Source organism: Pseudophryne corroboree, chromosome 1 (assembly GCF_028390025.1).
Source record: "Pseudophryne corroboree isolate aPseCor3 chromosome 1, aPseCor3.hap2, whole genome shotgun sequence".
Lineage (NCBI taxonomy): Eukaryota > Metazoa > Chordata > Amphibia > Anura > Myobatrachidae > Pseudophryne > Pseudophryne corroboree.
Genome location: NC_086444.1, coordinates 365705165 through 365777253, shown reverse-complemented (window position 1 = coordinate 365777253; position 72089 = coordinate 365705165). Strand labels below are relative to the sequence as shown.

Here is a 72089-nt window from a genome sequence, read left to right as displayed (position 1 = left end):
ATGGACAGGACACTGAATTGATGGCGAATGTAGCCCCAGTAGCAGTAAAAGTAAAAGATGGCAGGCTAGCTCCAAAAATTCCCCAGTATCCTCTGAAGCCAGAGGTAGAATTAGGAGTGTACCCCGTCATAGAACGGCTGCTACAGCAGGGCATCCTAGTCAGGACGTCCAGCACAGCCAATAGTCCCATCTTCCCTGTAAAAAAGAGTGGGGGGAGGGGTTACAGGCTAGTGCAGGATCTAAGGGGGATAAACAAAATAGTTGAGAGTCAATTCCCCGTAGTGCCCAATCCAGCTGTTATCCTCATGCAGATTCCCTCCACCTCCAAGTTCTTCACTGTCATTGATCTCTGTTCTGCCTTATTTTCTGTCCCTCTTCACCCTGACAGCCAATACCTCTTTGCCTTTACTTACAGGGGAGTACAGTACACCTAGACTCGTCTCCCCCAAGGTTTCATTGACAGCCCAAGTATTTTCTCCCAGGCCTTACATGACTGTTTACAATCTTTTCAACATGAGAGTGGATCAGTGCTAATACAATACGTTGATGACTTGTTGTTGTGCTCTGACTCATTCGAGTCGTCCTTGGCAGATACTAAACAACTTCTGTTTCACCTCTCCCAGACAGGACACAAGGTTTCAAAAGATAAGTTGCAGTTGTGCCGGACCAGGGTTAAATACTTGGGACACTGCTTGACGCAAGGACTTAGGCACCTGACCGCTGAGAGAATACAGGCCATTCTCGACATGACTCTGCCGCAAACTCAGCAATAGATCCGCACTTTCCTCGGAATGTGTGGGTACTGTCGGAACTGAATTCCAGGGTTCTCTATACTGGCACTACCTTTGCAAGAAATGGTCTCTTCGAACAAACTGGAACAGGTCTCTCACACAGATGAGTCCGAACTGGCGTTTGAGAGACTAAAACAGTGTTTATCACAAGCACCTGCGTTGGGTATGCCAGATTATGAGAAGCCCTTTGAATTGTACGGTACTGAAAGCGCTGGGTGCGCGGCAGGAGTCTTAACACAGAAACATGGTGATGCCAGCAGACCGGTAGCCTACTACAGTGCACAGTTGGACACTGTAGCATGGTCTCTCCCCACTTGCTTGCGAAGTGTTGCAGCCATTGCTTTGCTGGTAAGTAAAAGCGAGGACGTAGTGTTAGGACACGACTTGACCATTCATACACCTCCTGCAGTATCAGCCTTGCTGAACTCCGCCCAAACCAGACATGTCTCATCTGCTCGGTTTGCAAAGTGGGAATTATCACTGATGGCCCCTGTAAACATCACCATTAAGAGATGCAGCTCACTAAATCCTGCAACTTACTTGCCAAGTGTGCCTGGTCATGCACAAAGGATGGAGGATGAGAACGAAGGTGAAGGAGGATTTAGTGCAGATACTGATACGCATGATTGTATGGAATACCTGAACCAAACTTTCACTGCGAGACCCGACATTAGTGACAACCCACTGGAAGGAGTAGACTTTACCGTCTACACTGACGGTAGTTGCTACAGACAGACGGAATCGGGAGACCTGTGCACCGGATACACAGTTGTACATGACGAAGGTATTATAGAAGCTGAACCCCTTGGCCCACCACACTCAGCACAAGTCGCTGAGCTGGTAGCACTGACCAGAGCATGTGAGTTGGAAAAGGGTAAGTCAGCTAATACATACACGGATTCTAGATGCGCCTTCGGAGTGGTGCATGATTTTGGGGCCCTGTGGCGCCTCAGAAATTTCATGACGGCAGCTGGCACACCTGTAGCGCATGCGTCCTACATAAAAAGGCTTCTGACAGCAATACAGGAACCAGAGTGGCTGTTATCAAGTGTAAAGCACACACTCACAACCAAAACCCAATCTCACTTGGTAACAGCCGGGCAGACGAAGCTGCAAAATCCGCAGCAAGCACCACCATACAAACGAACATCACACCACTGATGACATTTAACATGGTTAACACACAACAGTTAATTGAAATGCAAAATTTGTGTTCCCTACAGGAAAAGGCAGTCTGGAAGGCACAGGGATATGGTCAGGAGTCCTCAGGACTTTGGACAGATGGACACGGTAAGCCAGTGGCCCCCAGATCATATCTCCCAAGCCTAGCTGAGGCGGCACACTGTCTGACTCATCTGGGTAAAGAAGGTATGTGCAAACTGGTAAGAGCCTACTGGAGTGCACCAGGGTTCTCTTCTCATGCAGGTAAGAAAGCAACGACATGTTTTACTTGCTTGAGGAAGAATATTGTTAAGGCAATACCAACAGAGCCATCCCATATCCCTCCTACAGACGGACCTTTTCAGGTAATACAAATCTACTTCGTACAGTTATCACCCTGTAGGAATTTAAAATATGCGTTAGTATGTACTGATGCGTTTTCAAACTGGGTAGAAGCATTCCCCGCTGCCACAAATACTGCTGTGTTCACTACAAAGAACATCGTGCAGGAACTTGTGTGCAGATATGGTATCCCTAGAATTATTGAAAGTGATAGGGGTACCCATTTTACAGGTGAAGTCTTTCAAGTCATGTGCAAACTGATGGGTATTAATAGCAAGCTGCACACTCCATACCGGCCACAGGCAAGTGCGAAGGTGGAAAGAATGAACAGCACTATTAAGAATAAGCTGAGCAAAGTGATGGCTGAGACTGGATTGTTGTGGTCAGAAGCATTGCCACTAGTGTTGTACAGCATCAGAACCACTTAATTTATCACCCTTCGAAGTTCTTTTTGGTGAAAACCCCATGTAATAATAGACCCCCAGGATGATTTGAAGTGCAATAACAAAATAACTGTGCAATATTTGGTTAGGATGAGCCAGCAGCTCATCCTCAATCAACAAAGGAATCTAAAGCTGGTGATTCCTGACCTACCGAACAGTAATTGTCATGACATTGAGCCTGGGGATTATGTGATTCAAATTTTTTTACGCTCAAGTTGCCTCATAGACAGGTGGGAAGGACCGTATCAAGTTTTGTTGACCAGCATGACAGCACTAAAGGTCGCCGAGAGAGAGACTTGGGTCCACTCGTCCCACTGCAAGAAAGTCGCTGACCCGGAGAAAACTCGTGACAAAGAGCAAGGTGAAGAGAACCTCGTATCACTAGAGAATTTGTTCCGGGAAAGCTGAGAGGCAGGACTGTTGAACGGCACCTGAGCGCGGAGAACAACAAAATCAAAGACGGTTGTCGTACCATTTTTAATTTTTCACCTCACCCTCACTGCATTTTTTTTTCTTTTTGTTTCCCTCCTTATTTTTCTTTTTGCTCCTTAACGAAATGGATCTACCTCAAGAGACTGTGTTTCGGGTTTTTCTGGTAACTCTGTTTTTGATCTGGACAATCTGATTTTGTGAGGGTCCCAGAGACGTCGAGCAAGGATCTGGACTGGGTTTTGATGGCGAGTACGGATTTATAGGATCTCAGGATCAGCACATCACTCTAGTAAAGGCTGGTATCAGTAAGCGATCTGGTAGTCACGGAGCTCGGAGGCAATGTGAGGGGTTATTGTCTGATGAATATTGTATATGTAAGCATTATGAGAACATAGTCGAGGATGGGTGCATCCAGGGATGTCAGTCAAACAGTAATATCGACATTGGCCGACATCCGTTGAGTGATTACCACTCATTAGTGGGTAAGGTCTTAAACCAAATAGAATGTTGGGTGTGCTCACAGGTAGCTCAAGGACAGAGTAAGTCAGGATTAGTGCCATACCCTTTAACGATAGATGAGGTACTCGAATTACGGGGTGGGAGACCGGTGGACAAGAAATTCAATATATCTAGGCCCCCTAGCTTGAAGCTCCACCAGTACAACGTAGATAGGTCCCTGTTGTGTTTTAATATTTCCAATTTCCAAAAACTAGGAAATTGGGAAGTGATGTGGAATAACCAGACAATGACCTTTTCACACAGAGCTGATAGGATACCTATGGACTCCGAACTTGTATGCAAGATAGCCACAGTGGGAAGTATTTTCGGTATAGGTATAGACGTGGGATCAAAACCATGTGGGTTGGAAAAGTATCGCAGGGGTATTGTGCCCACATCACCCAGCCCGATACTTGTACTGAGTAAATGAGAGAACTAGGGATTGGTTTCTTTATAAGGAAGATTTGTGATATGGTGTTGTTACATTTTGTCCCTTATGTTCTCCCAGATGATGCCTATTTTATATGTGGGAGGAAAGCGTACAAGTGGCTTGCTCCGAGCTCTGAAAGGTTGTGCTATATTGGGAGAGTACTACCAGAGGTCATGACCATAAATCACAACAAAATGAAAGACATTCACCGCAACGCTCAGACTCCTTATACTCATACCCATTATGAACACATCATCAAGAGACACCTCATAGATAGGACAGAGCACGCAGCCTCTGATTTGATCCATGAATCCACTGGGATTCAGTTCCTTCTCGCATTAGATATCACCCGTATTGTCAGAGAAACTATAAATTATAGGTACATCCATGCGCTGGCGAACTTGATAGATAATATCACCGAGATGTATGATGACACCTTCAGGTATACAGGTAGGGAGTTACAAGCCTACAAGAAAGAGCTGATCAAGCACAGGATGGTCCTTAATTATGTTACGGCTGTGACAGGTGGGTACTGTGTTACCCTGGCAACTCAATATGGTGTGAAGTGTTGTACGTATATTACGAATAGCACTGACGACCCCACGGAGATCATCGATCAAAAGATGGACGAGATCTTGCAGTTGGAGTTCAGGAGGAAACACAACCTTACCTTGACGGCTGTGGGTAATGAACTGACCGGCTGGGTATCATGGTTGAACCCACGCAAGTGGTTCTCAGGGTTAGGAGAGTGGGCACAGAATGTTATTGTGAATGTGGGAGTTTCTCCTTTGTATCCTGGGAGTCGTAATTATTGGTCTGATTTTTAGGTGTGTTCGAATCTTGACGCGGCGCAAGCACGGCACAAATTTGATGAGTCTAAGGAGCGAGGGCGTTGTTACAGCAGCAGATTTGATTTATTTTCCATCCGTAGAGACAGTGTTATGATAAGGATTGCAAATGAATTTCATGGCCTGTTTCTTTCACCATTTTTCTGTTTCCCCCTTTTACCCAGAAACATCCAGCCGGAAAAGACGTTAACTATACCCAATTTTATGTGAATGTATTTTTTTTATATATGTGTCTTACCCTCATCTCTGCAACCCTCAGTTAATGGCACACATAGTCGACAGGTGTTATCCACATATAGTAGCACTCACATACGTTCCCCCTCCATTTATCATCAGATAAATGTGCTCCCCCATTTGTTGGAAATAAGAAGCCGAAAAGGGTGAGGGGTAAAAGCCCTTGCCCGAAAAAAGAGCTTGGTAGTGTTTGTTTGCCCATGTACACACCCTTAATACAGGATAAGAAGGATTTAATGTATACTTCGCAATACCTCAAAGCTTGCTTAGAAAATATACGGCACGATGATACATGCCCCTCAGACATTGATTCATACATGCATGCTTTTTACTATCCCATTAGGCTATACATTTCCCACCTACAACTCTCCCCCGATCATCCAAACTTGTATATATTGTATAGATAATATTTTCAGTTTAGTAGTTAAGTGTGGCAGTTATTGATGACTGCCAAAGGGTGGACTGTCGAAGTTTAAAATATTATTGTCACACGCATCAAGTACAAACACCACACAGATGGCCTCCGTGCATGTACTTGTTCTGCCGTACGTGCCCGCAAGTTGCGTAAAATCGCTCACTAATACGCTCGTGGTATGAGTAATTAAGGTAGCATATGTAGTTGCATGGAAAAGCCACAAAGACACATTTCATATTTAATCCATATAGTGCACGATTTACACATAGCCCACATGCACCACACCAGCGAGTTACACTTGCTTAAAAGGTACAACAACAAAGGGATTCACCTTTACAGGATATGAGGGGACAGAATAAGGTTAGGGGGTGGTGTTTGGTATCCAGCTGTACAGTATTTTAAGAGCAATATTCTGGTAGCAGTTTGCAGAAAATAGCACGCTCCTGCGCATAGATATGCGCAGGGACAGAATTTTAATATTTACTGTACTCTTGCTATTCGGCGGGAACCCAGTGGAGACCAACTGCAAGTACACCTGGACCAGGCATCGCCCACCTATTCAAACCGACCTATGACCCCTCCTGTACTGTAAATGACCATCCCTGTGACCTATAGGTGAAGAGATTAGTTTCCATTGTATCATGTTTTGGACAAATGTATAAAAGCCCAGCTGCCTGGCCGGCCAGACACATTCTCTGAAGGTCATCTATCTTGATTGACTGAGGACCGGGACCGGGTGGCACTGGCGAAACAAACGTATGTATCATGGATTGTAGCCTCTTTTCTCTTATTGTGTTTGTATTATCCTTGTAACCCCCTTGAGTAAATAACTGTTGGGGGGTCGGATCACAACATTTTTAAAAACAATTGGTGTTGTGTCCCTTTCCTGCTAAAGGTTTAAAGTGTATTTCATCCACACGTGTAGCTGCATTGAGCTTACAGCGTGTCGGTGTGTGTATACGCAAAGTGTGTACTTAGTACATCCATTGCGGCGTGAGTACGTAAAGTGCGTACACAGTACGGGCCTGTGTACGCTAAATGGGTAAAAAGTACGTAGGTTAAGGATTACATCCAGCGGCCGCAGCGGCTTGAGTTTTAGTGTAAAAGGTATTGCTTTTTCGTCCTTTAAGTTAATCAGCATTCACACCCCCTTTGCAAGAGATGCGGACCCCCGCAACACATCCCCATCACCATCTGTGGTGTCAGAGTCGGTATCCGTGTCGTCTTGTGTTACATGCACAAGCGCACGCTTATGGGGTTATATAGTGGAGCGTCCTGAGGTACCAGAAACTGGCTATACTGCCATAAAGCTCTGTAATACCTGGGTTGCAGATTCATTACTTGCAACCCTTTTAGAAATCTGAGAAAATAAGATTTTAAACCTACCGGTAAATCTTTTTCTCGTAGTCCGTAGAGGATGCTGGGACTCCGTAAGGACCATGGGGATAGACGGGCTCCGCAGTAGACATGGGCACTTTAAGAAAGACTTTGACTCTGGTTGTTCACTGGTTCCTCCCTCTATGCCCCTCCTCCAGACCTCAGTTAGAGAAACTGTGCCCAGAGGAGACGGACAGTACAAGGAAAGGATTTTTGTAATCCAAGGGCAAGATTCATACCAGCCACACCAATCACACCGTATAACTTGTGATATACTACCCAGTTAACAGTATGAAAAACAACATAGCATCAGTACAAGACCGATGAAACTATAACATAACCCTTATGTAAGCAATAACTATATACAAGTCTTGCAGAAGTAGTCCGCACTTGGGACGGGCGCCCAGCATCCTCTACGGACTACGAGAAAAAGATTTACCGGTAGGTTTAAAATCTTATTTTCTCTAACATCCTAGAGGATGCTGGGACTCCGTAAGGACCATGGGGATTATACCAAAGCTCCCAAACGGGCGGGAGAGTGCGGATGACTCTGCAGCACCGATTGAGCAAACAGGAGGTCCTCCTCAGCCAGGGTATCAAACTTATAGACCTTTGCAAAGGTGTTTGACCCCGACCAAGTAGCAGCACGGCACAGCTGTAGTGCCGAGACCCCTCGGGCAGCCGCCCGAGAAGAGCCCACCTTCCTAGTGGAATGGGCCTTAACCGATTTTGGTAACGGCAATCCTGCCGTAGAATGTGCCTGCTGAATCGTGTTACAGATCCAGCGAGCAATAGTCTGCTTTGAAGCAGGGCCGCCAACTTTATTGGCTGCATACAGGACAAACAGTGCTTCTGTTTTTCTGATCCTAGCCGTTCTGGCCACGTAAATTTTCAAAGCCCTGACCACATCAAGGGACTCGGAATCCTCCAAGTCACGTGTAGCCACAGGCACGACAATAGGTTGGTTCATATGAAAGGATGAGACCACCTTAGGCAGGAATTGAGGACGGGTCCGCAATTCCGCTCTATCCATATGGACAACCAGATAGGGGCTTTTATGTGATAAAGCCGGCAATTCCGAAACTCGCCTAGCCGAAGCCAAGGCTAACAACATGACCACCTTCCAGGTGAGATATTTCAACTCCACTGTCTTAAGTGGTTCAAACCAATGTGACTTAAGGAAACTTAACATCACGTTAAGGTCCCAAGGCGCCACCGGAGGTACAAAAGGAGGCTGAATATGCAGTACTCCCTTCACAAAAGTCTGTACTTCAGGCAATGAGGCCAATTCCTTTTGAAAGAAAATGGATAAGGCCGAAATCTGAACTTTTAGTGGAGCCTAATTTTAGGCCCAAATTCACTCCAGTTTGTAGGAAGTGAAGAAAACGGCCCAGGTGGAATTCTTCCATAGGAGCATTCCTGGCCTCACACCAAGAAACATATTTTCTCCATATTCGGTGATAATGTTTAGATGTCATGGCCTTCCTAGCCTTTATTAGCGTAGGAATGACCTCATCCAGAATACCTTTTTCCGCTAGGACCTGGCGTTCAACCGCCATGCCGTCAAACACAGCCGCGGTAAGTCTTGGAGCAGACAGGGACCTTGTTGTAACAAGTCCTGCCTTAGAGGAAGAGGCCACGGATCTTCTGTGAGCATTTCTTGCAGATCCGGATACCAGGTCCTTCGTGGCCAATCTGGAACAATGAGAATTGTTCTCACTCCTCTTTTTCTTATTATCCTCAACACCTTGGGTATGAGAGGAAGAGGAGGAAACACATATACCGTCTGGAACACCCACGGTGTCACTAGGGCGTCCACAGCTACCGCCTGAGGGTCTCTTGACCTGGCGCAATACCTTTGTAGCTTTTTGTTGAGACGGGATGCCATCATGTCTATTTGGGGTAGTCCCCACCGACTTGCAATCTGCGCGAAGACTTCCTGATGAAGTCCCCAGTCTCCCGGATGCAGATTGTGTCTGCTGAGGAAGTCTGCTTCCCAGTTGTCCACTCCCGGAATGAACACTGCTGACAGAGCACTTACATGATTCTCCGCCCAGCGAAGAACTCTGGTGGCTTCCGCCATTGCCACTTTGCTCCTTGTGCCGCCTTGGCGGTTTACATGAGCTACTGCGGTGATGTTTTCTGACTGGATCAGAACTTGTCGATTGCGAAGTAAGATCTCCGCTTGACGTAGGGCGTTGTATATGGCCCTTAGTTCCAGGATGTTGATGTGAAGACAAGTCTCTTGACTTAACCAAAGTCCTTGGAAATTTCTTCCCTGTGTGACCGCTCCCCAATCTCGGAGGCTCGCGTCCGTGGTCACCAGGATCCAGTCCTGAATGCCGAACCTGCGGCCCTCTAGAAGGTGAGCACTGTTTAGCCACCACAGGAGAGATACTCTGGCCCTGGGGGACAGGGTGATCCGCTGATGCAATTGCAGATACGACCCGGACCATTTGTCCAATAGGTCCCTTTGGAAGGTCCTTGCATGGAATCTGCCGTATGGAATGGCTTCATATGTTTCCACCATCTTTCCCAGAACTTGAGTGCAATGATGTACTGAACCTTGTTTTGGTTTCAACAAGTTCATGACTAGAGTCATGAGTTCCTGCGCTTTTTCCTTCGGAAGAAAAACCCTTTTCTGGTCTGTGTCCAGAATCATGCCCAAGAAGGGCAGACGAGTTGTAGGATTCAGCTGCGACTTTGGAATATTGAGAATCCAGCCGTGTCGCTGTAACACATTCAGTGAAAGTGATACGCTGCTCAGCAACTTCTCCCGTGATCTCGCTTTTATGAGGAGATCGTCCAAGTACGGGATAATTGTGACACCCTGCTTGCGCAGGAGCACCATCATTTCCGCTATTACCTTGGTGAAAATTCTCGGGGACGTGGAAAGCCCAAACGGCAACGTCTGAAATTGGTAATGACAATCCTGTACCGCAAAGCTCAGGTACGCCTGAGGAGGATATATGGGGACATGCAGGTATGCATCCTTTATGTCCAGAGATACCAAAAATCTCCCCCTTCTAGGCTGGCGATGACCGCCCTGAGTGATTCCATCTTGAACTTGAACCGTTTAAAGTAAAGGTTCAGGGATTTTAAATTTAAAATGGGTCTGACCGAACCGTACGGTTTCGGAACCACAAACAGAGTTGAGTAGTACCCCTGCCCTCTTTGAAGCAGGGGAACCTCTACCACCACTTGTTGCAGACACAATTTGTGAATCGCATGTAACACTATCTCCCTTTCCAGGGGTTGTTTCGGTAGGGCCGATTTGAAAAACCGGCGCGGAGGCACTTCTTCGAATTTCAGCTTGTAACCCTGGGAAACAATTTCTATTGCCCATGGATCCACCTGTGAGTGGACCCAGACGTGGCTGAACAGTCGAAGACGTGCCCCCACAGGAGCTGACTCCCTCAGGGGAGCCCCAGCATCATGCGGTGGATTTAGCAGAGGCCGGGGAGGACTTCTGTTACTGGGAACTAGCTGTGTTGTGCAGCTTTTTCCCTCTGCCCTTACCTCTGGCAAGAAAGGACGATCCACGTGCTCTCTTGCTTTTATTGGAACGAAAGGACTGCATTTGATAATGAGGCGCTTTCTTAGATTGTGAGGGAATATATGGCAAAAAATGTGATTTACCTGCCGTAGCCGTGGAGACGAGATCAGAGAGGCCCTCTCCGAACAATTCCTCACCCTTGTAAGGCAACAACTCCATATGCCTCTTTTAGTCGGCATCACCTGTCCATTGCATGTTCCACAGGACACATCTAGCAGAAATCGACATTGCGTTGACTCTAGAACCCAGTAGACTAACGTCTCTTTGGGCATGTCTTTATATATATATATATATATATATATATGACATCTTTTACATATAAATATATATATATATACATATATATATATATATATATATATATATATATATATATATATATATATATACTAGGGACAATAACATGGTACCCTTATCTAGGGTTTCAATCTCCGCTGATAAGGTATCTGTCTAACGCTGCTACAGCGCTATAAACCCATGCCGACACAATCGCCGGTCTGAGTAGTGTACCAGAATGTGTGTAAATGGACTTCAAAGTACTTTTACTGCATGTTATCTGCAGGATCCCTGAGGATAGCTGTAAAGTCAGCGCTACCTTTTTGGGTAAACGTGTCAATGCCTTGTACACCCTAGGGGAAGATTCCCATCGTATCCTGGCCCCATTAGGGAAAGGATACTCCCTGAGAATTCTTTTTGGGAAGCTGCAGCTTCTTGTCTGGAGATTCACGCTCTTTTTCTTCATGAGAGGAGGGAAATTTACCTCAGCTTTCTTCCCCTTAAACATGTGTACATATGCAAAACATCTTTTATTACAATAATCATATATTGAATACTTTTCTGCCAGTTTTGGCTGTACTTTGCATTATCGTAGTCGACACTGGAGTCAGACTCCGTGTCGATATCAGTGTCTATTATTTTGGATAGTGAGCGTTGTGAGACTCTGAAGGTCCCTGCGACATAGGGACAGACATGGGTAGATTCCCTGTCTGTTCTCTAATCTTTTGTGTAATAAATTCATCTTAGCACTTAATTTCACATATCCAATCAGGTGTCGGCGTAGACACCACACACCCACACATTTGCTCCATCTCCTCCTTAGGAGAGCCTTTTACCTCAGACATGTCGACACACCACACACTCAGGGAATGCTCTTCTGAAGACCGTTCCCCACAAGGCCCTTTGGAGAGACAGAGAGAGAGTATGCCAGCACACACCCCAGCACTATATGACCCAGGAAAAAACACAGCAATTTAATGTTTACCCCGTAGCGCTGTTATTATTATCTGCGCCGAATTATGTGCCCCCCCCTCTTCTTTAAAACCCTCTATTCTACCGTGGTATAAGCAGGGGAGAGTCCGGGGAGCTTCCTCTCAGCGGTGCTGTGGAGAAAAACATGGCGCTGGTGAGTACTGAGGGAGAAGCCCCACCCCCTCGGCGGCGGGCTTCAGTCCCGCTAAACGTGTAAAATTGGCGGGGGCTCATGCATATATAGTGTCCAGCTGTATATATGCTCTCTTTTGCCAAATAAGAGGTTTATATTGCTGCCCAGGGCGCACCTCCCCTGCACCCTGCACCCTTACAGTGACTGCCGTTTGTGAGGTGTATGGGAGCAATGGCGCACAGCTGCAGTGCTGTGCGTTACCTCAGTGAAGATCAATGAAGTCTTCTGCCGCCTCTGAAGATCTTTTCCTCTCATACTCACCCGGCTTCTATCTTCCGGCTCTGTGAGGACGGCGGCGCGGCTCTGGGACAAACTCCAGCGTGAGACCTGTGTTCTGACTCTCTCTGGAGCTAATGGTGTCCAGTAGCCTAAGAAACAGAGCCCTGAAACTCAGAGAAGTGGGTCTGCTTCTCTCCCTCAGCCCTCGATGCAGGGAGCCTGCTGGCAACAGACTCCCTGCAAAAAAAACCTAACAAAAATGCTTTCTTACAGGAAACTCAGGAGAGCTCCTGAAATGCACCCAGCTCCTCTGGGCACAGTATCAAACTGAGGTCTGGAGGAGGGGCATAGAGGGGGGAGCCAGTGCACACCCAGAGTCAAATTTTTTGTTAAAATGCCCATGTCTCCTGTGGAGCCCGTCTATCCCCATGGTCCTTACAGAGTCCCAGCATCCTCTAGGACGTTAGAGAAATCCACGATTTGATAGAGGAAAACCACTCAGGTTCCCTTGCTGGTATCTGTGCTAAACCAGTGCTATCCTGATTACATGGAATGGGATCATCCTGGGAGGATAAATCCTCTGCAGCATATGACACAGTGTCCCTGGACATAGCTAAAGGAGACCACCAAACATTCTACACACACACACACACACACACACACACAGGTGAGGGCAGAGTTCCCCCCCCCCCCCCCCAAGAATGGCAAGAGAGACCCCTTGTCAGCGCCGACTGTGCACCTTAATAGGTTACACAGTCGTTTTACAGCCTCCCCCCCCTTCTACAACCCCATGGTATCTGATAGCTGGAGTTGCTGTGGAGGGACCTGTTTTCCTTCTCAGCGATGTGCAGGCAGGAAATGGCGCTGAAATGCTGCTGGGTCCGCTCTGAGAAGCTCCGCCCCCTTAATGGCGCTGTCTTCCCGCTCTTCATGGATTATACTAGCCTGAGGAATTAGTGCTGGCTGAGATCCGAGGACCCCGACAGGCTTCTGGACCAATGTAGGGGGTAAGCTCTGGCACAGGGCGCCCCTCATAGCGCCGCACCATGTACCGCTGAGCCTTCCCAGGAGCGTAGTTAATACTGCGCTCCCTCCTCACTGCCGCCATCTTCACACCGGCCCCCCGCTTGCTAGGGGGGGTCGTGTCTCACTCGCCACTTCTTCAGATCTGTAAGGGGTTGGCGGCATGCTGCTGGGGCGAGCGATCCCCTGTGGCGGGGAGTGATCCGACCCCTCTGGTGCTCAGTGTCCAGTCAGCGCAGACAGTGGCTCAGACCCCGCAGGGCGGACACTGCTTTCCCCCTTAGTCCCTCGCTGCAGGAAGGCTGTTGCCAGCAGCCTCCCAGTAAAATAAAAAACTCTAAAATTAAACTTTTCGAGAAAAGCTCTGTAGAGCTCCCCTAGCTGTGACCGGCTCCTCTGGGCACATTTTCTAAACTGGTAGGAGGGGCATAGAGGGAGGAGCCAGCCCACACTCTCAAACTCCTAAAGTGCCCGATTCTCACTATGCGACAGGGGCTAGGTCGGCATCGCAAGCACATAATGAGTGTGCTTGCGATACTGACTATGTGCGATTTTGGCTAAGTGTCAATTTTGACTATCTTCTATAGAGATAGTCAAAATTGACTTGCCTGCATAGTCTATCTATTCTTGCGATGCCGACCGCGCATCGGCATCGAATCGGGATCGCAAGGTGACTTTCACCTTGCGATCTGCACTAACTTTTCTTACAATTTTTACTATATAGTCAAAATCGTAAGAAAAATCTCACCGTGTGTACACACCATTAGACTAGGTTTGCCTCATGGTATACTTTTTTTAAATTTTTTTTATAAAGTATCACCTGGGAATCTCTTCAAATAATAATCTTTACAGTGAAGTCAAACTGATTAGGGGTGGTGGAGTTCTGAGTTCAGTAGTCAGTTCTGCAGTATTTACAGATGTCCTTATCCCTTGGGCCACGATGCACTGCAGAAGGGAACACTTAAGCCCAGTACCCACTGGCCGATGCAGGAGAGATGTGTGCTGAGTGAACCGCTCAGCACACATCTCTCCTGCCGCTCAGCACAGCGCGATCTGTGCTGAGCGTGCGGGGGGGCCGCTCATTTCACCCAGCGGGTGAAGTGAGCGACCCGCTAGATTGGCCTGCATGCAGGCCAATCTAGCAGCAGCGATAGCGATGTGCGGGGCCGCGCATCGCTTTCGCTGAGGGGGCTACACACGGAGCGATCATGCTGATATTCTAAGCAATCTAGTCAGATTGCTTAGAATATCGCTCCGTGAGTACCCCCTCTTAGTGGGTAGATTGATGCTCTCAAGCAATCAGGATGCAGCCTTCCACAACAATGAACACTCCTCTCCCACTGAAACATTGTCTGAACCAGCAATAGGATTTAGCTATCTATGTTCTAAAAGTAAAAACCCCCAAAACATTTAAGGTGAACGTAATAAAACCTCACGTGTGGCACTTCTCTAATCTCAGTAGAAAAATTCAGGTGTGCATGGACATAGCATGAGAGCCACATAACTATGGAGTGAATAGATGACACTCCCCACACACACACAATTCCCATAAAAACTTACGTATTATAAAAACAAACAAAAGAAAAACATTATTTCATTAAGATGTTTATTTAACATGGAATGTATTACATTGTAGACATGGTTTTAAACTGCGGTTGTTGATTCATCTGTTCATCAATTTTGAGTGAAAACGTTACCCAAAGATAGATTTGTTCCAGCCCACATTAGCAGGATTTAAGTCCACAAAATTGAAGTAAACCCTGAAAAAGAAACAAGTTATTAGCTTCAAACACACAAAACAGAAAACCGTATTAGAATCCCCATATCTGCAACCTACAGGTGTATTACTAAACCACATCGGGGAACATTTCTAAAAATTGTATGGATGCATTTATCAGAGGGCATTTTGCGGTCAAACCTCTGAAAATGCCAAGCAAGTGTATGAGATACACTTTGGAGCTTAGACCCGGTGGGTAACGCTGTCCCAGGAGGGATCGCAGATTCATACGCAGAAGGACTCCCAGGACTTAAACACGGAAGTCCCCATTACTCAAAGAACAGCTCTTATGGGGAGAACTGTCCTTTGCTTTAATCCTTATGCATACGGCGTTAATAAATGCCGATGTGCACATGACCATTGGCGGTATGCACTGCATTCAAAATGTGATGGTTGAGGCATCCCCACCCTTGGTAATGTCACATTTTCTCTTGTTACCGGCGGAACACTATCCACAATTTGTTTTAGCATTTTTGACTCACAAATCAGTGACTACATCATAGGTCATTTGCAATTATAGGTCAACATTTTAAAGCCGTATAATTTTTTTTAAAAAGTATTAAACAAAGCTATTGGAATCACTGCAAAACGAAAATCTTCTCAAAATCTTTTGTATTCATTAAAATATTTAATTCTGAACTGCAAGCAATAGAATACAGTAATACTGTCTTGTTATGTTCTAACATAGAAGCTCTGGAGAGTGAGGAAAGCTGAGAGTCTCTGAATAATCTCAGTTACATAAAGTCAACAGAAAACAAGTTTGACAAGCCTGTTTTATCTATGGAATAAGATTCCTGTTCTCTTGCCTAAAGTGAAGCAATCTAGAAGAGGTTGAAGACCAGGTACACACTTAGGGGGTAATTCGGAGTTGATCGCAGCAGCAATTTTGTTAGCAGTTGGAAAAAACCATGGGGGGTAATTCCAAGTTGATCGCAGCAGGAAATTTTGTAGCAGTTGGGCAAAACCATGTGCACTGCAGGGGGGGGGGGGGGGGGGGGGGGGGCAGATATAACATGTGCAGAGAGAGTTAGATTTGGGTGTGGCGAGTTCAATCTGCAATCTAAATTGAAGTGTAAAAATAAAGCAGCCAGTATTTACCCTGCACAGAAACAAAATGACCCACCCAAATCTAACTCTCTCTGCACATGTTATATCTGCCTCCCCCTGTAGTGCACATGGTTTTGCCCAACTGCTAAAAAATTTCCTGCTGCGATCAACTTGGAATTACCCCCCATGTGCACTGCAGGGGAGGCAGATATAACATGTGCAGAGAGAGTTAGATTTGGGTGTGGTGTGTTCAATCTGCAATCTAAATTGCAGTGTAAAAATAAAGCAGCCAGTATTTACCCTGCACAGAAACAAAATAAACCACCCAAATCTAACTCTCTCTGCACATGTTATATCTGCCTCCCCTGCAGTGTACATGGTTTTGCCCAACTGCTAACAAAAATCCTGCTGCGATAAACTCAGAATTACCCCCTTAGTTGGTGGCGCCACCAACTGACAGACTCAGTAATTTTGGTAAGCTTCACACTCACCAACTGTCCGCACAATAGGCATGGCCAGACATCACAAGTGGACGGGCATTTAAAATTTGCCTGCCCAGCTGTGATGTTATTGACGGTGGTTCCTGCGGCCCGCATAACAGATCAGTTGCCTGTACACACATACAGATGTACTGGCATGTGCCATGCTGCAGGGCCAAAGCAATATGTCTGAACGACACCGTTCATAGACAAATCGGGTGTACACAAGATGATGCACTTAACAGTATCGTTCGACGGCTGTACATAAAATAGTGTACCCAGCATAAGAAAGGTGGGACCCACAGCAGCAGGGGTAGATGTGCACGAACAACTCCCTTTCCATGCATTTTAGACAAAAAAAGTGTATTGTAGATTTATTTACCAAATATGCTGTGATGGTCAGGATAAAACTACATTAATAGAATACATGTCAAGTCTTTGTATCATAAAGTGGTAAAATCAAATTAAATATTACATGTGGTTGCGTGCAGTGCAGAATAAGTGTGAATGTGGTAAGGGAATATTGCAGAGGACAGAGCATATGTACGGGTTGCAGCGAAGAAGTGATGACGTGTGCAACACTGAGGGGCTTATATAATAGGGTCAGAGTTTGCTGGCCAATCTCGGATGTTTTTTTTTTTTTAAAGCAGCAATCGTTTACAGGGCAAAACCATGCCTTTTAAATGATTGCTGCTTCAAAAAGAGTCTGAGTTTTGTTGGCATTCCACACCTCTGGCAAATTCGGACCCTTATTCATTTCCCTTTGTGTATGTATTACTACAGAGAGAACACTTTAGTGGATGCAGAATATCTGTAGTAACAGAGAGAATTTCCAGTGCTTTCAGAAATTTACACATTTTTCACATTTTGTTGCCACCTACCTTAAGGTGCATACACACGGAGAGATTTTGGCTATGAGAGATTTTGACTAACTTTTCCCTTGAACTGGCAGTAGGAGATTTTGACTAACTTTACCAGAGATTTTGTCTAACTATGCAAGAGATTTTGGCTATGGGAGATTTTGACTATCTCATTTAAATAAGGGGATGAGTGTCATATATAGGACGATTTTACAGGGTGGCTGGTATTTAAATAGCTGAAAGTTAAAAAAAAAAATTGCGTGGGGTCCCCCCTCCTATGTAAAACCAGCCTCGGGCTCTTTGAGCCAGTCCTGGTTGTTAAAATACAGAGGAAAAAATGAGTAGGGTTCCCCCATATTTAGACAACCAGCACCGGGCTCTGCGTCCGGTCCTGGTTTAAAAAATACGGGGGACAAAAGACATAGGGGTCCCCCGTATTTTCCAAACCAGCACCGGGCTCCACTAGCCAGGGAGATAATGCCACAGCCGGGGGACACTTTTATATTGGTCCCTGCGGCCGTGCCATTACCCCCCCAACTAGTCACCCCTGGCCGGGGTACACTGGAGGAGTGAGGACCCCTTAAATCAAGGAGTCCCCCCCTCCAGCCACCCAAGGGCCAGGGGTGAAGCCCGAGGCTGTCCCCCCCATCCGTGGCCCGGTGGATGGGAGGCTGATAGCCTTTCAATAGTAATATTGTTCTTTACAGGAGGCCTACAGGTCCCAGCAAGCCTGCCCCAGCATGTTGGCACTTGGAGAACCACAAGTGCCAGCATGCCCGGACATAAAAGGCCCGCTGGCACCTGTAGTCCACCTGTAGAGAAAATATAAAAAAAAAAAACACAACACATACTTTTAAAAATCCTTTATTAAACTGGGTCTTCACCTGGGGGCGGCGGCCTTTAAGCTCTTTTGCATGGCCGCCGCCTTCCCAGGGCTTCCGGCGTCTTCACCTGGGGGGGCGCCACCTCCCCAGGGCTTCTGGGGTCTTGCTCCGGCGTCTTCACCTGGTGGGCGGCGGCTGCTAAGCTCTTTTGCATAGCCGCCGCCCATCCAGGACTTCCACGACGTCTTCACCAGGGAGGCGGCGGCCTTTAAGCTCTTTTGCATGGCCGCCGCCTTCCCAGGACTTCCAGCATCTTCACCTGGTGGGCGGCGGCTGCTAAGCTCTTTTGCATAGCCGCCGCCCATCCAGGACTTCCACGGCGTCTTCAGGAGCTCTTCTCCGCTCCTCCTCCGCCGTCGGACTGACAGCCGCTGCCTCGCGCTGACTTATATAAGTCAGCGGGAGGGGGCGGGGCGATGACGCGGCGAGCCGTGATTGGCTCGCGGCGGCCATCTTGAATTTCAAAAATGACGCTGAGGCGCCATTTTTGAAACTGGTACCGCTCCGCTGCCAAACTCTGCAATAGAAAGGTAAATTTCCCCCGCCCGCACCGCTGCCGCAACCCGCCGCCGCCCGCACCGCTGCCGCAACCCGCCGCCGCCCGCACCGCCGCCACAACCCGCCGCCGCCCGCACCACCGCCGCCTGCACATCGCTATCGCTGGGAAAAATCGCTGGCCTCTTAAAGTGTCAGCGATTTTGACTAACTTTTGCAGCGACATAGCCAAAATTGACTTGCCTGCACTGACTATTTTTCCCAGCGATAGCGACCTAGCGGGGACGCGCATCGCTATCGCTGGCTGTGTACACACGGAGCGATCTGCACTAACTTTCTGAGCGATTTTGACTATATAGTCAAAATCGCTCAGTTATATCGCTCCGTGTGTATGCACCTTTAGAGTTGAAAACAGACTGAAGTAGGATGTTTTGACATTGCTCAAAAGCATAAACGTTCTTTGTCATTTCCAAATATTCTCAAAACTTTCCACATATTACTAAGGGGCCTAGTCATTATCCAGTATGGGCCCATTACTCATGGAAAAACACAAGTTTAGGCCCATTCATTATTAGGGGCTCGATAGGGCATTCAACAAACTCTGAAAACTGAAAGCTTGCAGGAACCAACACCAGTGGTAAGTATCACTGCTACTTCTGTAGCAATGGGGCAGATGTATTAAGGCTGGAGAAGTAATAAAGCAGTGATAAGTGCAAGGTGATGATGCACCAGCCAATCGGCTGCAATATGTAAATTGCCATTTAGGAGCTGGCTGGCTGGTGCGTTATCACCTTGAACCTATCACTGCTTTATCACTTCTCTGGCCTTAATACATCTGCCCCAAGTGTTAAAGTGTTAGGGATCACAGGGATAGTTTTTCGAAACAGCTGTCCCCACACCAGAACAATACTGAACTGCTCCAGTAGATAAGTATCCACCGCCACAACAGTTGGATATTTAAATGAGTGGCAGCCATCCTGTCCCCAAAAGATACATTGAGCAGTTAAATGAAGTAAAAAGTATTCCTGCCCCTTGTAATTGGAGGCTCAGATTTGCACAGGCTCAGTATGCAAACACAAAAGTCACAACATGTGTTATAGGACTCCACCTTTATAAGGGATTACCTTTTGATGAAACGTTAGCAAATTTAAATAAAACCTAACTTACTGAGGGGCCCTACACTGTGTTATTGACTTGTCAGTTACTTATACAGGCATTATTGAAGCATGGTCACTTAGACTATTGGGCACTGCATATAATTAACCCCAAAAATGGCTGCTTACTGCAGACCCAACCCTAACACCAGGCCTTCTCTTCATACTCTGCATTGCCAACCACTACTTGTCACTTCCAATACTTCTCACTAATCCATAGACTGAAAAGCAGCTACTTGATTGCAGTCCCCTCACAGCACCATCTCATACGTCCCATGCTATCCCCTCTCACCATTATAGTGCGTCACTGCTTCTTCTTAGCAGGACAAGGTTGGCTCCTTTTTGGAATCATAGTGGGGTAATGATCAGGGTGACTGTGTTAAATATCCAGAGCATGTATGTAAAGCATAAATAGAGAACTGCTGGGTTATCAACACCAAAGGAAACATGGGCCCAGCCCATCGGTCATTCCAGGTGAGGATTTGGACAGAATATTTCCAGAAACTGCAGGTGGGTGGACTTGGAATAAGTACCAAAATAAAATAAACCTAAAGACATAATAGCATCCAGGACTAGAAAATGTAACAAACACAAACAAGACACAGCAGAACACCTGTGTTCTGATGAGACTAAAGCGGATCATTTTGGCCTGAATGATAAGAGGTATGTATAGTAGAAATCAAACAGGGCACACCAGCCAAATAACCCCATCTTCACCATGATGCTTTTCAGCCAGTAGCAGTCTCGCCAGGATTAGTAGGGACAAGAGGATATTGAGCTTCTCCCCTATAATTTGGGTAGAGGGTGGTTCAGCAGCCAGGGTTGTGCATTGAAGTAACTGGGACAATGATGCTAGCAAGGTTTCAGGAGTGTGTAAATTGTGTGAGCAACCCTGGTATCTTTGCCACTTGCTCCCATCTACAATCACCCCCTGCACTAGACTGCCTGATTTACACTATAGTCAGGCCTGGCCAAACTGTGGCTCTCCAGCTGTTGTGAAACTACACATCCTAGCATGCCCTGCCACAGTTTTAGCATTCCCTAATAGCAAAACTGTAGCAGGGCATGCTGGGATGTGTAGTTTTACAACAGCTGGAGAGCCACAGGTTGGCCAGGCCTGCTATAGTCGTTTTACACTATAGCAGGAAGACTAGTGTGGGGTCCCTCCGCAATAAATTTTGTGAGACCCCTGGCTATTTAGTGCAGGGCATAGGTACGGGACTCTCCCTGACCTTGCAAAGCTTCAAATAGGCACTGAAAACTCACCTGTTCATCAAAGCCTACCCTTCCGCATAACCTAGTCGTCACGCCTTGGCCATCTCTGCCTCGCTTACTTGCTGACACCTGACCACCATCCGCTTGCTTGTACCTCATGTCACCTGTCTGTCTCCCTCTCCCCCCTGGATCGTAAGCTCCTTAGAGCAGGGCCATCTTCCCTCCTGTTCTCACATCCCTCTTCTCTTGCACTTCAATTACAGCTCTCTTCTACTCAGCGACTGTCTATAACTGCATTTCCACTTGCTCGTGACTGCTAATCTTTTCCAGCGGCTGCCCGCCCCCAGTAATACGCCCTTTGCTTCTTTACATCTCAGCAGTATTGTGTACTGAGAACTGTGGTGCTAATTGTTACCTGTGCTCTCTTTTATTTTTCTGTGATGTTAAGTTCTGTGTACCCTGTGTTGTTCTAATGTGTGTTGTATGTACGGTGCTGCGAAACACTTGTGCCGCAGTATAAGTTGTAATAATAATAATAATAATAGGATTTTGGTATTTACCGGTAAATCCTTTTCTCCTAGTCCGTAGAGGATACTGGGGACTCCAAAAGGACCATGGGGTATAGACGGGATCCGCAGGAGCTTGGGCACACTAAAAAGACTTAATCTGGGTGTGAACTGGCTCCTCCCTCTATGCCCCTCCTCCAGACCCCAGTTATAGGAACTGTGCCCAGGAGAGACGGACATTTCGAGGAAAAGATTTTTGTTTAAACTAAGGGCTACCAACATACCAGCCCACACCACAAACATACCGTACAACCGGAGTAACTTTAAACCAGATAACAGTATGAATCAACAACAGCAACAAGCTGAAACAAGAAATACACATCCCGTGTATAAACAAATTTAACCAGCAAGAAAACACTGCAAGTAATAGTCCGCACTGGGATGGGCGCCCAGCATCCTCTACGGACTAGGAGAAAAGGATTTACCGGTAAGTACCAAAATCCTATTTTCTCTTACGTCCTAGAGGATGCTAGGGACTCCAAAAGGATCATGGGGTTTATACCAAAGCTCCAGAACGGGCGAGAGAGTGCGGACGACTCTGCAGCACCGACTGAGCAAACGCAAGGTCCTCATCGGCCAGGGTATCAAACTTATAAAACTTAGCAAAAGTGTTTGAACCCGACCAAGTAGCTGCTCGGCAAAGCTGTAACGCCGAGACGCCTCGGGCAGCCGCCCAAGATGAGCCCACTTTCCTGGTAGAATGGGCTTTTACTGACTTCGGCACCGTTAGTCCGGCCGAAGAATGAGCTTGCTGAATCGTACCACAAATCCAGCGTGCAATAGTCTGTTTTGAAGCAGGATGACCAATTTTGTTTGAAGCATACAAGACAAACAGCGCCTCAGATTTTCTGGTAACAGCTGTCCTAGTGACGTGGATCTTCAACGCTCTTACAACATCCAGAGATTTTGGAATCGCCACAGCTTCCGTAGCCACCGGGAGCACAATAGGTTGGTTAATGTGAAATGAAGAAACCACCTTCGGCAGAAATTGTTGGCGAGTCCTCAATTCCGCCCTATCCGAATGAAAAATCAAGTACGGGCTCTTATGAGATAAGGCCGCCAACTCTGACACCCGCCTGGCAGACGCCAGCGCCAATAGCATAACTACCTTCCAAGTGAGAAATTTCAACTCAACCTGACGCAAAGGTTCAAACCAGGAAGACATGAGAAACCATAAGACCACATCAAGATCCCATGGAGCTACAGGAGGCACAAACGGAGGATTGATATGCATTACTCCTTTCACAAAAGTCTGAACCTCTGGGAGGACAGCTAACTCTTTTTGAAAGAAAATAGACAAAGCCGAAAACTGCACTTTGATGGAACCTAATTTCAGGCCTGCATCTACTCCCGCCTGTAAAAAGTGGAGAAAGCGACCCAAGTGAAAATCTTCCGCAGGAGCCATTTTAGACTCACACCAGGAAACATACTTTCTCCAAATACGGTGATGTTTCGCCGTAACCTCCTTCCTAGCCTTAATGAGAGTAGGAATGACCTCCCTGGGAATACCCTTACGAGCTAAGATCTGGCGCTCAACCTCCATGCCGTCAAACGCAGCAAGTCTGGAAACACGCATGGACCCTGCAACAACAGGTCCTCTCTTAGAGGAAGCAGCCAAGGATCTTCCACCAGTAATTCCTGAAGGTCCGGGTACCAGGCCCTATCTTGGCCAATCTGGAATGACGAGAATCGCCTGAACCCTTGCTCGTCGAATGATCCCCAGTACCTTTGGAATGAGAGGAAGTGGAGGGAACACATACACCGACTGGAACACCCACGGAGACACCAGGGCGTCCACTGCACTGGCTTGGGGGTCCCTTGACCTGGAACAATACCTCGGGAGCTTCTTGTTGAGACGAGATGCCATCATGTCGATCAACGGAATTCCCCAACGTTTTGTCACCTCTGCAAACACCTCTTGGTGAAGAGCCCACTCTCCCGGATGGAGATCGTGTCTGCTGAGGAAATCTGCTTCCCAGTTGTCCACTCCCGGTAGGAAGACTGCTGACAGGGCGCTCACGTGTTGTTCTGCCCAGCGAAAGATTCTTGTGGCCTCCGCCATTGCCGATCTGCTCCTTGTTCCGCCTTGACGGGTTATATGCGCCACCGCTGTGATGTTGTCTGACTGTACCAGGACAGGTCGACCCTGAAGAAGGCTTCTTGCTTGCAGCAGGCCGTTGTAAATGGCTCTTAACTCGAGAACATTTATGTGGAGACAGGCTTCCTGGAGCGACCATTTCCCCTGGAAGTTTATTCCTTGGGTGACTGCGCCCCAGCCCCGGAGACTTGCATCTGTTGTCAGAAGTACCCAATCCTGGATACCGAACCGGCGTCCCCCCAGGAGGTGATGACTTTGTAGCCACCACAGGAGAGAAAATAAGATTTTACTTACCGATAAATCTATTTCTCGTAGTCCGTAGTGGATGCTGGGGACTCCGTCAGGACCATGGGGATTAGCGGCTCCGCAGGAGACAGGGCACAAAAATAAAGCTTTAGGATCAGGTGGTGTGCACTGGCTCCTCCCCCTATGACCCTCCTCCAAGCCTCAGTTAGGATACTGTGCCCGGACGAGCGTACACAATAAGGAAGGATTTTGAATCCCGGGTAAGACTCATACCAGCCACACCAATCACACCGTACAACTTGTGATCTGAACCCAGTTAACAGTATGACAACGTAGGAGCCTCTGAACAGACGGCTCACAACAATAACAACCCGATTTCTTTGTAACAATAACTATGTACAAGTATTGCAGACAATCCGCACTTGGGATGGGCGCCCAGCATCCACTACGGACTACGAGAAATAGATTTATCGGTAAGTAAAATCTTATTTTCTCTGACGTCCTAAGTGGATGCTGGGGACTCCGTCAGGACCATGGGGATTATACCAAAGCTCCCAAACGGGCGGGAGAGTGCGGATGACTCTGCAGCACCGAATGAGAGAACTCCAGGTCCTCTTTAGCCAGGGTATCAAATTTGTAGAATTTTACAAACGTGTTCTCCCCCGACCACGTAGCTGCTCGGCAGAGTTGTAATGCCGAGACCCCTCGGGCAGCCGCCCAGGATGAGCCCACCTTCCTTGTGGAATGGGCCTTGACAGATTTAGGCTGTGGCAGGCCTGCCACAGAATGTGCAAGTTGAATTGTGCTACAAATCCAACGAGCAATCGTCTGCTTAGAAGCAGGAGCACCCAGCTTGTTGGGTGCATACAGTATAAACAGCGAGTCAGATTTTTTGACTCCAGCCGTCCTTGAAATATATATTTTCAATGCCCTGACAACGTCCAGCAACTTGGAATCCTCCAAATCGCTAGTAGCCGCAGGCACCACAATAGGCTGGTTCAGGTGAAACGCTGACACCACCTTAGGCAGAAAATGAGGACGCGTCCGCAGTTCTGCCCTGTCCGAATGGAAAATCAGATATGGGCTTTTATACGATAAAGCCGCCAATTCTGACACTCTCCTGGCTGAAGCCAGGGCCAGTAGCATGGTTACTTTCCATGTAAGATATTTCAAATCCGCCGATTTGAGTGGCTCAAACCAATGGGATTTGAGAAAATCCAAAACTACATTAAGGTCCCACGGAGCCACTGGGGGCACAACCGGGGGCTGTATATGTAGTACTCCTTTTACAAAAGTCTGGACTTCAGGAACTGAAGCCAATTCTTTCTGGAAGAAAATCGACAGGGCCGAAATTTGAACCTTAATGGACCCTAATTTGAGGCCCATAGACAATCCTGTTTGCAGGAAATGTAGGAATAGACCCAGTTGAAATTCCTCCGTGGGGGCCTTCCTGGCCTCACACCACGCAACATATTTTCTCCAAATGCGGTGATAATGTTGTGCAGTCACCTCCTTCCTGGCTTTAACCAGTGTAGGAATGACCTCTTCTGGAATGCCTTTTTCCTTTAGAATTCGGCGTTCAACCGCCATGCCGTCAAACGCAGCCGCGGTAAGTGGAATAGACACGGTCCCTGCTGAATCAGGTCCCGTCTTAGAGGTAGAGGCCACGGATTTTCCGTGAGCATCTCCTGAAGTTCCGGGTACCAAGTTCTTCTTGGCCAATCCGGAGCCACGAGTATCGTTCTTACTCCCCTTTGCCGTATAATTCTCAGTACTTTGGGTATGAGAGGCAGAGGAGGAAACGCATACACTGACTGGTACACCCACGGTGTTACCAGAGCGTCCACAGCTATTGCCTGAGGGTCTCTTGACCTGGCGCAATACCTGTCCAGTTTTTTTTGTTGAGGCGAGACGCCATCATATCCACCTTTGGTTTTTCCCAACGGTTCACAATCATGTGGAAGACTTCTGGATGAAGTCCCCACTCTCCCGGGTGTAGATCGTGTCTGCTGAGGAAGTCTGCTTCCCAGTTGTCTACTCCCGGAATGAACACTGCTGACAGTGCTATCACATGATCTTCCGCCCAGCGAAGAATCCTTGCAGCTTCTGCCATTGCTCTCCTGCTTCTTGTGCCGCCCTGTCTGTTTACGTGGGCGACTGCCGTGATGTTGTCCGACTGGATCAACACCGGCTGACCCTGAAGCAGGGGTTTTGCCAGGCTTAGAGCATTGTAAATTGCTCTTAGCTCCAGTATATTTATATGAAGAGACATCTCCAGGCTTGACCATACTCCCTGGAAGTTTCTTCCCTGTGTGACCGCTCCCCAGCCTCTCAGACTGGCATCCGTGGTCACCAGGACCCAGTCCTGTATGCCGAATCTGCGGCCCTCTAACAGATGAGCACTCTGCAACCACCACAGAAGAGACACCCTTGTCCGTGGCGATAAGGTTATCCGCTGATGCATCTGCAGATGCGATCCGGACCATTTGTCCAGCAGATCCCACTGAAAAGTTCGTGCGTGGAATCTGCCGAATGGAATTGCTTCGTAAGAAGCCACCATCTTTCCCAGGACTCTTGTGCATTGATGCACAGACACTTTTCCTGGTTTTAGGAGGTTTCTGACAAGTTCGGATAACTCCTTGGCTTTCTCCTCCGGAAGAAACACCTTTTTCTGAACCGTGTCCAGAATCATTCCCAGGAACAGCAGACGTGTTGTCGGGGTCAACTGAGATTTTGGAAAATTCAGAATCCACCCGTGTTGTTGCAGCACTACTTGGGTTAGTGCTACTCCGTCCTCCAGCTGTTCTCTGGACCTTGCCCTTATCAGGAGATCGTCCAAGTAAGGGATAATTAATACGCCTCTTCTTCGCAGAAGAATCATCATTTCGGCCATTACCTTGGTAAAGACCCGAGGTGCCGTGGACAATCCAAACGGCAGCGTCTGAAACTGATGACAGTTTTGCACCACGAACCTGAGGTACCCTTGATGTGAAGGGCAAATTGGGACATGCAGGTAAGCATCCTTTATGTCCAGGGACACCATAAAGTCCCCTTCTTCCAGATTCGCTATCACTGCTCTGAGTGATTCCATCTTGAACTTGAATTTTTGTATGTACAGGTTCAAAGATTTCAGATTTAGAATAGGTCTTACCGAGCCGTCCGGCTTCGGTACCACAAATAGCGTGGAGTAATACCCCTTTCCCTGTTGTAGGAGGGGTACCTTGACTATCACCTGCTGAAAAAACAGCTTGTGAATGGCTTCCAATACCGTCGCCCTGTCTGAGGGAGACGTTGGCAAAGCAGACTTTAGGAACCGGCGAGGGGGAGACTTCTCGAATTCCAACCTGTAACCCTGAGATACTACCTGCAGGATCCAAGGGTCCACCTGTGAGCAAGCCCACTGTGCGCTGAAATTCCTGAGTCGACCCCCCACCGCTCCTGAGTCCGCTTGTACAGCCCCAGCGTCATGCTGAGGGCTTTGCAGAACCCTGGGAGGGCTTCTGTTCCTGGGCAGGGGCTGCTTGCTGCCCTCTCTTACCCCTTCCTCTGCCCCGGGGCAGATATGACTGTCCTTTTGCCCTCTTGTTCTTATAGGACCGAAAGGACTGCGGCTGAAAAGACGGTGTCTTTTTCTGTTGGGAGGGGGTCTGAGGTAAAAAGGTGGATTTTCCGGCAGTTGCCGTGGCCACCAGATCCGATAGACCTACGCCAAATAATTCTTTATACGGCAATACTTCCATATGTCGTTTGGAATCCGCATCACCTGACCACTGTCGCGTCCATAAACTTCTTCTGGCAGATATGGACATCGCACTTACTCTCGATGCCAGAGTGCAAATATCCCTCTGAGCATCTCGCATATAAAGAAAAGCATCCTTTAATTGCTCTATATTTTCAGTCAGGGAATCCGACCAGACCACCCCAGCACTGCACATCCAGGCTGAGGCGATGGCTGGTCGCAGTATAACACCAGTATGTGTGTATATACTCTTTAGGGTAGTTTCCAGCCTCCTATCAGCTGGATCCTTGAGGGCGGCCGTATCAGGAGACGGTAACGCCACTTGTTTTGATAAGCGTGTGAGCGCCTTATCCACCCTAGGGGGTGTTTCCCAGCGCGCCCTAACCTCTGGCGGGAAAGGGTATAATGCCAATAACTTTTTTGAAATTAGCACTTTTCTATCTGGGTTAACCCACGCTTCATCACATACATCATTCAATTCCTCTGATTCAGGAAAAACTACAGGTAGTTTTTTCACCCCCCACATAATACCCCTTTTTGTGGTACTTGCAGTATCAGAGATATGCAAAGCCTCCTTCATTGCCGTGATCATATAACGTGTGGCTCTACTTGAAAATACGTTTGTTTCTTCACCGTCGACACTAGATTCAGTGTCCGTGTCTGGGTCTGTGTCGACCGACTGAGGTAAAGGGCGTTTTACAGCCCCTGACGGTGTCTGAGACGCCTGGGCAGGTACCAACTGGTTTTCCGGCCGTCTCATGTCGTCAACTGATTTTTGTAATGTGCTGACATTATCACGTAATTCCATAAACAAAGCCATCCATTCCGGTGTCGACTCCCTGGGGGGGTGACATCACCATTACCGGCAATTGCTCTGCCTCCACACCAACATCGTCCTCATACATGTCGACACACACGTACCGACACACAGCAGACACACAGGGAATGCTCTTATCGAAGCCAGGACCCCACTAGCCCTTTGGGGAGACAGAGGGAGAGTTTGCCAGCACACACCCAAGCGCTATAATATATACGGGAACAACCTTATATAAGTGTTGTATCCTTATAGCAGCTTAAATATATAAAATATCGCCATAAAAAGTGCCCCCCCTCTCTGTTTTACCCTGTTTCTGTAGTGCAGTGCAGGGGAGAGTCCTGGGAGCCTTCCTCACAGCGGAGCTGAGCAGGAAAATGGCGCTGTGTGCTGAGGAGAATAAGCCCCGCCCCCTATTCCGGCGGGCTTTTCTCCCGTAGTTTGTAATATCTGGCAGGGGTTAAATACATCCATATAGCCTCAAGGGCTATATGTGATGTATTTTTTAGCCATAAAAGGTATTTACACCCAGGCCGATGAAAAATTTCTTTACAAATCCTTTAGGGATTTCATTTGGGGGTCTAGAAGACCCAGGATAGGTTTACTAAAACTTCAGCAATCTAAAAATAATGGAGGAGTCAACCTGCCTAACCTAAAATTATACAGCCATGCAGGAGTCTTGCGATACATTAGAGACTGGCTACATAGGACAGATCTTTACACTGATTCCTCGATCGACCAATCCTTCTTACCCAAACAACATCTTTTGACTTTCTTACACTCGCAGAAAGAGGACTTGGTAGATGAGATTGTTAGGAACCCTCTGCTTATGGTTACATGGCGAATATGGCACTATACACGGAAACAAAATAAGTTAAACTGTCACCACTCCCTTTTTCTGCCGTTTGTTTTAAATCCGGAATTCCAAAATGGCAATGCCTCTACACCCTTTATAAGATGGGCGGAGGTTGGGGTTCCATGGGTTCGTGCATTGGTTGACGTGAACGATCATAGGCCCCTGTTGGTTGAGGAAATACTGACTACATATAAGTTACCTAGATCTAACATTTTGGCAATTTACCAAGCTCAACATTACGTGAGCTCAGTGATCCGAACTTTGTCTCCCAATGACTGGTCGAATTCCCTAGATTTATTATTGGCTAGACCAATGAGAGGGGGAAAGACTATATCTCTACACTATAAGCTTCTGAACTCCCCACTAGACCATGATCTTATTAGTACGGGACTTTCTTCTTGGAAAGCAATTTTTCCTCATGTTACCATTGATAAGTTACTAAAGTCCTTATGCTATTCCCAGTCTGTACTTTCTTCAAGTATGTATAGGGAAATGTTCTACAATATATACCACAATGGGTATATCTCCCCCCACCGCAGGTTCGTGATGGGTTTGTCCGACACCGATAGCTGCCCTAAATGTGGCAGGTCCAATGCCACCTTTGTCCATTGTATGTGGGAGTGCCCTTTGATAAGGCAATTCTGGACCTCAGTTAACCGCTTCGCCTCTACATGCCTGGTAAGCTACCTTCCGCTTTCAGCGGAGTGGGCTATATTGGGGATACTACCTACGACAATTCGGGTCTCAGGTGAAAGTAAAAAACTACTATTGATTATCTCAGCTGTAGCACGAAAATGCATATTACAGGTGTGGGCTAATGCGCAACCCCCATCCCTTTCTTTATTTAGAAACAAATTGTACTATGTCTTCCATATGGATTGGTTGGAAACAACTCTACATAAGGAATCCCATACGTCTTCTTTTTTTCAACTATGGGAGGGCTTTATAGATTCGCTGAACCCGGAGCTCAAACGTCAGATACACACTTGTTTTAGATACACCTCCTGGTATGAAACACGTATGCTCTTGGAAGACCCTCCAATAGCTTTGACTCAACCACATTGATTTTTTCTCTTTCTAGGAGGAATCTCCGGAAGGATGGGGGGGTGGGGGGGATGGAGAGGGGGACTACCGACCATGCCCCAATAGGGGACCTAGGGCTTTATACTAAACCTAAATATCTACATGGATGTGTCTTTTTGTAATGGCCACATGACAGGTTTGGCAATCTGCTATGCCCATTGTTCCAATGTACCTAATATTTTTGATGTTTGGGATAATGCGATGTTATGTATGATTATGCTCTGATGAATAAAGAGAAAATTAAAAAAAAAGGTATTTACATTGCTGCCCAGGGCGCCCCCAGCAGCGCCCTGCACCCTCCGTGACCGTTGGTGAGAAGTGTGTGACAAACAATGGCGCACAGCTGCAGTGCTGTGCGCTACCTTCAAGAAGACTGAAGAGCCTTCTGCCGCCGGTTTCTGGACCTTCAATCTTCAGCATCTGCAAGGGGGGTCGGCGGCGCGGCTCCGGGACGAACCCCAGGGTGAGACCTGTGTTCCGACTCCCTCTGGAGCTAATGGTGTCCAGTAGCCTAAGAAGCCAATCCATCCTGCACGCAGGTGAGTTGAACTTCTCTCCCCTAAGTCCCTCGATGCAGTGAGCCTGTTGCCAGCAGGACTCACTGAAAATAATAAACCTAAAAACTTTTTCTAAGCAGCTCCTTAAGAGAGCCACCTAGATTGCACCCTGCTCGGACGGGCACAAAAACCTAACTGAGGCTTGGAGGAGGGTCATAGGGGGAGGAGCCAGTGCACACCACCTGATCCTAAAGCTTTATTTTTGTGCCCTGTCTCCTGCGGAGCCGCTAATCCCCATGGTCCTGACGGAGTCCCCAGCATCCACTTAGGACGTCAGAGAAATTCTGGCTCTGGGAGATAGACTTATCTTCCGGTGCATGTGCAGGTGAGACCCGGACCATTTGCTCAGCAGGTCCCACTGAAACACCCGGGCATGAAACCTGCCAAATGGAATGGCCTCGTACGCCGCAACCATTTCCCCCAGAACCCGAGTACAGTGATGGATTGACACACTCGTCGGCCTCAGAAGTTCCCTGACCATCGTCTGCAGTTCCAGAGCCTTTTCTTCTGGAAGAAATACTTTCAGTAAATCCGTGTCCAGAATCATGCCCAGAAAAGGCAGCCGAGTGGTCGGAATCAACTGAGATTTTGGCAAATTGAGTACCCAACCGTGCTGTCGCAGAACCGACAGTGACAAATCTACACTTCTCAGCAACCGTACCTTGGACCTCGCCTTTATCAGGAGATCGTCCAAGTACGGGATAACTGTAACCCCTTGTTTGCGAAGGAGAACCATCATTTCCGCCATGACTTTGGTGAAAATCCTCGGAGCCGTGGAAAGCCCAAACTGCAACGTCTGAAATTGGTAATGAGAATCCTGTATCGCAAACCCGAGGAAGGCCTGATGCGAAGGATATATCGGGACATGTAAGTAGGCATCCTTTATGTCGACTGACGCCATAAAATCCCCCCCTTCCAGGCTGGCAATTACCGCTCGAAGAGATTCCATCTTGAACCTGAAAACTTTCAAGTATGGATTGAAGGATTTTAGATTTAGAATTGGTCTGACCGAACCGTCCGGTTTCGGCACAACAAAGAGGCTCGAGTAGAACCCCTCCCCCCGTTGGGACGAGGGAACGGGTACAATGACCATCTGTAGACACAATTTTTGTATCGCTGCCAGCACCACCTCCCTGTCCGGAAGAGCTACTGGTAACGCCGAAATGAAGAACCGGTGAGGGGGTATCTCCCGAAACTCCAGTTTGTATCCCTGAGACACAATCTCTAGGACCCAAGGATCCAGGTCTGATTGAATCCAGACCTGACTGAATATTTGTAGACGGCCCCCCACCGGTCCGGACTCCCCCAGGGAAGCCCCAACGTCATGCGGTGGACTTGGTAGAAGCAGGGGAGGACTTTTGGTCCTGGGCGCCTGACACTGCAGGTGGTTTCCTTCCCCTTCCTCTACCTTTTGAAGCGAGAAAGGACGAACCTTTTCCACGCCTGTATTTATTGTGACGAAAGGACTGCATTTGCTGATGTGGTGCCTTTTTCTGTTGTGTGGGAACATAAGGAAGAAAAGAGGACTTACCAGCAGTCGCAGTCGAGACCAGGTCAGCCATGCCGTGCCCAAACAAGACAGTACCTTTGAAGGGTAACGCTTCCATAGCCCTCTTGGAGTCGGCATCAGCATTCCATTGATGGATCCACAACGCCCTCCTGGCTGATATCGACATGGCATTGGTTCTTGAACCCAAGAGACAGACGTCCCTCGCCGCATCCTTCAGGTAATCTGCAGCGTCCTTGATATAACCGAGAGTCAAAAGGACATTATCTTTATCAAGGGTATCCATATCATTAGCTAAATTCTCAGCCCATTTAGCAATAGCACTACTCACCCATACCGACGCCACAGCAGGTCTGAGCAGCGCACCCGAATTAGCGAAAAAGGACTTTAGAGACGTCTCCAGCTTGCGATCCGCCGGATCTTTGAGAGCTGCCGTGTCAGGAGACGGAAGTGCCACTTTCTTAGACAAGCGAGATAGAGCTTTGTCAACATTTGGAGATGACACCCATTTTTCCCTGTCATCAGAGGGGAACGGATATGCCATGTAAATCCTCTTGGGAATCTGCCACCTCTTATCCGGCGACTCCCAAGCCTTTTCACAAAGAGTATTCATTTCATGAGAGGGGGGAAACTTCACCTCAGGTTTTTTTCCCTTGAACAAGCAAATCCTTGTTTCCTGTACCGCAGGTTCATCAGAAATGTGTAAAACATCTTTTATAGCCACAATCATGTATTGAATACTCTTAACTAATCGTGGATGTAAAGCAGCCTCAGTGAAATCGACCTCGGAATCAGAGTCCGTGTCGGTATTAGTATTCACTACTTGAGTAAATGGCCGCTTTTGCGACCCGGATGGGATCTGAACCTGAGACAAAGCCTCTTCCATGGACTTTTTCCACTCCTGCATCTGTGACTCAGACTTATCTAACCTCTTTGATAAAGAAGCTACATTCGAATTTATCGTACTGAGCAATGCGAGTAAATCAGGTGTCGGCTGCGTCGACAGTCCCAAATCTAGCCCCGCATCCGCTCCCCCAATAACCTCCTCTGGTGAATAACATTCAGCCTCAGACATGCCGACACGTAGCACCGACACACAGATACACACAGAACGTCCCAGCTAGGTGACAGGCCCACAATGAAGCCCAGATAGAGGACACAGAGGGAGTATGCCAGCTCACACCCCAGCGCCCATATATCCCAAGAAAAGATATATGTACCCAGCGCTGCTTTATAATGATAAGAAGCACCACACTGCGGCGCCCCCTATCTGAATATCTCCCCGTTACTTGTGAAAGGAGCTGTGGAGGTCCCGGCAGCATCTCCTTTAGCTGCATGTTGAAGGAGAAGATGGCGCCTGTGAGCCTCGGGACGAAGCTCCGCCCCCTCCCGGCGCGCTTCGGCCCGCCAAATTTGAAAATGAAAAGATGCCGGCGGGGGTTTTAGAAACGGTGCAGAGGCACCGAAAAACTTTCTGCCGGCCCCGAACTCCAGTAACATGCTGCCCAGGGCGCCCCCCCCCCAGCGCCCTGTGATAACCGTTGGTGATGTGTGTGGGAGCATGGAGCGCAGCGTTACCGCTGTGCTGTACCTTCCGTTACTGAAGTCTTCTGCCGTCCTGAAGTCTTCTGTTCTTCTCATACTCACCCGACTTCTTTCTTCTGGCTTCTGTGAGGGGGTGACGGCGTGGCTCCGGGAACAAGCAGCTAGGCGCACCAAGTGATCGAACCCTGTGGAGCTAATGGTGTCCAGTAGCCGAGAAGCAGAGCCCTTAACTAAGTAGAAGTAGGTCTGCTTCTCTCCCCTCAGTCCCACGATGCAGGGAGCCTGTAGCCAGCAGGTCTCCCTGAAAATAAAAAACCTAACAGAAAGTTTTTTTCTAGAGAAACTCAGGAGAGCTCCCCTAGTGTGTGTCCAGTCACTCCTGGGCACAAAGTCTAACTGGGGTCTGGAGGAGGGGCATAGAGGGAGGAGCCAGTTCACACCCAGATTAAGTCTTTTTAGTGTGCCCAAGCTCCTGCGGATCCCGTCTATACCCCATGGTCCTTTTGGAGTCCCCAGCATCCTCTAGGACGTAAGAGAAAATTAATTGGGTAGTATTTTGAGACAAAATGTATTTTCCATTGAAAGAGTCGGCAGTTTAACTTTTTCTACTTCTCAGCACATTGAGATAGACAGGGGTTTATTTATGAAGTTCTGGATCAGGGGTGGCCAACCAGTCAGAGTCAAAGAGCCAAAAAATCTTGTTAGGTACGTCAAAGAGCCGAAGGCGAGCATGCAAAAATGGGGTGTGGCCTTGTGCCTGCTAGGCACCACCCCTGGTATAAAATACATTGAAAAGGCCAGATCCGCATAAAATACATTTTTAAAGCCAGATCCAACATAAAATACATTGAAAAGGCCAGATCCGCATAAAATAAATTTTTAAAGCCAGATCCAACATAAAATACATTGAAGAAGTCACTTCCGCATAAAATTACTGAAAAAGCCAGAACCACATAAAATATAATGAAAGACGATTCACATAGTACACTTCAGCTCTCCCATGTGTCACTTCAGCCAGCACCCTGCTGTGTCACTCCAGTCAGCTCCCCCACTTGTCACTCCTGCTATCACCCTCCTATGTCACTTCATCCAGCTCTCCCATGTGTCACTCCTGCTAGAACCCTCATGTGTCACTTCAGAGCCCCCCAACTCATGCCATTGTAGCCGCTCCTTATTACCCCTTTCACACCACGCAAATATCCCGGTATCGATCCGGCATATTGCCGGGTCGACAAGGGTTGGTGTGTGGTGTGAATGGGCCATGGTCGAATTCCTGGGTCACCTGACCCGGTAATTCATCCCGGGTTATAAGTAGTGTTATTCCTGGGTTGAATACTGGGTCAGTGGCAGCATAACTGCTAGCAACATATGCTGGATGCGAACCTTTCTTATACGTAAAAAAATTTTTTACTCTGCATAGTCAAAGAGGATAACGGTGCAGATTGATATCGGAGGCTGTATAGACAGCACAAAGGGGAATATATACTTTAGGAACTCTTGTATTAATACAATAGAAATTTTCGGGATATTTGTTAGAATATAATCCCATTTATTTGGTTTTATATATGGGGTATAAAGTTTGGTTATTCAGGTTATAACCTATAGACATGATTTACATTTACTAGCTTTCAGCGCTGGACACTCCTCTCCGTTGTTTTCGGTTTGCGACCCGGGACCCGTTTACTACTTAGGGAGAGGTGGCGCGGAGATGAGCTCATCTCCCAGCACCGCCTCCACCCCTGCTGCCCCCCCCCCCCTCCCTGCAGCTATGGCAACTGACCCAGCAAATTGCCGGGTCGGGAAGCCACCTGTTAGGGTCCAATGCCAGATCCCACCCAGAAAGGACCATTTCTAATTCACGGGTGGGATCCTGCATTGGCGATGTGAAAGGGGCTTAAGGATCCTCTGTTGGACGGTGGGTGTTTTACCTCTATTATCTGGCTCCCTCAGTCCACAGCCCTCGTAGTGCTTCCGCGTGTCTTTCTGGAGTGCAGTGGTTACCGGAACTGTTGTGGTAAGGTGACTTCAAGTGTCGGGAGCCACATTTAAAGAAAGAAAGAGCCACATGCGGCTCAAGAGCCACAGGTTGGCCACCGCTGTTCTGGATTATAAAACCCAGCACTTATGACCGTATTTATGCCTGACATTTAAAAGGACAGTGCTTTTATTAGCAAAGTAAGCATTGGGTTTTACAACCAGGCGCTTCATAACTAAACTCCACACTTTGACTTTGTGGGGGATTCTCTTGAATGTAAATGTATATCTAGGTTTATGCTCGGTGGACAGTCAAGGAGTACTGGTGCATACTAAGTCATTTGCAATTGGTAAAAAGCCTCTATGTTCAAAGCTAATACAGACTAATAAAAAGACAGCTGCCAGAAGTGGTTCAACTAAGCACCTACCAAATGGAAGAGTAATTATTCAATTCTTCTTCTTGGAGGGACTCTTCAGCCAAGAGGGGAATTCAATTAGGTGCGGGGTTTGTCTCACAGGGAATAGCTCTGGGTTTAACGCCCACAGTTATTCAATTAATTGTCATTTTCCTTGTGTGGTAAACCATGGGTTAATGTGCGCTAACCCATAGATTCCACACAAAATGCTGGAATCTAAGGGTATCCCTGCATGTTAAATACAAAATTAACCTTTTAACACAGTTTTTCCTTGCAGCTCCTGAAGCTGCGAGAAAAAAAATCCACCCGCTGCAGCTTAGTGAGTTGGGTTCCCACAGCTAACTGAATCGTGCGGCGTGTGCAATTAGCTGTGAGGTAAACCCTGCGCCTAACTGAATCTACATCCAAGTGTGTGACAAAGAATTGACAAATAGAAATTATTGACAAATAAAAAGTTCACAGACCTATGCGTTTTTACAGCCGCGATTTTGAAAACAGGCCACTTATCAGGGATTTTTTTCAGGGACCTTCGGGGCTAATTGGATAGCCCTGGAGGATCAATTAGCCTGCAATAAATTACTGCAGGCAATTGAATTCCCCCCTTCAGTATCAGTGTTCGCAAAAACGCGCTATAGCGCGTTTTTTACCCGGTATTGATGTTCAGGGACTCACTTTTCCAACATGTGTGAGTCCTCTGGGACGCGCTCCGCTGCAGCCAATCCCTAGCCTGGCAGATTGATTGGCGTGGTGGCCCGGCGGCAGGCTTTAAAAACTAGGAGGTGGAGCCTTGCCAGTCAGGACATGACAGCGCAGCTCCGTGGCAGCGATCCTCTGTGACATGGGGTATCCCGCGGCTGGGGAGGGGGTTTGGCTTCTGAGTGCCGCCAGTGGTCCGTGGCCGGAGAGAGGGGGGGGGGGGGGGGGGGGGGTCGGGTCGGGTCAGGTGCACGGTAAGAGCTCGTTATAAGTGGCGTGGGGAGAGGGGGGCTGTCTGTTCCCGCGGTGGGGGCTGGTTCAGGGACGGCATTACAATGAGTCTCACTGACTCATTAAATGCCGCGACCAGCGCTGCGCCTGTTCGCCCGCCCACCGCCAGTGTCCCAGAGCCTGTGTATGAAGACGGCCACTGCACAGCCAGTCACTCGGGTCCTGTCTCCCGGCCAGTAAAAGGTTCGCTCTCCTTCTCCTCCCACTCAAATGCTGCCTGCGTTTTACTAATCTAAACTCCCCCTCTATTGCTGCTGACACGGACACCGGGCTGGAAGGGGAGGACTGGGGCAGCTCTCACAGCCCTTGCCTACTTCTATTACACCCCTGTCCTGACCGTCCCCGGCGCCAAACGTCCGTCGGAGGAATGTGCAGAGGCACTGGCAGCCGTGTCCATGCACAGTAGCAGCCCTAGATTATATACACCACTGACAAGCAATGCTACAGTAGTACAAGCCTCTCTCTCAATCACTCCCTTTCCTCTGCCTCCATCTATCCCCTCTCTCTCGGTCCCCCCCCCCCCCCTCTTTCCATCTCCCCCCCCCCTTTTCTCTCTCGCTCTGTCAGTCTCGTTCCCTCTCCCTCTCTGTCCGCCTCGTTCCCTCTCTCTCTCTGTCCGTCTCGTTTCCTCCCTCTCTCTCTCTGTCAGTCTCCTCGTTCTCTCTCTGTCCGTCTCCTCGTTCTCTCTCTGTCCGTCTCCTCGTTCTCTCTCTCTGTCCGTCTCCTCGTTCTCTCTCTCTCTCTGTCCGTCTCCTCGTTCTCTCTCTCTCTCTCTGTCCGTCTCCTCGTTCTCTCTCTCTCTCTCTGTCCGTCTCCTCGTTCTCTCTCTCTCTCTCTGTCCGTCTCCTCGTTCTCTCTCTCTCTCTCTCTCTGTCCGTCTCCTCGTTCTCTCTCTCTCTCTGTCCGTCTCCTCGTTCTCTCTCTCTCTCTGTCCGTCTCCTCGTTCTCTCTCTCTCTCTGTCCGTCTCCTCGTTCTCTCTCTCTCTGTCCGTCTCCTCGTTCTCTCTCTGTCCGTCTCCTCGTTCTCTCTCTGTCCGTCTCCTCGTTCTCTCTCTGTCCGTCTCCTCGTTCTCTCTCTGTCCGTCTCCTCGTTCTCTCTCTCTCTCCGTCTCCTCGTTCTCTCTCTCTCTCTCTCTCCGTCTCCTCGTTCTCTCTCTCTCTCCGTCTCCTCGTTCTCTCTCTCTCTCCGTCTCCTCGTTCTCTCTCTCTCCGTCTCCTCGTTCTCTCTCTCTGTCTCCTCGTTCTCTCTCTCTGTCTCCTCGTTCTCTCTCTCTGTCTCCTCGTTCTCCCTCTCTCTCTCTCCGTCTCCTCGTTCTCTCTCTCTCCGTCTCCTCGATCTCTCTCTCTCTCTCTCTGTCCGTCTCCTCGTTCTCTCTCTCTCTCTGTCCGTCTCCTCGTTCTCTCTCTCTCTCTGTCCGTCTCCTCGTTCTCTCTCTCTCTCTGTCCGTCTCCTCGTTCTCTCTCTCTCTCTCTGTCCATCTCCTCGTTCTCTTTCTCTCTCTCTGTCCGTCTCCTCGTTCCCTCTCTCTCTCTCTGTGTCCGTCTCCTCGTTCCCTCTCTGTCTCCCCACCTCTCTCTCTGTCTGTCCCGACCCCTCTCTCTGTCCGTCTCTCTCTTCCCCTCTGTCAACCCGCTCTCTGTCAGTCTCCCCCCCTCTCAGTCAGTTTCTCTCTTCCCCCTACACCCACCTCACTCTCTTCCCACTACACCCAGTGATCACAAAATATGCGCTATAGCGCATTTTACGCACTACAAGCAGAGAGGTCTCTAAGTGACCAGTGCGTCTCTGCTAATAATACTGTTTCAGTGCCTCTCTTGCCATCAAATCACCACCGGTAGCTTCTCCCCATTCAATAGCGCTGCCCGCAGCTTCTCCCCGTCCAAAGTGTATAACGTGCTCTGCCTGGCTCAGTGTGTGTATAGGTGGTTCTACCTGGCGCAATGTATATAACGTGCTCTGCCTGGCGCAATGTGTATAACGTGCTCTGCTTGGCTCAGTGTGTATAGCTGGTTCTACCTGGCGCAAAATGTATAATGTGCTCTGCCTGGCGCAAAGTGTATAATGTGCTCTGCCTGGCACAATGTGTATAACGTGCTCTGCCTGGCACAATGTGTATAGGTGGTTTTGTTTGGTGCAATGTGTATAACGTGCTCTGCCTGGCACAATGTGTATAGGTGGTTCTGTTTGGTGCAATGTGTATAATGTGCTCTACCTGGCGCAATGTATATAACGTGCTCTGCCTGGCGCAAAGTGTATAACGTGCTCTGCCTGGCGCAAAGTGTATAACGTGCTCTGCCTGGCGCAAAGTGTATAACGTGCTCTGCCTGGCGCAAAGTGTATAACGTGCTCTGCCTGGCGCAATGTGTATAGGTGTTTCTGCTTGGCGCAATGTGTATAATGTGCTCTGCCTGGCACAATGTGTATAACGTGCTCTGCCTGGCACAATGTGTATAGGTGTTTCTGCTTGGTGCAATGTGTATAATGTGCTCTACCTGGTGCAGTGTGTATAAGCGGCACTACTGTGTGGTGTAATTTGGCACTATTATGTGGCCAAGCCCCTTCCCCACAAAGCCAGACCCCTACGTTTTTGGTGCGCGCCTTTGGCGCGCACTATCCATGCTTTGTAGTATGGGAGGGGGAGCACCAATTCACTTTCTGCCAAAAGGGCACCAAAATGTCTAGTTACAGCTCTGGTGCAGGGTGTCCTGTATGCTACAAAGCCCAGCAGCATCGTCACCCCATCCTCCCCCTTGCAACACTTTTGTTGTGTCCAAATCAAGTCCGTGTTTTTATATTTAAATCATTAATAAGATTAATAAGAACCTTCATTCCGATGGGACCCAAAAAAGGACAGTTAGGACCCCAATTTTTAAAAGTGAGGGGTCCCTGGGACCCACTTTTTTTTCGGTTCAGCGCGATCACTGAGTATGTGTTACTTTCCAGTCCTGACATCTTCACATATTCAACGTCTGCTCATATTAAGATCTTGAGTCTTGCAAGATCTTGTGCATGTGCAGCATGCCTGTCAAGAGACATCCTGCATTGTATCAGCCGCCAGAGAGGTAAGTCATTGTAAAGGCCCATACACACTGGGCGATTCTGAGCTGAAAGCAGCTCACTTTTGGTGTTTTGAGCTGCTTTCAGCTGAAGGCCGCCCAGTGTGTGTGCCTCGGCGATGAGCGCTGATGCGCGCTCCCGCTTCATGAACGGCGGGGTGGATGGCTTTTCATAGCGTCCTGCTATGGAAAGCCGCTCACCCCCGCTGACATCGCTGGGCGGGGGAGCGCTGTGTGTATGCACCGAGCAATTTTCATCCCAGCGATGTCAGCGATCATCGCTGTGAATACACGCTGGGCCAAAACGCCGCCCAGTGTGTATGCACCTTAACACCTTCCTAGTGGCTCTCTTTATAGCACATCTCAGCACTCTGACATCCTGCATGACTGCAATAAGCAGCGATGCAGGATGCCATTTAGTATGGAGAAAAGGAATAGTATAATGAGAAGACAGTGATCTATTGACATGTCACAGTGAACATAGCTAGAATTGGCATTTATTTGGGATTGTGTATAATGACCATATCATATACCTGTCAGCGGGTACATGCAGTTCTTTATTTAGCGTATCACTCAGCAACTTGGTGTAATTCTTGTTTTGTTGACCTCCAATCTTGCCAATGCTCTTCAGGCTACAAAGAGCACATGGTTCTGTTGAGCCCCCAAAACTCATTAGCTGGTCAGGCAGAATATGCACAGCGATGTACTATAAAAGAAAGACAATACAGGGCAATTCAATGGAAGGCACAGTATACTAACATAAAGGATCTAGGGAACTGCACTATAGATAAAGCAGTGGTTAGCAATGCATGCAGCTACACCACAGACCAAAACAAACAGCCACTAAATGCATCTTTGATATTAGGGGTGCGTACACACTGTGCAATTTGGCATCCGATCCGACTGATATCGGCCGGTTCGTTACGATATTGTATAGTGTGTATGCACGATACTGGATAAGATGCGCACTCCCGCGGGTTGTATCCAGCATCGCACGTCGGATCTGCATGCAGATCCGACGTGCGATATTGCTTACGAGGGCCATGCTGCATCCTCACTCATCCCCCCCTGTCGCAGCCGACATCGGGAGGTGTGTATGCACTTGCCAATGTCTGATCCAATCGCGGATAACATTGCATGGTTTGCGATGTCGTCCTAATGTGTACAAAGCTTAACGTTTATTTGCTCCATTAGCCATACGATTTACTGTATGACAGCCAAGGGATATCCATGCTGGCTGCATTTACTGGCAAATGCTTGAGGTTAGCATACGAGCCAATGATTGCTTGCACAATGGAAATACTCATATATGTGAACACGTAAGCACACACGGATAAAGGTAATCCAAAAGGCACTTCACGCACAACAGTCAATGAGCCCTAATAGCGTCCTCCCGTCCCCTCTTTGTACCTACTTTCATTATACTAATACCTTTTTTATATTTTCTGTAGATTGTAAGCTTGCGAGCAGGACCCTCCTACCTCTATGTCTGTCTCTTTGCCCAGTTTTGTTCTATAACTGTTGTTCTAATTGTAAAGCGCAACGGAATATATGCGCTATATAAGAAACTGCTAACAATAAAATATTTTTTATTTTTTTTCAAGTAGGGTTGTCATTTCTATGTCTATAATACTATGTAAATAATAAAATGTATCAGTCACATCCTGTGTAGTTATGGTAGATTGGGGCAATCCATTATAATGTATAGGTAAACTTTACTTTGGTTTTATCAGTGTACATACAGCCAATTCATTCAATAGACATTACCGCTACATATACTGCGGCCAGAAATGCGGCGACATCTTCTCACTGATGCCACCTACAGGCTGCGAGGGGAAGCACTGACTGTACTGCTGTATGGGTATTACCCAGGGGTCAGCAACACCGTGCATCTGTCGCCGGGCTCCGGTGCTACGTAGCAGATGTGTTACATGCCAGGGGGCTCAGACGTACATTTGGCTTACACAGGGTACGGCTGCCCACACCCCCTCCTCCTTCTCCTCATCCCCCGCTCCCCGTCTCGCCGCATACCTCTGCTGGCTTGCCGGTGGCCTTGGCGAGCTGCTCGGTCAGGCTGCACAGAAGGTTATCGGGGATCGCGTCCCGGGCCACATTGGTAAACAGATCGAAGATGGGCATGATGTCTCTGTGCAGGCGATGGTGGGCAAAATGGAGAGAGGAGGCCGGGCACAGAGCACGTGTGGCACAGACCAGTGTCCTAGTACTGACAGTCCCCGCTGGGATGCTGCTGCGCCCTCTGCCGGACACGGCGCAGAACAGCACTTCAGGCTCTCAGAATGCAGAGCTCTATCTAGGCCCGCGCTTTTCTATCACATCACATCACATGTATGTATTTTGGTTGAGACAATAGTACGTAATCCATTGTAGAAGAATCTTCTGCACCCATTTATTATTCTTAATTCAGAATTTAATTAAAATGGGTTCGATTTAAGAATTTTTATTTTTAATCAATCTGGTTATAATGTAATAATAATAATTATTTTATTTACATAGCGCTCTTTCGCAGGACTTATGGGCCCTACACACTTGACGACTGGCCGCCGAGCTGCCCGACGGCCAATACAGGGGTCTGGTGGTGGGGGTGTGTGTGTGAAGTTTCTTCACTCCCCCCGGCCCCATAGCCCTGCATGCTAATATGGACGAGATTGTCCATATTGGCTTGAAGGTATGAACGAGCCGGCACCAACGATGAACGAGCGCGGGGCCGCACATCATTTATCGTTGGTGCCTACACACTGAAAGATATGAACGATATCTCGTTCATTAATGAACGAGATCGTTCATATCTTTCAGTGGTATCGGCCAGTGAGTAGGGCCCATTAGTATTGTTAGTATTATATAGTTAAATATGAGTAAAAAAATAGGATTTTAATACCTACCGGTAAATCCTTTTCTCCTAGTCCGTAGAGGATGCTGGGGACTCCAAAAGGACCAAGGGGTATAGACGAGATCCGCAGGAGATCGGGCACACTAAAAAGACTTTGACTGGGTGTGAACTGGCTCCTCCCTCTATGCCCCTCCTCCAGACCTCAGTTATAGGAACTGTGCCCAGGAGAGACGGACATTTCGAGGAAAGGATTTTTGTTTAAACTATGGGCGAGAAACATACCAGCCCACACCACAAACATACCGTACAACCGGGGTAGCAGCAAACCAGATAACAGTATGAACCAACAGCAACAAGCTGAACATAACTAATACACAACCCACGTGTAATCAAATATAACCAGTAATAATACAAGTGCGAGTAACAGTCCGCACTGGGATGGGCGCCCAGCATCCTCTACGGACTAGGAGAAAAGGATTTACCGGTAGGTATTAAAATCCTATTTTCGCTTACGTCCTAGAGGATGCTGGGGACTCCAAAAGGACCAAGGGGTCTATACCAAAGCTCCAGAACGGGCGGGAAAGTGCGGACGACTCTGCAGCACCGATTGAGCAAACATGAGGTCCTCATCAGCCAGGGTATCAAACTTGTAAAACTTAGCAAAGGTGTTTGAACCCGACCACGTAGCTGCTCTGCAAAGCTGAAGTGCCGAGACCCCTCGGGCAGCCGCCCAAGATGAGCCCATCTTCCTGGTAGAATGGGCCTTTACTGACTTCGGCAACGGTAGCCCAGCCGAAGAATGAGCTTGGCGAATCGTATTACAAATCCAGCGTGCAATAGTTTGCTTAGAAGCAGGATTTCCAATCTTGTTGGAAGCATACAGGACAAACAAAGCCTCTGTTTTCCTAGTAAGAGCCGTTCTAGCGACATAAATTTTCAAAGCTCTTACAACGTCAAGAGATTTTGGGACCGCTTCAGGCTCTGTAGCCACAGGCACCACAATAGGTTGGTTTATGTGAAACGAAGAAACCACCTTCGGCAGAATTTGTTGACGAGTCCTCAATTCCGCTCTATTCGAATAAAAGATCAAATATGGGCTCTTGTGAGACAAAGCCGCCAACTCGGACACTCGTCTGGCAGACGCCAGAGCCAAAAGCATGACCACTTTCCAAGTGAGAAACTTTAACTCAACCTTACGCATAGGTTCAAACCAGTGAGACATAAGAAACTTTAACACCACATCAAGATCCCACGGCGCCACGGGTGGCACAAATGGAGGATGGATATGCAGCACTCCCTTTATGAAAGTCTGAACCTCAGGAAGTATGGCCAATTCTTTTTGAAAGAAAATAGATAAAGCCACAATCTGCACTTTGATGGAACCCAATTTCAGGCCTGCATCGACGCCTGCCTGCAAAAAATTGAGAAAACGACCCAAGTGAAACTCCTCCGCAGGAGCTGCTTTGGTTTCACACCACGACACATACTTTCTCCAAATACGGTGATAATGTTTCGCCGTCACCTTTTTCCTAGCTTTAAGGAGAGTGGGGATGACCTCCCCGGGAATACCTTTCTGAGCTAAGATTTGTCGCTCAACTTCCACGCCGTCAAACGCAGCCGCGGTAAGTCCGGAAACATGCATGGCCCTTGTAGTAACAGGTCCTCTCTTAGAGGAAGTGGCCAAGGATCTTCTACAAGTAATTCCCGAAGATCTGGATAGCAAGCCCTGCGTAGCCAATCTGGAACAACGAGAATCGCCTGAACCCTTGTTCGACGTATGATCCTCAGCACCTTTGGAATGAGAGGAAGCGGGGGGAACACATACATTGACTGAAACACTCACGGAGTCACCAGGGCGTCCACTGCACTGGCTTGGGGGTCCTGTGACCTGGAACAATATCTCGGAAGCTTCTTGTTGAGGCGAGACGCCATCATGTTTATCAGAGGAATTCCCCAACGCCTTGTCACCTCTGTAAAGACCTCTTGATGAAGGGCCCACTCTCCCGGATGGAGATCGTGTCTGCTGAGGAAGTCTGCTTCCCAGTTGTCCATGCCCGGGAGGAAGACTGCTGACAGAGTGCTCACGTGCTGTTCCGCCCAGCGGAGGATTCTTGTGGCCTCCGCCATAGCCGCCCCGCTCCTTGTTCCGCCTTGGCGGTTTATGCACTCCAGGGGATCTCTACTGAGTTTTTCTGAAAAGACTTATGTTAGGTTTTTTATTTTCAGGGAGAACTGCTGGCAACCGTCTCCCTGCTTCGTGGGACTTAGGGGGCAGAAATAGGAACCAACTTCCTGAATAGTTTCATGGCTCTGCTTCTGGCTGACAGGACACCATTAGCTCCTAAAGGGAACTGAACGCTAGCTGCGGCTATGTGCTCACTCCCACAGCCCGCCGTCACCCCCCTTACAGAACCAGAAGTCAGAAGACAGATGAGTGTAAGAAGAAATCTCAGACATCGTGACGGCTAAAATGTACCGCGCAGCAGGCGGGAACGCTGTGCGCCATGCTACCCACACATACACAGGCACTACAGGGTGCAGGGCACGGGGGGCGCCCTGGGCAGCATGAAACCTAGAAACTGGCAAAAATAGAGGACATAAGATGCCGAGGCACAGCCCTACCCCCGCCAGTATAAATATTGGTATCAAAAGCTCTGAGGAGAAACGCACCATTGCGGGGGCGGGGCTTCCTCCTCAGTCAGCAAGCACACTGCTCAGCGCCATTTTCTTCCAGCAAAAAAGCAGGGGAAGAAATGCTGATCCTCCTCTCAGTTTCTGTTTAGTATCAGAGTATAAAGAGGGGGGGGGGGAGTGTATATTGTGATATTATGGCAATATATGTATATATATATATATATATATATATATAGCGGAAAGTCTCTGTGTACAAAGTACACGACACAGGGATTTTTTATTTAAGCGCTGAGTTGTGGACAGGCAATTCATTTCTGTGTCCCTCTGACAGATTTTACTGTGGGTCTGTCCCCTATAAGCCCGGAGTGTCTGTGGTGTGATTGTGCACGTGTGTGACATGTCTGAGGCAGGGAGCTCTTCCTCTGTGGGAGCCATGTTAAGGACACAGAGTTGTAATATGACACCAGGGCCAATATTTACTAAGAATTCGAGTTTGTCCGTTTTGTGCTTTTTTTTCTAAGTCCCAATCTGGGAATTCACTAAGCACCAATCTCGGCAGTGTTTGGACTATTCGTAATGGTTTGAATGACAACGTTCAGAAATACGAATGAATAGACCATCGGTCAAACGCGGCTGTTATTTCATACAATACGGGAATTCACTATTCATTCGTATTTGGGTGTTAGTTTCTGAGTGCTCAATTGCGGTCGTATTTTTTTGCAAATCGGTAAAAAAAGCGGCAAAAAAATAGACCTGCTTTTTTCAATCGTGTTTACATGTGTTGCAACTCAAAAATCAATCACACCTGAATTAGGATGCCTATAAAAGGATGTTAGGCCCATTTCAATACACCTACACTCAGAAATGGCAGCAGGACTGTGGGCCAGTGATCTTTTGTGTGCTGTGGGATTCCTCAGACTCAGACATCAGCCTGTAAGTACCCAGGGCCAAGAAACTGAACATGGTCAGCAGGTTGTACAGGTTCCGCGGAGGCTGCGCAGGCCTCGGGTTTTTAGGGGGCGTTTAAACTTGAACGCATTGTCCGATGATAAGGTCATACAGATGTTCCGTCTAAATCGTAACAACATTTTCCGTCTGTATGACCTTGTCAAACTGGGCCTAGACCCTGAGACAGCACGCTCTCGCTCTGTCTCAGGCCTGCACAAACTCCTGGCTGTGTTGGACTTTCTGGCTACTGGCAGCTTTCAGGCTGTGTCTGGGGATGTCATAGGAATCTCACAGCCCTCATTTTCCAGAATCTTAACACAGGTGATGTATACCTAACTACCTCTTCTGTTTTGTGTTTGTTTTAATTTCTCGGTGGCCAGTTGTGTCCTAAAATCTCATGTTTATTGTTCTTTCAAATATACACACAGGTGTTGGTTGTTTTGCAGCCCCACATCGAGGCCTCAATCTGCTTCCCTACCCAGGAGTCTCAGTGGCATGCCGTCAGGGTAGATTTCTATGAGCTGGCTGGCATACCCAATGTGCTTGGAGCCATAGATTGCACACACATTCAGCTGAGACCACCTAGGGGCAGGCAGCACATATATACGAATCGACATTTTGAACACTCCACAAATGTGCAGGTGGTTTGTGATGCAAATCTCAAAATAATGAGTGTTGTTGCTGGTTACCCTGGGGGCTGCCATGACTCCTTCATCCTCAGTCAGTCATCCCTCTTTGATAAGTTTGAGGACGGACAAATGCCAGATGGATGGCTGCTGGGTATGTAATTTGATATGTGTAGGCCTGCGTATACTTTGTCCAAATACAGGTGCAGATGTATTAACCTGTAGAAGGCATAAGGAAGTGAGAAACCAGTGATCTGTGCAAGGTAATAAAGGCACCAGCCAGTCAGCTCCAATATGTAAATGAACATTTAGGAACAGATTGTCTGCTGCCTTTATTACCTTGCACATATCACTGTTTTTTCACTTCCTTATGCCTTCTACAGGTTAATACATCTGCCCCACAGTGTGTTACTTATTTGTTGCTGTATCTTAACATGAATCACGTTACTATATCTGTCTTTTAGGTGATGGAGGATATGGCTGTTTCTCTTGGCTTCTAACTCCATTGTCCCGACCTGATACCCCTGCTGAACACAATTACAATCATGCACATAAGTCCACGCGGAATGTGATAGAAAGATGTTTTGGTGTGCTGAAATCTAGGTTTCGGTGTCTGGATAAGTCTGGTGGCCTTTTGTTGTATAGTCCCTCCAAGGTGACTCAAATTGTGTTCTGCTGCTGCTTTCTTCATAACATGTGTTTGCAACAACATCTGCCACATGTTGAGGAGGAGGAGGAGGAGGAGGAAGAAAGCAGCCAGCAAGCAGAGGAATTAGAGACATCTGGTGATACTTGGAGTACAGATGTAGGGAGGCAGGTTAGGCAAGAGATCATCACTCGCTATTTCTAAGGTAAGTTTGGTTTGCTTATTTCATTTCTTGTGTTTTCATAAATAGATGTTTTGCCATTTTTATTGCCAAAACCATTACTCAGAATGTGTCTGTCTCCTTGACACATACAAACATACCCTCGCTTTATGAAAAACAAATATCGCATGTGTATTGTGTGTATTTTTAAACTCAAAACAACAGATTATGAGTGGCATGCATTAAGTCTGGATAAGTGATCGTAAACTTGCAGTGCTAATTTCTTACAAGCCCACATAATCCATTTAGTATTTCACTTTATCATTGTGTGTAACGTCCTAATTCACAGGTTCACAAACTCGGCCCTCAGGACCACACACAGTGCATGTTTTTCACGTAACCCAGTAGAAGCACAGGTGTATGAATTACTCACAGACATATGTTAAAAGGTTCACAGGTGGAGCTAATTATGTCACTTGTGATTCTGTGAGGAGACCTGCAAAACATGCACTGTGTGGGTTCCTGAGGGCCAAGTTTGAGAACCTGTGTTCCCAAAAAACCCTCCTCAACATATAATGTTAGCCTTGAGGAATACATGTGTCCCTATGTGTGATGCACCATCATATTTAAGACACACAAACTTACTGTAATCAGGAATAATTTATTTCCTAATGTTTGATGCAGTAAACTTGATGATGTGTAAGTAAATACACAGTTTGCCACATATATACATTATTATACACATTCTTTGATTTTTGTTTAAAAAGTACATATTTGTTTGTTTCAGCATCATGTGTAATAACATTCTTACTAATTTTTAACACACACAAACATGTCCCAACAATACTGACATTCATTTTGTCAATGTTTTATAATAAATTCAAAGCCAACATATTAAAAGCTTTTTACGCAACTCAATTGTGTTCTTCTTGTAATGTTGTATAGAGAAGAAAGGTAAAATATGTATCAATAACATTGTAATTTGGATTGTCTGCAGGAAAAGAGAATGATTGGAATCTAGAAAGAGTAATGATTAGAAAAAAATCAAGTGGTCAGTTTACTTCCTGCTAAAGACATTCTCCCTGGCTGCCAATTATTGTGTCTGCAGGAAAAGAGAATGATTAGAATCTAGAAAGAGTAATGATTAGAAAAAAATCAAGTGGTCAGTTTACTTCCTGCTAACATGTATGTGCGGCTCCATCAACATTTCCCTCCTCCAATACCAAAAAAAAATGGTAAAGAATAAATGTGCGTACAAATTTTATGTTGTTGTTTGTACCACTTATAATTTATGATGTTGTAAAAATTGTCAAGGAGCTAAGTGTTATATATATTTTGCCAAACATACACTTACTAACTATTTTGAGTTACTTATCACAAATGTTTAACTTGTATTTTTTTTCATGTTTTTTTTGGTGGCTGCTTGTCCTGCCCTTTGCCTTTAGCACTGTCATGTTGTCGTGCTCTGGTGGAGCGTCTTGGTGGTGATGAGACTGGCGTGATATTTGGAGTAGTCGTACCAGAACTGCTGCTTGTTTGCTGTTGGTGCATGCATCTGAGTGTTTCATTCAGGTTAGTGAGGGTGGCATTGAGTTCACGTGTAGCAGCATTTTGATTGTCTACTATTCTGAATAAACTTTCATTAATCTTTTGATTGTTTTGAAAAATTTTCATATAACTTTGCTGTTGTCTGTGCTGTTCTTCCATTAGTCTGTGCTGTTCTTCCATTAGTCTGTGCTGTTCTTCCATTATGCGCTGTAAGTTGCCCATGATCTGTGTAATGTCTGTACGCATGAGTTCCATGGTATTGCCTATTCTGGTTGTTTGTTCCATGGTATTGCCTATTCTGGTTGTTTCTTGATATTCTTCTGAGGTGAGATGGTAGGCTTGCAAACATTTGTGTCTGCCTACGCAGGCAATCTTCATTAGTGGCCTGCTGTCTAGCCCAAATGGACCAAAACACCTGATCAGGGCCTTGTGTTCCTGGTGTTGTTGGGCTGTGTTGTGGTGGTGGTGGTGTGCTTTGCTGTGGTGGTGTACACACAGGTGCTGGGGGGCTCATTCCTTGCCTTAATGGCTGCATTTCTAAGATGTTTGTCTCCTCCATGTCACTGTGTTGCTGTTGTTGCGGAGGGATGCTGTTCCCAGGACTAGAAGCTGAAATGTTAAAGAAATCTCCGTTAGCTATCCATATGTTTGAGAAATGTAAACAAATCACTACACATGGAACACATGTCATTCACTGTTGCTTTCAACTATTCTGCCTAGCAACATCATCACTCATAGCTTAAATAAATACATATGCCTGTTTGTGGCAAATGTGTCTGGTTACTTAATTGTGAAAGCAAACACTTTAGTTTTATTATAGCTCACACATACTCCACCATAAAAACACATTGGAATACATAATGTGTTACCTTATAGCTTTGATCAAACAAACATAGTAATGTTTTTATATGTATTTTGCAATGTTACCTCAAACACACATGTGAAATTTGGAAAAACAACCTGACTTTTTGCAATAAAAAAAAACATGTTTTTTTGTTGCAGCATTTTACACACAATGTCATACTGTATGGCTCAAGTGGACATACATATCTTTACTGGATGTGGACAAGGCCATTTAGCTTGGATTCCATTTCAGCTTTTACTTACTGCAGTAAGTATTTAAGTTTTTGATGTGTTTTGACTTAATGCGGTTATGAAATATTTTGATTACGTTCTGAAATTTTTCTCATTTATTTCAGTTTGATACTCACAATCAAGATGAGGGGAGTGTGGATGACGTCTTGGAGGTGTGTCCAAAATTTGGAGTGGGGGGACAGAACATACGGACGATAATCTTCGTGGCGGGATATCCTGCTGTGTTTGGGCCAGGACATACGACCTTGCTTTCTTTTCGGCCACAGGTTTTTTGTGGTGATGTCTTACAGAAGTGCCACTTCTGCTGCTCCATACTTCTTTTGATGGAACTTTTAATGAAAGTGCAATTTTGTTATGGCCATTCCTTTACAAGCATACCCTATACTACAATGGACACTTTACCTGCTTCCGCAGCGTCATCATCATCAGATGTGATAGGAGTTACTGGCCGACGAGTAGTACTGCTTTTTTCTAACACTGTATAAAAAAAAAAAAAAAAAAATTCTTGCTATTGTGTATACATCCACCCATTATGCTTATAAACATTTATTCTCTTAGAAATGCTTGGTTTGTTTTTTTAAAAAAAACATAAGGACCGGAAAAAAAAAAATTTGTCCAATAGACATATGCACTATGGCAAAATCAACACAGGAAAACATGTACAGGACACTGACATAGGCCACAAGTAAAAAAAAACAACAACCAAAAACACACACATCTTCATTTTGTATTGAAAGGATAAATATTACAGATGCAATATATAAATTGCTCTGTGATGTGGCACTCCAAAGACACATTACCACTATATGAGCCAAAACAAAATGTAGCAATTTTTTTTAAATTACACTGCAGTGTGGTGTCACGGTACAAATACAAGCAAAAAATTATCAAAGAAATAGTGTTATTTTGATTAAAAAATTTACATTATCTAATAATGACATTACACATGTAAGTGGTTTCCAAACCACTTTCCACTACTCCAGCCTCTAACATGACAACCACTGTTTTTTTAAACATTGCACATGGATCACTTAAATATAAAACATAGTCACAATGTTTATTTAAAAAACGCCCAAAAGGAAAACATTATTGCAGGACAATTCAGAGACACACCAAGTCCAAACTACACATGCAAAATATCTTTCAGAAAAACACATGACATACAATAAAGTAAGATGTTACATTGACTTTTGTATAAAACATTAACCAAAACAATGTATCGGCTGACACACACTTGAAGATGGGAGTAATATGCAACGTCACATGACACACATTTAAAAAAAAACAAAAAACAAACAAACATAGAATGTAAATGCAAATACACATGCTCACCATTCTTCCTGGGCCGATCTGAATCCCGTACATGGGTTGCAGAGACAACTTCAGGAGGTATTACACTCCGCATGGGCTCCTTATACTCCAGATATCTTGATATATAGGGCTGCCCACCACCGGTTTTCCGAGCCGACTTGGCCTCCTTGGCCATTTTGGACTTGACACATCGCTTTATGTCATAGCGACATAGCTTTATGTCATGACACGTCGCTTCATGTGTCCTCCGTCCGCTTGACCACCCCCTCACTATTGACAGCAGCAACAACTTTCACCCACAACACCGTCTTCCTCCGTGTTGGCACCTTGGCGGACTCAGGGCCAAATAGCTGCCTCTGATACTTCATCAGCTCACGCACCAATGCCACATTTTCAGCAAAACTAAACATTACATTCCGCCCAGTCTTAGTAGTGGTGCGTGGCTGCAGAGCACTCTGACTGTCACTATCACTTGAGGCTGCTGCAGCAACCTCACCCACCTCCTCCACCTCACTAACCTCACTAACACTCACCTCCTCCACCTGACCGACCTCCTCCCCCTCACTCACACCCTCCACCTCACCCACCTCTGAGTCACACATAATTGTGTGTCTAAACAGTTAACACAGAAAAAACAACAACAACAACACACTCCTCCACTACCACTACACAACTCACACACACACACACACACACACACTGACAAGGGACTATAAAGAAAAATAACTTGGACTAAAAATGAGACAAAACCACAAAATACAAGACAACAAGAATGACAAGACGACTTTCAAACACAATACCACACTCAGAAATCGCTACCAACACTCCTCACCAAACCACAAATTCACCTACCTCCACAGCACAACCTCCCTCCTCCTCACCACTAACTAAACCCACGAGGTGCGGATGGTTTGGGGCGTATTTATATGGTTGCGCACAGACACTCCTACCATCTGAAACACAACCAATCACGAACGGGGATGAAAATCGAAACTGAAAGTGAAAATGCGGCCGCCGGAAAAAAAAAACCCTGCCGCGTTTAACTTAGGAAAAAAACCAACAAAAACACGTACGCAAACGACAATGACGGCCGTAAATGTGCCAAAAAAAAACGACTGGCATCGACATCGGAAAACACGACAACCATAAAGTCGACTGCTTCGTAACTTTGCGTATATGGATTCAAAAAGTTACATGAAAATGCACCCGATACAAAACGAGTTTAAACACTACACAAACCGACTCAAACACGAATATTAGTAAATATTGCCACAAGAGACTGACTGGGTGAAAGGTTACGTGATAGTGTGAATCATATCAGTAAGAGTTTGGACTGAATCTCATGCAGAAAACTGGAAATAATCTGTTGAAGATGTGATTTTTAATAGTTCTGCCTTTCATCCACAGGGAACCCTCTGGGTCACATACAAATTTGCACAAGTAGTACAAACTGATACCGATACGGACTCTGAATCCTGTGTCGACACTACTGATTCCAGGGGAATAGGTCCTAAGTTAGCGAAAAGCATTCAAAACATGTTTTAGCTATAAAGGAGGTGTTAGAAGTTACGAAGCCCCCTCTTTACCACAGGAGAGGGTTTACTTTAGTAAAGAAGTAATGTAATTTTCCCTCCACCTCATGAGTTGAACAGTCTTGTAGGGAGTCTGATTTAACCTGAAAATAAATTTCAGATTCCCAAAAGGAATTCCGGCAGCTTACCTTTTTCCAAAAGGTGGGAGTCACCCCACATTTTAGACAGGGCCCTGTCATAAAAAGAAAAAAGGTGTTTCTCCCTGCATTTGGAATGGCTTCACTGAAGGAGCCGGCAGACCGCAAGTTCGTGAGGTGATCTATTTATGTGGCCAATGGGACACTACTTAGCCATACCATTGTCTGCGAGTGGGTGAGTAGTGCTATTGAAAAGTGGTCAGAAAACTTGTCATTAGACATTGACACAATAGATGGAGACGAGATACTCCTAACGTTAGGTCATATCATAGACGCTGCTGCGTACGTGCTAGAAACCATGAAAGATATTGGTTTCTTGGGATCAAGAAACGCTACCAGGGCAATCTCAGCTCGGAGGGCGTTGTGGATTAGCCAAGGGAATGCTGACACAGACTCCAAAAGGAATATGGAGGCTCTCCCGTATAAAGGTGAGGCCTTATTTGGAGATGGGCTGGATGCTTTAGTTCTGCAGCTAACGCTGGTAGAGTCGACATTCTTGCCTAATGCTCCTGCGCTGGCGTAAAAGACACATCACTCTCAGATGCAGTCTTTTCGACCCAATAAAAAAAAAGGGTAAAGGTTCCCCTTTCTTTTTGGGTAAAGGTAGGGGAAAAGGAAATAAAGTCCACAGTGTCTCACAGGAGCAGAAATCAACCTCTGCTTATGCCAAATCTTCAGCATGACGCTGGGGCTCCCTTGCGGGAGTCCGCTCAGGTGGGGGCACGTCTGAAACTCTTCAGTCAGTTCTGGGTTCAATCTGGCCTAGACACGTGGGCCGTACAAAGAGAGTCCCACGGGTATAAACTGGAGTTTCATGACATTTCCCCAGGCCGTATTTTCGAATCGACCTTACCAGCTTCTGTCCCGGATAGGGAAGTGGTAGCAGCAGAAATACAGTGATTGTGTCAGGATCAAGTCATGGTCCTGGTTCCCTTGTCTCAACAAGGAGAAAGGTTTTTATTCAAGCCTATTTATAGTTCCGAAGCCGGACGGCTCGGTCAGACCATTTCTAAACCTGAAAAATCTGAATCTCTACCTGCAAAGGTTCAAGTTTAAGATGGAATCTCTGAGGGCAGTGATTTCCAGTCTGGAGGAGGGGGAATTCATGGTGTCAGTGGACATAAAAGATGCCTACTTACATGTTCCCATTTATACTCCGCATCAAGCTAATCTGAGATTCGCAGTACAGGATTGTCATTACCAGTTTCAGACGTTGCCGTTCGGACTCTCCACGGCACCGAGGGTATTCACCAAAGTAATGGCGGAGACGTTGGTCCTCCTTCGACTGCAAGGAGTCAATATAATTCCTTATCTGGACGATCTCCTGATAAAAGTGAGGTCCAGGGAAAAGTTGATGCAGAACATTGCACTCTCCCTGACAATACTCCAACGTCACGGTTGGATCATAAATTTTACAAAGTCACAATTGGAACCGACGACAAGATTGTCCTTTCTCGAGATGATACTGGACACAGAAGTACAGAGGGTATTTCTTCCAGTAGAAAAGGCTCTGGAAATCCAGAGAATGGTCAAACAAATTCTGAAACCAACAAGAGTGTAGATTCATCAATGCATTCGGTTGTTGGGAAAGATGGTAGCGGCCTACGAGGCCATACAGTTTGGCCGATTCCATGCCAGAGTATTCCAGGGGGACCTATTGGACAAGTGGTCCGGATCCCATCTACAAATGCATCAGAAGATAATCCTGTCATCCAAAGCCAGAATTTAGCTTCTGTGGTGGCTACACAGTTCTCACCTCCTAGAGGGACACAGGTTCGGGATTCAAGACTGGATCCTGGTGACCACGGATGCAAGTCTCCGAGGCTGGGGAGCAGTCACACAGGGGGAGAGCTTCCAAGGAAGATGGTAAAGTCAAGAAACTTGTCTTCACATAAACGTTCTGGAGTTGAGAGCCATTTACAACGGCCTTCTACAAGCGGTACATCTTCTTCAAAATCAACCCGTACAGATCCAGTTGGACAATGTAACAGCAGTCGCATACATAAACCGTCAGGGCGGAACGAAAAGCAGAGCGGCAAGGGCAGAGGTGACAAAGTTCCTCCGCTGGGCAGAAAGACATGCAAGAGCTCTGTCGGCAATTTTCATTCCGGGAGTAGACAACTGGGAAGCAGACTTACTCAGCAGACACCATCTCCATCCAGGAGAATGGGGCCTCCACCAAGAAGTCTTCGCAGAGGTGACAGGTCTTTGGGGAGTTCCTCAAGTAGACATGATGGCATCTCGTCTCAACAAGAAGCTTCAGAGATATTGTTCCAGGTCGAGAGACCCTCAAGCAATAGCAGTGGATGCACTAGTGACCCAGTGGGTGTTCCGGTCGGTATATGTCTTCCCTCCACTTGCACTGATACCAAAAGTTCTCAAAATCATAAGGAGAACAGGAGTTCGAGCGATCCTCATGGTCCCAGACTGGCCAAGGAGGGCTTGGTATCCAGATCTTCAAGAGTTGCTCATAGAAGATCCTCGGCCTCTTCCTCTTCACGAGGACCTGCTACAGCAGAGGCCGTGCGTGTATCACGACTTACCGTGGCTACGTTTGACGGCATGGCTGTTGAGCGCCGGATCCTAGCCCGAAAGGGTATTCCCAAAGAAGTCATTCCCACTCTTATTCAGGCCAGGAAAGGAGTAACGTCTAAACATTACCACCGTATTTGGAGAAAATATGTGTCTTGGTGTGAAACCAAGAAGGCTCCAACGGAAGAGTTTTCAGTTGGGACGTTTTCTCCATTTTCTCCAGGCGGGTGTGGATGCAGACCTATGATTGGGTTCAATCAAGGACCAGCTTTCGGCTTTGTCCGTTTTCTTTCAGAAACAATTGGCCTCCCTTCCAGAAGTTCAGACTTTCGTGAAAGGGGTGCTACACATCCAACCTCCATTTGTGCCTCCTGTGGCACCATGGGATCTTAACGTGGTGTTACGATTCCTTCAATCGGATTGGTTTGAACCTCTCCAGGAGATGGAGTTGAATTTTCTCACTTGGAAAGTGGTCATGCTGTTGGCCTTGGCATCCGCAAGAAGGGTGTCTGAGTTAGGGGCCTTGTCTCACAAGAGCCCTTACCTGATCTTCCATGAAGATAGGGCTGCGTTACGAACTCGTCAGCAATTTCTTCCAAAGGTGGTTTTCTTCTTTCCATATACATCAACCTATTGTGGTGCCAGTGGCTACTGACACCATCGCTGCTTCAAAGTCCCTTGATGTGGTCAGGGCTTTGAGAATCTATGTCGCAAGAACGACTCGGATAAGGAAAACAGATGCACTGTTTGTCCTGTATGCTCCCAACAAGATTGGGTGTCCTGCTTCTAAGCAGACTATTGCGCGCTGGATCAGAGGTACGATTCAGCACGCTCATTCTATGGCAGGATTGCCGGTACCGAATTCGGTGACTGCCCATTCTACTAGATTGGTGGGCTCGTCCTGGGCGACTGCCCGGGGGGTCTCGGCATTACAACTTTGCCGAGCAGCTACTTGGTCAGGGGCAAACACGTTTGCTAAGTTTTACAAGTTTGACACCTTGGCCGATGAGGACCTACAGTTTGGTCAATAGGTGCTGCAGGGTCATCCGCACTTTCCCACCCGTACTGGAGCTTTGGTATAACCCCATGGTACTGAAGTGAACCCCAGTATCCTCTAAAACGTATGAGAAAATAGGATTTTAATACTTACCGGTAAATCCTTTTCTCCTAGTCCGTAGAGGATGCTGGGCGCCCGACCCAGTGCGTACTTTACCTGCAGTTATCAGTTTGTAGTTACACAAGTGTTGTGTTACAGTTATTTTCAGCATATTGCTGCAAAGATTGTTCATGCCCGTTGGCATGTTTTGTGTTGAATACCATGTTGTGCGGCATGGTTGAGGTGTGAGCTGGTATGAATCTCACCGTTAAATTAAAAGTAATTCCTTTCTTCGAAATGTCCGTCTCCCTGGGCACAGTTCTTATACTGAGGTCTGGAGGAGGGGCATAGAGGGAGGAGCCAGTTCACACCCTTGAAAAGGCTTAAAGTGCCCATGGCTCCTGCGGAACCGTCTATACCCCATGGTACTGAAGTGGACCCCAGCATTCTCTACGGACTAGGAGAAAAGGATTTACCGGTAGGTATTAAAATCCTATTTTATGACTAAATAGTCTGCAATTCATACAAAATATATATATATATATATATATATATATATATATATATATACACTGCTCAAAAAAATAAAGGGAACACTAAAATAACTCTTCCTAGATCTGAATGACTGAAATATTCTTATTAAATACTTTGTTCTTTACATAGTTGAATGTGCTGACAACAAAATCACACAAAAATTATCAATGGAAATCAAATTTATTAACCCATGGAGGTCTGGATTTGGAGTCACCCTCAAAATTAAAGTGGAAAAACACACTACAGGCCGATCCAACTTTGATGTAATGTCCTTAAAACAAGTCAAAATGAGCAAGTGAAAGTTAGACCAAATGCAGTGCGCTAATCAAATGACAGAATAATACTTCCCTCACAATTCCTTTAACATGCGGTATCCCATGTATTTCAGACAAATGGAATCCATATATGGGAAAGAAAAATTCCAAATATAGTGTAGTATGTTGAAGATAATACAGTTTTAATACAATCAAATAAAATTTGTCAATAAAACCATTGTAACAAATTATATAACAATCAAATGGTAATTGGTGGAGAATTACCAGAGAATGATATATTCAAAGCCTCAAATGGTGCCTTTAAAATGTGGCTTGCTGCTATGTTGTCCACAAAACAGATAACTTGATAACGAAAAAGTGAAGATGGAGGTTTACCAGATTTAAGCAGGGTATGTGCCTTACAGATGCCAACTTGGGGAGACAATGGCTCCGGAACCTGTCTCCAAGGATCACGCTACTCCGTCCGTCTGGTGAATCTCCCTTCCACAGTGGTTTTTCCTGTCATACAGAGCCAACGCGCTTCGGGATCTCTCCCTTCCTCAGGGCTGCATGTTGCATTTGTCTGAAATACATGGGATACCGCATGTTAAAGGAATTGTGAGGGAAGTATTATTCTCTGTCATTTGATTAGCACACTGCATTTGGTCTAACTTTCACTTGCTCACGCTAATATCTTGGTATTGGGGATACCGTTTGACCTATTTGTGTGCAGCTTATTTCTCTTTTGGCGCCGAGGCACTTTTCTGTCACTATTAGCAAGTCAAAATGAGGCTCAGTAGTGTGTGTGGCCTCCACGTGCCTGTATGACCTCCCTACAATGCCTGGGCATGCTCCTGATGAGGTGGCGGATGGTTTCCTGAGGGATCTCCTCCCAGACCTGGACTAAAGCATCCGCCAACTCCTGGACAGTCTGTGGTGCAACGTGGCATTGGTGGATGGAGCGAGACATGATGTCCCATATGTGCTCAATTGGATTCAGGTCTGGGGAACGGGCGGGCCAGTCCATAGCATCAATGCCTTCGTCTTGCAGGAACTGCTGACACACTCCAGCCACATGAGGTCTAGCATTGTCTTGCATTAGGAGGAACCCAGGGCCAACCGCACCAGCATATGGTCTCACAAGGGGTCTGAGGTTCTCATCTCGTTACCTAATGGCAGTCAGGCTACCTCTGGTGAGCACATGGAGGGCTGTGCAGCCCGCCAAAGAAAAGCCACCCCACACCATTACTGACCCACTGCCAAACCGGTCATGCTGGAGGATGTTGCAGGCAGCAGAACGTTCTCCTTGGCGTCTCCAGACTCTGTCACGTCTGTCACATGTGCTCAGTGAGAACCTGCTTTCATCTGTGAAGAGCACAGGGCAAATGGCAAACGTCCTGCACGGTGTTGGGCTGTAAGCGCAACCCCCACCTGTGGGCGTCGGGCCCTCATACCACCCTCATGGAGTCTGTTTCTGATCGTTTGAGTAGACACATGCACATTTGTGGTTTGCTGGAGGTCATTTTGCAGGGCTCTGGCAGTGCTCCTCCTGTTCCTCCTTGCACAAAGGCGGAGGTAGCGGTCCTGCTGCTGGGTTGTTGCCCTCCTACGGCCTCCTCCACGTCTCCTGCTGTACTGGCCTGCATGCTCTGGACACCACGCTGACAGACACAGCAAACCTTCTTGCCACAGCTCGCATTGATGTGCCATCCTGGATGAGCTGCACTACCTGAGCCACTTGTGTGGGTTGTAGACTCTGTCTCATGCTACCACTAGAGTGAAAGCACCGCCAGCTTTCAAAAGTGACCAAAACATCAGCCAGAAAGCATAGGAGCTGAGAAGTGGTCTGTGATCACCACCTGCAGAACAACTCCTTTATTGGGGGTGTCTTGCTAATTGCCTATAATTTCCACCTGTTGTCTATTCCATTTGCACAACAGCATGTGAAATTGATTGTCAATCAGTGTTGCTTCCTAAGTGGACAGTTTGATTTCACAGAAGTGTGATTGACTTGGAGTTACATTGTGTTGTTTAAGTGTTCCCTTTATTTTTTTGAGCAGTGTATATATAATCAGTGACGTGCGGTGGCGTGAGGCAGAGCCTTTCCTGCTATACTAATGTTTGTGCCAGAGTTTTTACTATATAAAGTATTTGAAAAATACAAAGAATATGTTAGAAATATCTTCTTTGCATTACTCTAATCATTTTTATAGCCAAAACTCCAGAGTAAAAAGTCTATGGCAGGTGAGGCAGTGCCTCATCTGCTTATCTTTTCCGCACATCTCTGATCAAAACTCACAAAATTTCAAGGAGCTTTTATTGCTGCACCTGCGTATAATGCCCACATGTACCCTTTGGCTCATACTTTGCATGTAAATATGGCTTTGGTGCTATATATATATATATATATATATATATATATAGATAGATAGATAGATAGATAGATTTTCATTTTTATATATTTTTTTGTATGAATTGCTGACAATTTAGTCATAAATGTGGTTTTATAAACTATTAATCCTTAGAATGAAACTTTGTGCAACTGATCCATTTGTTTGATTATTTTGGATAAGCAACTCTTAGCGCTGGTAATTTTATTTATTGTGTATCTTTATTGGGGTCAGACAAACCCCTTCCAGCTGCTGTGGTAATATAGTGGGTTTGCCTATTTTTTCTTTCACTATGTACCCATGCTAGATGATACGCCTTGTGCAAATCACTAAGGAGCTCATTTATTACTTATTACATATTCAGTGCGATCTGAGTGCAATATTAGAGCCCAGGGTCACATTGCAATATGGGATCACTTCGGGTAAATGTATTAACAAGCACCCGCAGGGACAGGGACTCCGAAAGGGGCCAACCCAGGGCAGGGATGTGTGGTGAGGTAAATGGCTGAGGAGGCACCGGCTAGCACCAGAGCCAGATTTACACACAGTTTATGAGCCAAAGGGTTCATGTGGGCATTATACACAGGTGCAGCAGTATGTACTGCTGGAAATTTGGTGAATTTTGATCAGAGATGTGCGGAAAAGGTAGGCAGTGCCTCACCTGCCATAGACTTCTTACTCCAGAGTTTTGACTATAAAAATAATTAGAACAATACAAAGAATTTATACACCACACTGTGCCCCGAGTTACATGTCACACTGTGCCCCCAGTTGCATGTCACACTGTGCCCCTAGTTACATGTCACACTGTGCCCCCAGTTACATGTCACACTGTGCCCCAGTTATATACCACACTGTGCTCCCAGTTACATGTCACACTGTGCCCCGAGTTACATGTCACACTGTGCCCCAGTTATATACCACACTGTGCTCCCAGTTACATGTCACACTGTGCCCCGAGTTACATGTCACACTGTGCCCCGAGTTATACACCACACTGTGCCCCCAGTTACATGTCACACTGTGCCCCCAGTTACATGTCAAACTGTGCCCTCAGTTACATGTCACACTGTGCCTCCAGTCGTATGTCACACTCCCAATTTCTCTTATGTCCTAGAGGATGCTGGGGTCCACATTAGTACCATGGGGTATAGACGGGTCCACCAGGAGCCATTGGCACTTTAAGAGTTTGGAGAGTTTGGGCTGGCTCCTCCCTCTATGCCCCTCCTACCAGACTCAGTTTAGAACAGAGGTTCTCAAACTCGGTCCTCGGGAGCCCACACAGTGCATGTTTTGCAGGTCTCCTCGCAGAATCGCAAGTGAAATAATTAGCTCCACCTGTGGACCTTTTAAAATGTGTCAGTGAGTAATTAATACACCTGTGCACCTGCTGGGTTACCTGCAAAACATGCACTGTGTGGGCTCCCGAGGACCGAGTTTGAGAACCTCTGGTTTAGAAAATGTGCCCGGAGGAGCCGGTCACAGCTAGGGGAGCTCTCCTGATCTTTTCTAGTAAAAGTTTATTTTTAGAGTTTATTTTTTTACAGGACGCTGTTGGCAACAGCCTGCCTGCAGCGTGGGACTAAGGGGGGGAGCAGTGTCCGCCATGCGGGGTCTGAGCCACTGACTCCGCTGACTGGACACTGAGCTCCAGAGGGGTCTGATCGGTCCCACAGGGGAACCGCTCGCCCCAGCAGCATGCCGCCAACCCCTTACAGAGCTGAAGAGAGTGGTGAGTTATTCACCGACCCCCCTAGCAAGCGGGGGGCCGGTGTGAAGATGGCGGCAATGGGGAGGGAGTGCGGTATTAACCGCGCTCATGGGATGGTACCAGTGGCACATAGTGTGGCGCTGTGAGTGGCTTCATCTGAAGAGCATGAAGACAGCGCTATTAAGGGTGCGGAGCTTCTCCTCAGAGCGGACCCATGTGCGTTCCAGCGCCATTTTCCTGCCTGCACAGCGCTGGATGGAAGATCAGGTCCCTCCACAGCAGCTCTACTGACTGTACACGGTACCAGGGGGTTGTAGAAGGGAGGGGAGGCTGCAAAACCACTGTGTCTCCTATTAAGTGACACAGTCTGCGCTGGTAAGGGGTTGCCTTTTACTATAAGCGCTGTGTTCTGGGTTGGCTCCGATCTCTGTGTCTCTCTTGGATTTCTTGAGGGGGGGGGACTCTGTCTGTCCCAACTGTTTGTGTGTGTGGAGTAACTGGTGGGCTCCTTTAGCTATGTCCAGGGACACTGTGTCATATACTGCAGAGGATTTATCCTTCCAGGATGATCCCATTCTATGTAATCAGGTTAACACTGGTTTAGCACAGATACCAGCAAGGAACCTGAGTGGTTTTCCTCTATCAAAACTTGTATTTCTCAGATTTCTGACAGGGTTGCTAGTAATGAATCTGCAACCCAGGTATTACAGAGCTCTATGGCTGTATGGCCCATGTCTGGTACCTCAGGACAACCCGCAATATACCCCCACAAACGTGCGCTTGTGCATGTCACACAAGACAACACGGATACCGATTCTGACACTACAGATGGTGATGGGGATGTGTTACGAGTGTCCGCATCTCTTGCAAGGGTGGTGCAATTGTTGATAGAGGCTATCAGGGATGTGTTAAATGTTAATGATACCACACCTGAGCAGGTTGAGGAGGCTTTTTTCACTGAAAATAAAAAAGCCTTGCTAACCTTCCCTGCATCAAAGGAGTCAAATGCTATATTTGAAAAGGCATGGGTAAACCCTGAAAAGAAGTTTCAGATCCCTAAGAGGGTTCAGGTGGCTTTTCCTTTCCCTGAGGAGGATAGAAAAAGGTGGGAAAACCCTCCGATTGTTGACGCATCTGTGTCCAGACTCTCAAAAAAGGTGGTTTTACATGTTACGGGATCTACCGCCTTAAAGGAGCCAGCAGATAAGAAGATTGATAATACACTTAAGTCAATGTATACTGCTTCTGGGGCCATATTACGTCCCACAATTGCTAGTGCATGGATTGCAAAGGCAATAGTGAAATGGTCGGCTACCTTGCTTGAGGATTGGAATACGATGGATAGGGATGATGTTGCATTACATTTACGCAACATTCATGATTCTGCAGGTTTTATGGTAGAATCCATGAAGGACCTGGGTTCCATGGCTGCGGGAATTTCTTCCATGTCTGTTTCAGCTCGTCGGGGACTGTGGCTGCGCCAGTGGTCGGCCGACGCGTAATCTAGAAGAAGTGTGGAGTCGCTACCCTATACAGGTCAGGCTCTCTTTGGGGAAGCTCTAGACGCGTGGATATCCACCGCTACAGCGGGTAAGTCTCTGTTTCTACCCTCAGCAGCACCTGCTCCGAAGAAATCCTTCTCCTCAGCTGCGCAGGAGTCCTTTCGGCCTAACAAGCCTAGAAAGGCCAGAACATCCAATACCTTCTTTAGGGGAGGTAGGGTTAAGTCCAAGAAACAAAAGCCTGCTTCAAGTACCCCAAAGTCCTCCGCATGACGGTGGACTGCACGCCTTGGTGGTGGGGCCTGTGTGAGCGAGACTCAGACATTTCAGTCATGTCTGGGTATTGTCTTGCCTGGATCCCTGGGTAGTAGATATTGTGTGTCAGGGATACAGGCTGGAATTTCAAAGTCTTCCTCCTCATCGCTTCTTCAAGTCGGGCTTACCAACTCTGTTGGAGGACAGTGCAGTACTTCAAGACACTGTTCAGAAGCTGGTAGAAGCACAAGTCATTGTGCCAGTACCACCTCACATGCTGAACAAAGGTTATTATTCGAACCTTTTCGCGGTACCGAAACCGGATGGTTCGGTCAGGCCCATTCTGAACCTAAAGTCATTGAACCCCTTTTTAAAGGAGTTTAAGTTCAAAATGGAGTCTCTCAGGGCGGTGATATCAGGTCTGGAAGAGGGGAATTCCTGGTATCACTGGATATCAAGGATGCGTACCTTCACATTCCGATCTGGCTGCCGCATCAGGCTTATCTCCGCTTCGCATTGCTGGACTGTCATTACCAGTTCCAGGCCCTGCCATTCGGCCTCTCCACAGCACCAAAGGTGTTTACCAAGGTGATGGCGGAAATGATTATACTACTCCGCAAACAGGGTATGAACATCATTCCATATCTTCCAAGGAGAAGCTGCTGCAGTCCATTGTTCTCACAACGCGACTGCTCCAGTCATGGGTGGATTCTGAATTTTCCAAAGTCACATTTGGAACCAACCCAGAGATTGTCCTTTCTGGGAATGATCCTGGATACGGAAGTGTAGCATGTATTTCTTCCGCGGGACAAGGCGTTGGTGATCCAATCCATGGTCCGGGATGTCTTGAAGCCACCCCGGGTGTCGGTTCATCAATGCATTCACCTATTGGGAAAGATGATGGCCTCCTATGAGGCTCTCCAGTATGGGAGGTTCCATGCTCGGACCTTCCAACTGGATCTCCTGGACAAGTGGTCGAGATCTCACTTCCACATGCATCAGAAAATTTGTCTGTCGCCAAGGGCGAGGATTTCACTCATCTGGTGGCTCCAATTGCTTCACCTCTTGGAAGGCCGCAGGTTGGGAATTCAGGACTGGGTCCTGCTAACAACGGATGCGAACCTCAGGGGCTGGGGAGCAGTCACTCAAGGGGTGACCTTCCAAAGAAGGTGGTCAAGCCTGGAAGCCGGCCTGCCCATCAACATTCTGGAACTAAGAGCCGTCTACAACGGTCTTCTTCAGGCGGCCCCTCTTCTAAGAAACCGCGCCATTCAAGTGCAGTCGGACAATGTAACAACAGTGGCTTACATAAACCGACAGGGCGGAACGAAGAGCAGAGCGGCAATGTCAGAGGTGACAAGAATACTCCTCTGGACAGAAAAGCATGCGTTGGCGCTGTCAGCCATCTTCATTCCGGGAGTAGACAACTGGGAAGCAGATTTCCTCAGCAGACTCGATCTCCATCCAGGAGAGTGGGGACTCCATCCGAAGGTGTTCAAGGAGGTAACAGATCTTTGGGGCCTACCCCAAATAGACATGATGGCCTCTTGTCTCAACAAGTAGCTTCGGCGTTATTGTTCCAGGTCGAGGGATCCACAGACAGTGGCAGTGGACGCCCTGGTGTCTCCGTGGGTGTTTCAGTCAGTGTACATGTTTCCTCCACTCCCACTCATCCCAAGAATCCTAAAACTCATAAGTAGAACAAGGGTTCAGGCGATCCTCATTGCCCCAGACTGGCCAAGAAGGGCTCGGTACGCGGACCTTCTGAATCTTCTGTAAGAAGAGCCGTGGCCTCTTCCTCTTCGAGAGGACCTGCTACAGCAGGGGCTGTTCGCCTATCAAGACTTACCTTGGCTACGTTTGACGGCGTGGAAGTTGAGTTGATTCTTGCTCGGATGGGTATTCCGAAGAAAGTCATTCCTACCCTAATACAGGCTAGGAAAGGGGTAACGTCTAAGCCAGGCTTTTTCAACCAGTGTGCCGTGGCACACTAGTGTGCCGCGACCAGTTGCAAGGTGTGCCGCGGAGCCAGAGCAGTTTCCTGCACCTTCAGAGTGAACTGTTGTCGCGGGCTATGCCTTGAAGACACGGCAGTGTGATATCATAGGTCACGGCCGCCACATCTCACCACCCAGCCAGCCCACCCGCCTGCATACACATCTTCCAGTTCCCGCCTGCATACACAGCTTTCCTTGCCCACCCACATCCACACCTGCCCGACCGCCCGCTGCTCAGTATTCGCAGCACTCCACTATGAACAACCCCCGCCACTGAGGGACAGGGAGAAGGAGGACAGCTGACCGATAGGGGCTAATATTTGTTATTTTATTTCTCCTGTGGGGAACAATAGGATTTCAATAGGATTTATGTGGGGAGAATAAGGATTTGTGGATTTATGGGGGGAACCATGTGAATAATTCATGTGGGGAGCAATAGGATTTATGTGGGGAGCAATGTGATTGATTCATGTGGGGAGCAATGTGATTGATTTATGTGGGGAGCAATAGGATTTTTCTAGGGAGCAACATGATTTATGTGGGGAGCAATGTGATTGTTTTTTCTGTGTAGGCCAATGTATGTGTGGAATTTTTTTTACTGTGAGGGCCAATGTGTGTTTTTTTTTCTGTGGGGAACTGATGGTGTGCCTTGGGAATTTTAAAATATTGTTCGGTGTGTCGCGAGTAAAAAAAGGTTGAAAATCACTGGTCTAAGCATTACCATCGTATTTGGAAGAAATATGTCTCTTGGTGTGAGTCCAAGAAGTTTCCTACGGTGGAGTTTCAACTGGGACGTTTCCTCCTCTTCCTGCAAGCAGGAGTGGATATGGGTCTGCAGTTGGGATCTGTGAAGGTCCAGAACTCAGCCCTGTCCATTTTCTTTCAAAGACAATTGGCTGCTCTCCCTGAGGTTCAGACCTATATGAAGGGAGTCCTGCATATCCAACCTCCCTTTGTGCCGCCTACGGTGTCTTGGAACCTTAACGTGGTGTTGCAGTTCCTCCAGTCGGACTGGTTGGAGCCTCTACAGGAGGTAGAGCTCAAGTTTCTTACTTGGAAGGCGGTCACTTTGTTGGCCTTGGCTTCTGCTAGACGTGTGTCCGAGCTTGGGGCTTTATCCTGTAAAAGGCCTTTCTTGATCTTCCATGAAGATAGAGCTGAGCTCCGGACTCGTCAGCAGTTTCTTCCGAAGGTTGTGTCAGCATTTCATATCAACCAACCTATTGTGGTGCCAGTGGCTACTGACTCCTCAATCACATCAAAGTCCTTGGACGACGTAAGGGCTCCGAAGATATATGTGAAGAGAACTTCTCATCACAGGAAGTCGGACTCTCTGTTTGTCCTATATGATCCCAAGAAAATTGGGTGTCCTGCTTCTAAGCAGTCGATCTCTCTCTGGATCAGGTTCACTATCCAGCACGCTTATTCTACGGCAGGATTGCCGTGTCCAAAATCTGTTAAGGCCCACTCTACTCGTAAGGTGGGGTCTTCCTTGGGCGGCTGCCCGGGGTGTCTTGGCAGTGCAACTTTGCCGAGCTGCAACTTGGTCTGGGTCGAACATGTTTGCAAGGTTTTACAAGTTCGATACTTTGGCCTCTGAGGATCTGAAGTTCAGTCAATCAGTTCTGCAGGAGCCTCCGCGCTCTCCCTCCCGTTCTGGAAGCTTTGGTACATCCCCATGGTACTAATGTGGACCCCAGCATCCTCTAGGACGTAAGAGAAAATAGGAATTTGGTACATACCGGTAAATCATTTTCTCGTAGTCCGTAGAGGATGCTGGGCGCCCGCCCAGCGCTTCGTTTTCCTGCAAATGTTATTTGGTTCAGTACAACGTTGTTTTAGTTGAGTACTGCATTGTTACTTGGTAAGTGATGTTTCAGCTGTTGCTGAGTAGTTCAAGCTAGTTGTCTTGATGTGCCTTGTATGTGTGAGCTGGTATGAATCTCACCACTATCTGTGTTAAGTCATTCTCTCGAAGTATGTCGTCTCCTTGGGCACAGTTTCTAGACTGAGTCTGGTAGGAGGGGCATAGAGGGAGGAGCCAGCCCACACTCTCAAACTCTTAAAGTGCCAATGGCTCCTGGTGGACCCGTCTATACCCCATGGTACTAATGTGGACCCCAGCATCCTCTACGGACTACGAGAAAAGGATTTACCGGTAGGTACCAAAATCCTATATTTACAGTGCAGAATGTTGGATGATATGTTGTAGTCTTATGCAGATTTAGGAGCAAATTTAAAAAAGGAGCAATTACTCCTGCAACTGACCATATTACAAGGGGGTACAAATCATACTTGTCGATATTCTGGCTGTCCCGTCCCGGAGGAAGCAGGCAGCTCAGTATGGCAAGGGGCGTGGTGTGGTATATTGTCTGTGTGACGGAGGGGAGTGATGCTGGTCAGGGGCAGAGCATGGGTAGTATGCACAAAATTGCATCATCACAGACCCAACCCCGCTACAAAATGTTGAAATTACAGGCATTGTGAGGCAGGGAACGGGGCCACGATGATGCAATACACTGCAAATTGCGTCATTCCCCCCAGGCTTTGGGAGCTTGTGTGCGGCTGCAGTGGGGTACACGTAGGTGACAGCTGTCTTGGAGACTTGCCAGCTCTTCTGGGGGGTCGATTTTTGGGATACTCCTGGCCATTCCAGGAGAGTAGGCAAGTATGGTGCAAATGCAGACTCTCCAACTTGACCTCTTCCATAAAGTACAAAATGCTCTGCTCCAAGATATCCCTATTAATGTATGATCATCTGTGTTGAACTAGTTAATTGATGAGAAAGGTGTTTTAACCCAGGTGATGACAGTCACAAATTAAGAGGGATGTCCCGCTGCAGCACATTTTGTGCTTGGTAGAAGGGGTCATGTTGGAGGGTCTGCAAATGCATTTATTTCTGCATGCAGAGATAATACAGGTTACTTTTGCACATTGGCAGATTGGCCATTGGTTTCACCAGGAATTTTCCTGCACGCAGTGCACCCCAGATGGTTGCCTCGGATTGTTCCTCTATGAGCAGGATGTACTTCACGTGGATCTTTCCGTACAGGGTAAATCATACTACTACACTAGTGTCAGTTTTCCAATATATGCATTGGGCCCTTGTGTGGCTCACACTTCATAGTGCGCCCAACATGGCTGCTTCATCTGATACGCTTGTGGATGGGATGAAAATTACATGGACCTGACGGTTTTGTTGGGACCCTACTCTGAGTGTTAAGTCACCCTATTTTGTGTAATCTCTTCTAGGGTAGACTGTTTCACCCAGGGTAATCCTACATAGGGTGCTCAAGATGGCTGCTTCACCTGGTACATTGGAATACACAACATGTGGAAGTTATTAACCAAATTGCCTACACCAATCTTGCATTATGCTTGCTGTGCGCTCTAGGTTTTCTTTTTGTTATGTCTGTGTGACTTGTCTATTGCTGTATTGCTTCAATCTTCATTAGTGTTGTATGTGCATTGTTTTTGATGTCTGTAAAGCGCCTTGAGTCCTGTTGAAGAAAAAACGCTATATAAATAAAATTATTATTACTATTATTATAAGAAAAAATGCTGAAGCACTCCATGGGTCTTGTTTCCAGTAGTCTGTGCGCTTGAGACCAGCATTCCTGCCAGTTGAACTGTAGAAGATCCTATTTATAGTTTAGTTTTTGCTCCTGTAATTTTGTAAATTCTCAACGTACCAATTTGGCTTGTATTATCTTCCTGCTTCTGGCAGCTCCCAGTCTGACTGCTCACCTCTATACCAAGCACCTTGTTTTGGCTCTGTCTAACCCCGTAGCTACCAGGGAAGAAGCATACAAACACTACTCTGTGAACACTATAACTGACCAGCCATGTCTGTAGCAGGCACTATAAAAAGCAGGTGGTACCACTGAGAATCAAGTGTAGGACCAGTCCCCAGATTACATAAAGAACGTGTGGCCACAATTCACACCACATAATTAATAGACAGAGAATAAAAAAAATAAAATAAAAAGAAAATGATCACCAAAATAGCTACACAGATAAGCAGTTACCTGCTTTCCCCAACACTACTAAAGAGAAGTTAAGGATCCCCTTAACCTAGGCTGATCAGGAAATTCTTGATGAAGACCCACCTTAAGGAATCAGTATGGAGATAGTTTTCATATAGACCAATTAAATGTTTGGGGTGATTTGGGAAAATGAAGCAGGAAAGTCACAGATTTAGTTTCTTGACATTTCTGAATACACAGATGTACTGTTCCTGGGTCCAAAATTAAATGAAGGCTGATTAAATTAAGGCTGATGAAGCTTTATGTTCTTTGTAGGCAGATATATAATGTATCCTTTCTTAAATGTACAAGGTCTATGATAACCATCTTTAAAGAATATCAAATGATAGGCAGCTTCTTTTAAATAAAAATGTATTTTGTTCCAGATTCCTGAGAATGAGCAATATTCCCATTCTTGGGATGAGCTGGAGTGTTGACATTGGTAAAATGTGTCTATGCAATGAATCTCATAGACACAGATAATTAAAGTATAGTTAAAGGATGAATGCAGTGAATTATTGTAAGCAAATTCAGCCCAGGAAAGATGTTCTTCCCAATTGTCATGAGGCTCAGAGATCTAACAGCTTAAACATTGTTCAGTTAACTGATTCACCTTTTCAATGTGAACATCGGTTTGAGGATGAAAAGCAGAGAAAAATAGTTTTTTTCAATATTTCAGTAGAAAAATAGGATTTTAATACCTACCGGTAAATCCTTTTCTCTTAGTCCGTAGAGGATGCTGGGGATGCTTCAAGAACCATGGGGTATAGACGGGATCCGCAGGAGACATGGGCACTTTAAGACTTTAAAAGGGGTGTGAACTGGCTCCTCCCTCTATGCCCCTCCTCCAGACTCCAGTTATAGGAACTGTGCCCAGGGAGACGGACATTTTGAGGAAAAGGATTTATTTAATTTTTAAACTAAGGTGATATACATACCAGCTCACACCTCAAACACGCCGTACAACATGGCATTCAACAACAACGCATGCAACGGCATGACCAACATCAGCCACAGAGTGACTGACTGAACTTAACTCAACATGAGTGTAACCATAACCAAACAGCAGAAAGAGTCCGCACGGGGACGGGCGCCCAGCATCCTCTACGGACTAAGAGAAAAGGATTTACCGGTAGGTATTAAAATCCTATTTTCTAATACGTCCTAGAGGATGCTGGGGATGCTTCAAGAACCATGGGGTTTATACCAAAGCTCTAGAATGGGCGGGAGAGTGCGGATGACTCTGCAGCACCTATTGACCAAACAAGAGGTCCCCCTCAGCCAGGGTATCAAACTTGTAAAACTTTGCAAAGGTGTTTGAACCCGACCAAGTAGCAGCTCGGCAAAGCTGTAATGCCAAGACCCCTCGGGCAGCCGCCCAAGATGAGCCCACCTTTCTGGTAGAATGGGCTTTCACCGATTTCGGTAGCGCAATCCTGCCGTAGAATGAGCCTGCTGAATCGTATTACAGATCCAGCGCGCAATAGTCTGCTTGGAAGCAGGAGCCCCAATCTTGTTGGGAGCCCACAGGACAAACAGAGCCTCTGCTTTCCTTATCTGCGCCATTCTGGCGACATAGATTTTCAAAGCTCTAACCACATCGAGAGACTTCGATTCCGCCAAGGCGTCAGTAGCCACTGGCACCACAATAGGCTGGTATACGTGAAATGATGAAAACACTT

General features: G+C 46.9%; 1 protein-coding gene across 1 annotated transcript; it reads right to left on the bottom strand.

Moving 5' to 3' along the window:
* Positions 1–14799: 14799 nt before the first annotated feature.
* MIF (macrophage migration inhibitory factor) lies at positions 14800–42853 on the bottom strand. The gene is made up of 3 exons (XM_063912995.1): positions 42598–42853; positions 41100–41272; positions 14800–14970 (listed from the first exon to the last, which is right to left on the bottom strand). The coding sequence occupies exons 1-3, from the start codon at positions 42703–42705 to the stop codon at positions 14904–14906; spliced, it is 348 nt and encodes a 115-aa protein (XP_063769065.1). The 5' UTR covers positions 42706–42853; the 3' UTR covers positions 14800–14903.
* Between the last annotated feature and the right edge of the window lie 29236 nt (positions 42854–72089).

Bases quoted from the DNA above. Each gene is read 5' to 3' on its own strand.
- MIF (XM_063912995.1), bottom strand. From the start codon at position 42,705: ATGCCCATCTTCGATCTGTTTACCAATGTGGCCCGGGACGCGATCCCC. The intron at 41,273-42,597 runs GTATGCGGCGAG...TTTCTTTTATAG, and splicing joins CCACCGGCAAGCCAGCAGAG to TACATCGCTGTGCATATTCT. The intron at 14,971-41,099 runs GTATATGATATG...TTTCTTTTTCAG, and splicing joins CTGCATGTACCCGCTGACAG to GGTTTACTTCAATTTTGTGG.